At 36.0% G+C, this 72089-nt stretch overlaps 3 protein-coding genes across 3 annotated transcripts; 1 reads left to right on the plus strand and 2 right to left on the minus strand.

Annotated features, from left to right (window-relative positions):
• The first annotated feature begins 7558 nt into the window (after positions 1-7558).
• LOC133834585 (pentatricopeptide repeat-containing protein At2g13600-like) lies at positions 7559-9855 on the plus strand. Its single transcript, XM_062264250.1, has one exon. It carries the CDS (start codon positions 7646-7648, stop codon positions 9815-9817), a length of 2172 nt encoding a protein of 723 aa, XP_062120234.1. The 5' UTR covers positions 7559-7645; the 3' UTR covers positions 9818-9855.
• Positions 9856-10594: 739 nt separating this feature from the next.
• LOC133780300 (bidirectional sugar transporter SWEET3) lies at positions 10595-12368 on the minus strand. Its single transcript, XM_062220121.1, has 6 exons — positions 12203-12368; positions 12061-12097; positions 11715-11937; positions 11380-11541; positions 11162-11281; positions 10595-11042 (listed from the first exon to the last, which is right to left on the minus strand). Exons 1-6 carry the CDS (start codon positions 12237-12239, stop codon positions 10893-10895), a joined length of 729 nt encoding a protein of 242 aa, XP_062076105.1. The 5' UTR covers positions 12240-12368; the 3' UTR covers positions 10595-10892.
• Positions 12369-58413: 46045 nt separating this feature from the next.
• On the minus strand, positions 58414-59763 carry LOC133778922 (uncharacterized). The gene is made up of 2 exons (XM_062218933.1): positions 58855-59763; positions 58414-58740 (listed from the first exon to the last, which is right to left on the minus strand). The coding sequence occupies exons 1-2, from the start codon at positions 59761-59763 to the stop codon at positions 58414-58416; spliced, it is 1236 nt and encodes a 411-aa protein (XP_062074917.1).
• Between the last annotated feature and the right edge of the window lie 12326 nt (positions 59764-72089).

Below are 72089 nucleotides of genomic sequence, written 5' to 3' on the forward strand. Positions count from 1 at the left end.
TTAATCTTTTATTCTCTCTATTTTATTTTAACACACAAGTTTTTTCTATATATTTTATAGATCTCCTCCTCTTATATTCTCTACACATCTCATCTTTTGCTTATAGTTATAATGAAAAAGTAACCATTCTAGCTCACAATAATGGCTCCTCCTGAAATTCTAGGAGATCCATACTACCAAATAGTAACAGGTGATACTAATAACACCATCAAACTAGGTGAAGGTTTCGATTCTTTCTTTATCATTCACATTTTCGCAAAAATTTCACGCCATCCACTGACTAGTAGGGAACCAAGTTTTCCAAATTGGGTGGTCGACAACGGCATGGAAGACTCTATTTGTTGCGATAATATTGTATTTCTTTCACGACAAACGTTGATGGCCAATGACAATAATCATGCCAAAGTTATCATTGACAAGATGCTAGGTGAGACTCATCTCCATCCTTCTATATTTTTTCTTTCTGATAAAATTATTGATCACGCTCGAAAGATGTGGAACAAAGAGGATTTTAATTTTTGTGTAAAAGTGGATGTTCATGTTTTTATTTATGATCTTCCTCCACAACACAATTCTAACATTGATGCTAACGTTGATAGTGAAGATTACATGGATAATATGACTATTAATCTCGTGGCAGCAAGCTAGCAGACCATTGAAAGATTAGAGAAAGTTTTGAATAAAGATGTTCAAATTGTATGTTATGTTTGCTTTGAGAATGTTCATGTTGGTTTGGAAGCTACGAAGTTACCTTGCACACACACATATCATGAGAAATGTATTGTTCTATGGCTACAAACTAGCAAATTTTGTCCAATATGTAGATTTGAGATAGTTTAAAAAAAATCATTTTTTATTACACAAATTTCGGCATGTATAAAATCATATTATATACTAATAATTCGATTTATTATTTACAATTTTAAAATTTAATTTTGAAAATGTGGGAATATTTGAATTTCAATATTCATAGAACAAAGCATTGCATGTTTCATTAGAAATACAATTTTTCATTTGAAAGTGACATATTCATCTTCCCAATAAAACAATAAAAATAAATATAATAGTTATATATTTTCATAAATGAATTAATCCACGTTTATTCTACCAACACAACTTTATGTACACTTATTAAATGACATGTTCAATTTAAAAGGCAAAGGTTCATAGAACCTATACATATTTTTGAAAAACCCTATTTTAATGCAAAAAATAAAATAAATCCAATAATATTTCGAAATTCATAATTTTTTACATAAAAAATAATTATTATGGATGTAAATTGTTCAACTTCTCATATTAATTTCCTTAATTCTCTCATTTTTTATTCATTATTAGTTGTTATCATCTAAATCCTATTATCATGTTTAAATATAATACAATATTTAATATTTTCAACCATCGCATTAATGATATTAAATGCTATTATAATTTCAAAAAATTTAAGATTAGTTCTATTGTTTAAACATTCTGGTGACTCTTCATGTCATGTGTGTTTAATTAAAAAGCAAAGGTTCATAGAACCTACACATATTTTCGAAATTATCTATTTTTTCACCAAAAAATCAATCATAATTTTCCAATACGATTATCAATACATTTATTACACTGCATGAATAATTAAAAAGAAAATGTTCCAAGAAGCACACATATATTTTGAAATTTATAATAAAGAAATTATAGAAATTTCTTAAAATTACAACTTTTCAACTTCCCATAAAAACACATACATTTAAAAAATTTATAACAATTATATTATCATACAATAATTACTCTCTTTAATTCTCTCATTTTTTGTATGAATTTCGAAATTAATTAATAAATGTTATTGTGTAACTCCTATTATCATGTTTAAATATAATATAATAATTTCAAATTTTCAATCACCCCACTAATAATATTAAATGCTATTATAATTTCAAATTTTTAAAGTGAAGTTCTATTGGTTAAACATTCTGGTGACTCTTCATGTCATGTGTATTTAATTATAAGGCAAAGGTTCATAGAACCTAGGCATATATTCAAAATTTTGAAATTATATTAAATGCTATTATAATTTCGAAATTTGTAAGTATCAACTTTTCAACCACCCCACTAATATATTAAATGTTATTATAATTTCGAAATTTGTAAGTATAAACTTACTAGTCAATTATTTTGATGACTTTTCATCTCATGTGTGTTTAATATCTTTCTTCATTTTAATATTAATATAATCAATTTAAATATAAAAATATAGTATTGAGAATTGAGAAAGTTCAATTAATTTGCATAATTAGGGTTTACACTAATTATTATTTTGAACAATTAAATATTGAATATATCTTAAATATAAAATGCACATTTTCATATTCAAAGCTTTAATCAACTATCTATATCCTAGCATAAAATAAAAAATTATTAAATTAATTTTATTAAACCTATATTTCGGCTACTACATTTATTAGAGATAATAATTTTAAAAAAAAAATTAAATATGGTATTGAGAATTGGGAAAGTTCAATTATTTTTTATAATTATGGTTTACATTAATTATTATTTTGAAAAATTAAATATTGAATATATCTTAAATATTAAATACACATTTTCATATTCAAATACTCTAACCAACTATCTATATCCTAACATTATATACAAATTTATTAAATTATTTTTTTAAACAAATATTTCGACTACTATATTTATTAGAGAGCATAATTATTTTTTAAAACATAAAATAAATATAGTATTGAGAATTGGGAAAGTTAAATTAATTTGCATAATTAGGGTTTACAGTAATAATTATTTTGAAAATTTAAATATTGAATATATCTTAAATATTAAATGCACATTTTCATATTCAAAGAGTCTAACCAACTCTAGCATTAAATTAAAATTTATTAAATTATTTTTTAAACCCTAATTTCAGCTACAAAGAATAATTGTTTTTTTAAAAAAAAATTAAATATAGTTTTGAGAATTGGGGAAGTTCAATTAATTTGCATAATTAGGGTTTCAAGCATTGAGTTACTATGCATTGATATTTAATTACCAATTTTTAATTTAAATTTCAAACAAATTTCGAAATATATTTAACTTTTCTAATAGAAAACAAGTTTTGTTGAGTTAGTTTGTGTAAATATATATATATAAATAAAATTTATCTTAAAAAATGTGTGCAATTAATTTAAAAAATGTCAACTAATTTCATTAAATATATGTATTCATAAATCCATTCCAATACCCTAACATCATGCTTTAATTCTGATTGGTTGAGTTATTAATCATTTCTCATAAAAAACGCGTACAATTAAGATCATTCCAACTAATTTCATTAAATGCATGTTTCCATAAATCTATTCCAATTCCTTAACATCATGCTCTAATTCTGATTGGTTGAGTTATTAATTATTTCTCATAAAAAATGTGTACAACTAAGATCATTACAATTAATTATATTAAATGTATGTCTCCATAAATCCATTCCAATCTCTAACAACATGCTCTAATTTTGATTGGTTGATATATTAATCATTAAATTCTAAATTAACATACATAATTTGTATTTTTATTTATTTAATATGATATTAATGTCAACAACTACCATTTTAAACTTCCAATAAACATTAAAACTTATGTTTTTAATATTGTTAATAAATAAGTAATTTAGAAGTAAACTATTCAACTTCTCCCAAATATTGATCATCTTCTAATTTCTCAAAAATGATAAATAATAATAAAAATTTCTTTATTTTACACAACTTGATTGAGAATAACAAAAGCCACTTCATATCATGAAGTAAAGATCCATGTCTCTAGTACTATATTCCTATGCTTGAAATGAACTCTCGAACATCTTTCAATAATTTTGCTTTATTTTTGTTGAAATTTGACCATGCAATCCATGAAGCTATGCAATATCTTTCTTCATTAGAGTCGAACTACAATAGAGAAATCTTTTTCACTCAAGTATAGTATCATAAGAACAAAATAAAATAAAACGTACCATTCAATTTCGAATTTTAAAATAGGAGAAAAATATGATAATTTGTTTGTAAGTATAAAGAAAAAAAAATTGAGAATCTTAAATGAAACACTTTAAAATATCTTGAGCTTTTTCATCAAACACTTGCGAAATTGTTCTTGTGGGTTTTTACTATACAAGTTTTTCAAGAGAAATAAGATTCTCATCTTTTTTAATTTCAAATCATACATAACAAATAAAAATAAGTTTGAATCTTTTTTAAAAGAAAAAAAAAGTTCTAGTAGTGAATTTCGAAATATGTAAAAATAAAGAAAGCACAAAAATGATTGAAAGTCTTACAAGAAACACCATGAAAAATCTAGAGCTTTTTCATTAAACACTTTAAAAAAAATGTTCTTGTTAGTTTTTACTAAACAAATTTTTCAAGAGAAAAAAGATTTAGTCATCTTTTTTAATTTCAAATCCTACATGACAAATAAAACTAAGTTGGATTTTTTTAAAAAAAAAAAAAAGATCTAGTAGTGAATTTCGAAATATGAAATTTGAGAAATAGATGATAAATTGTTTGTAAAAATAAAGAAATCACAAAAATGATTGAAAATCTTGCAAGAAACACTATGAAAAATCTAGAACTTTTTCATCAATCATTTTAAAAAAAAATTATTCTTGTGAGATTTTACTAAACAAGTTTTCAAGAGAAATAAGATTTAGTCATTTTTTTGAATTTCAAATCCTACAAGACAAATAAAACTAAGTTGAACTTTTTTTTAAAAAAAAAAAAAAAAGCTCTAGTAGTGAATTTCGAAATATGAAATTGGAGAAATAGATGATAATTTTTTTGTAAAAATAAAGAAAGCAAAAAAACGATTGAAAATCTTACAATGAACACTATGAAAAATCTAGAGCTTTTTCATCAAACACTTTCAAAAAAATAATTCTTGTGGGTTTTCACTAAACAAGTTTTTCAAGAAAAATATGATTTACTCATCTATGTGAATTTCAAATCCTACATAACAAAAAAAAGTTGGAATTTTTTTGAAAAAAAATAGAAAATCTACTAGTGATTTTCGAAAATGACTTAGAAATCTTATTTGAAAACACTTTAAAAAATTGGAGCTTCTTCAATAAATAAGTTTTTTAAGATGAGTAAATTTTGTATAAAAATATATATAATATATATAAATTTCGAAATATGCATCATTAATTAGCCAACTAATTGTAGTTGGGAAGATAGGAGTCATTAATGCATAAGGAATGAATCTGGAAAGAACATGGAATGAACAAGGAATGAAAGGAATGAAGAAGGAATGGAGATAAAGAATCTTGGAATGGATCTTAAATAATGATTTTTTTAATTATTTAATTTAATTAAAAGGTGACCGCCATGTCAGCAGGTAGCCCATTACCAAGTTTGAAAAAGTCAAAGATAGCATTAATTAACATCTTTAAATGTGGACCATTGGATCTTAATACAATGACTATTAATTGACAACCCATCCATGGGGAAAAAACTCAATCACCATTAAGAGTGAACCCATATATATATATATAGTTTTTATACTTATATGTATATGTAAAAAAAATCAATTCTTTTTTTTTTTAGTTTCCTAAATAAATAGTTATTTTTTTAATTTTTTATTTAAATAAACTTTTAAAAAGAAATAAAAAAGGTTTCAATTTATTTTTTAAAATTTATAACGATTTTTATAATTATAATCAATTAATTACTTTTTTAATTAAATTTTAATCTGAAATAATGAATAAATTATGTTGTAGACGAATAAAAGATGACTGCGTGTGTTAATGTATATTCATGCTAGTAAATAATAGAGAAAACAAACGCAAACGGTGAATTTGCTAACAAAATAGTAATTTTCGAGGTTTAGCCACAAAAAATAAAGAATAGAGAGTTAATTGTCACAATATATTTTAGAGAATTTTGAATGTTGTTACTCTTAAATAAATCAGATGATGGATATGTGACATTTTGGCATGATATGGTACATTTTTTTTGCAATGAAATACATTTATTGAAAAATTTATAATGTCATGCAATCTATACGATTAAACAACTTGAAGAAAAAAGAAGGGAAATCTTATAGCCATACAAATTCGTCGTCCACCCTAAGAGCATGCATTGCCAATCCATGAGAAACCTTATTAGTTGTACGACGTACATAGATCATGTACTAGGGGTGTGCAAAAATTATCCAATCCAATCAGAACCGACCGATCTAATTACAACCAACCGCCAAAAATTAGATATCCAATTATGATTGGATCGTATTAGATTTTGAAGATCCAAATTGGATCGGATCGGTTGTTGGATAATATATGCAAAAATCTAATAAAACTGAACCGATCCAATTGTATATATATTTTAAAAATATATTTATTTAAGATTATGCTTATAATTTATGTTGTATTTGTATGTCGTTGTATCATTTTGAACAAATTAGTCTTTGTATTTATAATATTATGAATTATTTGAACAAATTAAGCTAAATAAATGTTCAAAAATATTGGATGGATCCAATCCCATCAAATACATAAATAAGGGGACACATCCAATGGATAAAACCGATGAAATCCAATGGATAGTTGGATCAGATCGGATCGATTGAGGCAAACTAATTGGATTGGATAGGTTTTAAAAATTCAACATCCAATGGATAATTGGTTCGGATTGGATAGACCTAATAACATTCAATGTAATCCAATAAACACCCTTATTAGGTACACTCCTGGAAAATTAGACAACAAGCTTGAATATTCTCTAACAAAGAACCTAAGTCATTGCTATAAGATGATCATTTGAAAAAAGTCGTCATATCTGCTAAACAATCTGATTCAGCAAAACTCAAAGGAAGACCATAGCATAAGACTCCAATCCATTGCTACCACTAAAACTGTACATTCTGCCTGTATCACTGTAAAACAACCTGCAAAACAAAACATCATACAAAACACAACATTAGAAAAATAAAAATCCAAATAGAAAAGAAATAAAATAAAAAAATGTAATAACAAAAAATAAGTACATCCGTTCAGGTTGGATACGACAACACTAGAAAAACAATACTACCTATGAGAGATTTGGAAAGATAAGCAAGGATATTTCTATTTGAATTATGAATAATCGCTCTAATACCTATAGTATTGGAACAAACATTCCCTAATGCGTCTACGCTCTTGTTGTGACCCATTAATGTGGACAACCAACACTCAACATAATGACAAGTTGTAGGTGCTCTATAAACCCTTGAATGCCACACTTATTATACTCATCAAATGCTAATCTAATTCTTGAAACCAGAGTAGATGGAGATTGTATGGCTCGACCACGAGTAATATTGTTCTTCTCTCCCCAAACATAGCAAGCATAAGGAAGAAATAATTCAAACTCTAATTGTTGAACACGGCATAAAATGATACATTAAGTTTGGATTTGTTGGGTTTTTATTTTTACATATTGTATTTAATTTATAAGTAATGATATGTGTACCTAAAATATATATACAAACATTACACATAATATCATAGCTAAGCTAACCTAAGTAATATTTTGGTGTATATTTTTTGTGGGCGTATATGTACTCTTAATTTAATTTATTTGGTACTTCACTTAACGGGCGAAGAACAGAGGAGGGCAGAAACGGCACCGTTTCGATATCCTTCGTTATGGTGGCGGAATCTTCTTTGCTTGGAAGGAACCAAAAGTTATGGAAGGTGAAAACCAGATTATTTCCGAGTTTTTCCCGGGCTTTGAGTTTTCGAAAAGACGACGTCATTTTCACTAATGCTTCTATAACTGAGCAGTGTCGTAATGGCCGACTTGATGTTGCTCGGCAACTGTTTGATGGAATGCGTAACAGAACGGTTGTGTCGTGGAACACGATGATTTCTGGGTACTCGAAGTGGGGGAGATATGATGAGGCTTTGTCTGTTGTTTCTATGATGCAAAGAGGGAATACGAAATTGAATGAGACCACTTTTTCGACAATCCTTAGTGTATGCGGGCGTTCACGGTCGATGGATGAAGGAAAAGAGGTTCATTGTTTGGTTTTGAAGTCCGGGATGGAGAATTTTGAGCTTGTGGGGAGCGCGTTGTTATTTTTCTATCTGAGTTGCTATCAGATTGAGGATGCCAAGCGCGTTTTCGATGAGCTTCGTGGTGGGAATGAATTGCTTTGGAGTGTGATGCTTGTTGGATATGTTCAATGTAGTTTGTTGAGTGATGCTTTGAATGTGTTTGCGAAAATGCCAAAGAGAGACGTTGTGGAGTGGACTGCTTTGATTTCAGGATATGCTAAGAGCGAGGATGGGAGTGAGAGGGCTTTGGAGTTGTTTACGTCAATGAGGGATGATGGTGTGGTGCCCAATGAGTTTACTCTGGATTGTGTTATCAGAGCCTGTGGGAGATTGGGTGGGATTAGTTTAGGAAAATCTGTTCATGGGCTTGTGATTAAATATGGGTTTGAATTTGAGCACTCAATTGGTGGCGCATTGATCGAGTTTTATTGTGGTTGCGAAGCTATTAGTTGTGCCAAAATAGTTTACGACGTAACAAGAAATCCTAGTGTAAATGCTTCTAATTCACTTATGGCAGGGCTCATATCCATGGAAAGGATCCAAGAGGCAAAGATGATTTTTGATGGGCTCAAAGAAAAAGATCAGGTTTCTTGTAATTTGATGATTAAAGGGTTTGCAATGAGTGGAAAAGTGGAGGAATCAAAGAGATTGTTCGAGAAAATGGTGCAGAAAAACATAATCTCTTCAAACACTATGATATCTGTGTATTCCAGGAACGGGGAAACTGATAAGGCTTTGAATCTTTTTGAACAAACGAAAGGTAAAAAGGATCCTGTGACCTGGAACTCAATGATGTCAGGTTATGTTCGAAATTATCAACACGAGGAAGCTTTGAAACTATATTTGTCAATGCGCAAATTATCAATTGACTGTACAAGATCGACATTCTCTGTTCTGTTTCATGCTTGTTCATGTCTTGGATCTCTTCAACTTGGACAATTACTTCATTCCCAGTTGAATAAGACTCCATTTGAATCCAATGTTTATGTTGGGACATCCCTTTTAGATATGTACTCGAAATGTGGAAACATCACAGATGCTCAGAAATCATTTATCTGCATCTCATCACCCAATGTGGCAGCTTGGACGGCTCTGATCAATGCTTACGCACATCATGGTCTTGGCTCCAAGGCACTGTTAAACTTTGAGCTTATGTTAAAGTCAGAAGTTATCCCAAATGCTGCAACTTTTGTAGCAGTTCTGTGTGCTTGTCGTTATGCTGGTTTAACCAACCAAGGGATGAGAATTTACCATTCTATGAGGAAAGACTATGGATTAAACCCCACTTTAGAACACTATGCATGTGTAGTTGACCTACTCGGTCGGTCAGGCCGTCTGCAAGAAGCTTCAAAGTTCCTTGAAGAGATGCCTATCGAAGCAGATGCTGTTATTTGGGGAGCTTTACTTAATGCTTGTTGGTTTTGGATGGACATGAAACTTGGTGAGAGGGTGGCAGAGAAGATGTTTAGCTTGGAACCCAAGCCATTATATGCCTACATTATTTTGTCTAACATATATGCTGTGCTAGGAAAGTGGGAGGAGAAGATGAAAGTAAGGAAGAGACTAAGGAGCTTGGAAGCGAAAAAAGGTCCTGGTTGTAGTTGGATTGAGCTAAACAGCAGACTTCATGTATTCTCTGTAGAAGATAAAACTCATCCTCATTGTAATGTTATCTATTCTACGTTGGAACATCTTACAGCAAATACAAACTCTTTAATGCAATTTGATTGCGTTTATATGCCAACCTTGGCTTCTAGCTAGATAAATCCATTTTAATCTTATTAACCAAATTTGTATTAGCTCTCTTATATTCCTCTTATTGTTTTGGTGTATATAGATTGGATTGCAAGCCAACACAAATCTTTGAAAACATACAATCGAGATATATTCTTTAAAGATTTATCTTCGACCTCCAGTCCCCTTAACATATTCTCCAGCAATCTTTTTATTTATTATATCATCATATTTTATTCTACTGTTATGGCTCTCTGTTCTCCTCAAGGATGAAATTCTTTGTCGAGTAAGTATAGGATGAATAATAATATGTGTATACGTGTCTTTTAATATAGTGGGTTCCAAACTACCACATATTTGTGTGTACATATCACTTCAATTATACCTCTACTTTATTTAGACAACAAGTCTTGTTTTAAGGATTCTCAAAAAGTCCATTAAGAAGATTGAATGAGCCAAATTATCTTTTAGAAACTCTTAAAAAATATGCATGGTTGTACTACACTTTAGGTATATGGGATAGTGACAACTGATTTATTAACAGATGGTGAATAGGTACTTAGCACATATTCCTGTTCAAACCAACGCGTTATATCACTTTTGACGCACAGCTGAGTTGTTCTTGTTATCAGGTCCAACGGTTCTGATGACTATGATGATATAATGGAAATTCTCTTGTTGCCTTTGCCTTTTAGGCAGTGAAAAATTTCAACAACTTACTTTGTTAAGGTTTTATATTTATTTTATTGACAAAGTGAATCAGCTTTTACGTGTGGTTGTTGGGACTGTGACAGGTTATTATAATGCCAAAATAGAGAACTTATACTATTAAAAACTCTCTGGTGAGACTAACCCAAAACATGTATCCGCACTGGATTACATTACATTACATTACATTATAAAGATAATAGCTTAAACTTCCCATGATTTCACAGGAATATTCATTTGTTTCCACTGGATGTAAAGGAATTAATCCAGACATAATATTAATTTCAAATACAGGACACTAAAACAGCAAGAAATATATTCTAAAAGCCTTAATAACGCGTAGATATTTTTTTAAGCTTTAACATTTTCCATTGATAGTAGTCATCTCATTCATTCAGAGCTGTGGCTGAAGCTGTTTGGTTTTGTCATCATTCTTCTCAGGATCCCATTTCAATGTTTCCTCAGTAACTCCTTTATTCTTCCTGTATATGCAGTAGAGCACAAGTTGAAGAAAGCCTAATGGGGAACCAAGCATATTAGGTGTCTGCAAAAACAAAACAAATGGTATAGTATATCATGAGTTTTACCATTACAACAATAAAGGAGGCTTAATTATTTATTAATTAGACAACTAATTTATAATTACTTGTTAATTACACTTACCGAAAGAAAGAGATCATGGCTAAGTACGCCATAGGCCAACCAGAGTGAACTAGCAAGGAAAGAGAAAAAGGACAGGTAGAAGGGCATGAATTCAACGCTCTTTGTTAAAATTACTTGCTTCTGCATATATAGTAATAAACAAACACAGAAGAAAAGTTAAGCATTCTATTCATAATATATATACATATATAGACTTAGAAGATGATAATATGACTCACCACAACAACTAATGGAGAGCCATACATAGCTGTGGCGACGAACAGGCCTACACTGCCGACGAAAATCTTTCGATGGTGATGATCATGGAAGGCAAATGATGAGACAAGAGCAACTATGCAGAAGGCTGTCACAACAGAAATAGTTGCAACAGCTACCTTTATCTGCAACTCCATTAAGTGTTTCAAATGTTAATATACTTACTTTCAAATCTTCTTTTTTGGCATGCATGGCTACAAATTTTATAACTTGATCAATATACGTAGACGAAACTTGGATAGTAAGTTACTAATAAGTTGGAAAAATTCATAGCAAAGTTTATGTATTGATTACTTGCCTTTCTTTTAGCTGATGCAAACCAGAGATATATGAAAATGAAGGAGAACTCGAAAAGAATCCCAAGGCCATTGATGGTCACTAATGGGAAGTTTTCCCACTTGTTACTTACAACAGGAAATCCGTACCAAGTATAAATAAGACAGTTTGAGAGTGAAATGATGTAAGGAACACATGAAAACTCTTCTGTGCTTTTCTTCCTTATCACCCTTGCAAATGTTAATCTGCAAGACAAATACATTAAAATTTCTTATTAAGTACATATACATATGAATATATATATGTGTATCATGTTCATGAGAGTTTCTAGTGGAAAACCAAGTGAAGTAGAGTCTAAGTGAAATTACACTGGAGCAGCAAAAAGGAGAAAAGAAGCAGCATTTCCTGCAACAATAAACAGCATTCATTAGGCCAATTATTTTGGTTCCATTAATATAATAAATAATGCTAAAGAGAAAAGTAAATAATCAATATTATGTAATAAAATACCCATGATCCCAACTGCCATGTGTAGTTTTTCAGCCATGTTTTTCTCTTCTCTGGAAACTAAAATGGTCCTAGCTAAGACTAAGAATGAGCTATAATGAGTCCTAATAAGAGTAAGTTTAGTACTTTACTCGTATATATGGACTCACACATAAATTATAACAAATGTTGCTTGGGATTGTTGATCCTTTTAAAGGGGTATTTATACTATGGGAAGGGTACATTATAAACAGAATAATATATTTTATATATTTATAGGATATTAAAAAGAATTATTAGAAGTGGGGCTGTCTATATCTTCATGAACTTGTGGATGTTGCAAGTAACCACCCATATATCCTCTCCATTGATACATGGCCTATAATTTAATTCATTTCTATATTTGATTTATTTATTTTGAAAGTTGGTCCATTGGTTTTTGACAAGGATTAGATTAATTATAGAAGAAAGTGGAGAGAACTGTCTATATATAGTGATCATCTAGTGATTAAATGGCAGATGTATACAATGGATAAATTTTCTTAAGTAGAATTTAGCAATTATAGAATATATATATATATATATATATACACACATGTGTGTATATATTTATAATGCTAAGTGCTTTCTGCTTTAAGACCCCAAAACAGTGTTTTCATCAATAATTCTGTGAGCTATGAATACAATATTATGTGTAGTGCCATTCTGAAGAAGAACGATGTGTATCCCATTTTAACTCAAATTTGGCTGGCTCCTTATTCATGTAGAGAATATATGTCTTTATATAAAAGATTATTAGTGACAAAGTCAAAAGGAAGGCGCAGATAAATTAATCACTACAATCTCACCCATTATTGGTTATGTTTATCCAATGATTATGTAAACACTCTTTATATAATTTTGGGAAAAGTTGCTGCTAAAATACTTAATGTTTTTAAAATATTATATTTGTATACTTAATTTTTTTAATGGTAAATATACTTAATATTTTCAAAATATTGAACTTTTATATTTAATTTTTTTTTGCAGTAAATATACTCAATGTTTTTAAAATATTACACTTTTATACTTATTTTTTTTATTATTTTGATAAATAATAAAAAAGTAAAAAAAAAATATAAGGTTTTAATTATATTTTAAATTATTTTCACTTCCTTATTATCTCTCAAAATAATAAAATAAAATAATTTAAGATTTTAAAATTAATCAAAATAATTAAAACTTATATTTTCCCTTCATTTTCTTAAAAAAGTATATTTTAAATTGATGGAAAAAAAAATATTTTTAATTATTTAAATATTTATTAATTTTTAATTTAAAATAGTTATTTTGAGGAATAATAAGAAAGAAAAAATCATTTAAAATTTAAAAAATAAATAAAAATCTACAATTTTCCTTAACTTTCTTATTATTTCTCGAAATAATAAAAAAATAGGTATAAAAGTACAATATTTTAAAATTATTAAGTATATTTACCGCCGAAAAAAGATTGAGTATAAAAATATAATATTTTAAAAATATTAAAGAAGTTTAGCCGCAATTTAACCAATAATTTTTTATTTTGTTTTCATTAAAATAACTTTATTAGAAAAAGTATTCGGTGGATCACAAGATATATATAGATAAAATGTACAAATCACAGTTCAGATAAAATAAAACTAAAAAAGCTGGATTGAAGATTTTTATTCAAAATCTAATTATTCCTAAATCATTGATATTTTTATTTATATGTACTAAACTATACTATCATAATTAAGGAGAGGACAATCGTTTTGTAACTTGGCACAGTGAAGAATATATCTCTAGTGGTCTTGCTGAAGAAGATTATAATTAGTGAGATTAATTGGTTCCACATAAATATTTCTATATATATATATATATTTATATAAATGTATGGTTGGGTTCATTTTTGAAAACATGTTCTACAGCTCATGATTTTGCTGGAAATTGTATTTTTGACGTACGTAGGCTAACTGCCAGTAGTCAAAATTCGTCGTAAACAAGTGGGACTTTTCTTTATATATTTATTTATTGAATTCCTGGTAATAACCAATTCGATATTTTTGGCAGTGATCTCAGCATCCTTTTATATGGCCTGTCCTCCATTCATTTTTATACGTGATTTTGCTTCAAAAATATTGTTATATTATTCCACGTGATGCTCGACCCCAACAATGGGTTTCTGATACTTTAATATTGTACACTATAATGCTTTCTGCTCTGAATGTTCTAAGTACTACCCTTATACACGTATCGTTATGAGATTATTTTGACAACTAAAATTAAAAATTAGTGATTATTTGTTTGAGAAATTTATTTTTATATTGTATTTGTGTTTACTTATTTCATCTTGTGAAATGTGAAAAGAAAAAAAAGCAAACCAAGTTGAAGTTACTTTCAAATGGGCGTGTCTTGCCTTTGCAAGTAAATAAATCAAATAAACTATAACATTGAAATTTTGTTTATTTTGATCTATTGTGAAATTATCATGTAGTTTAAGGACTCGTGATGAATTTTGAGAATTTTAAGTCTAGTTTTATCTTGGAAGATAATGTAAAAGAATTAATACAAATGAAGAAATTTCTACTTTTAAAGTGATATTTTTTATCTCTTTATGTGAGAAATATGTACGGGTGATGTTCCAAAGTAAATCAATTTATTTTGTTGAAAATGAATGATTAATTTGACCATCTTATTATAATATATACATACAAGTTATGTGATTTGGAATTCCACATTCTAAATTACCTTAGCTATAAAATGAAAAATCTATACATGCTTGATGTCTAGAGTTCTTGTTTGTGAAATATTTGACTTAAAAATGAATCAATTTAAAACATAAAGGGAGTTATAAAAACAATGATATTTCTATATTCAAATCAAGATAAAAATATATTATCTTGAATATTGTGAAAATAGTTGGCGTGTTGACTATAATCAAACTCACCATTTTGATAAAGGTGTAACTATTTTATTCAAACTATAGCTAGCATAAAGTTTGAATAAAAAATAATGAGAGATACATGCATAACATAAAAAAATGATTCAAAATGGAATCATTTCTACATCTCGATGATGGGACTTAAACTCCTTAAAGAGATTCACGGTTGATGGTAACCTATCTTAATACTAGTTACTTAAATTAGTGTTAGGTTCAACAGATAATAACAATGTCAACTAAGTGAATGTGTATAGTACTATAAAATTGTCCAATATGAGATATAAGTACTAAGTGTTACTAATTGGAGGGTTAAAATCGAAAAAAGTTTTTTTTAATGAAACTCAGTCTTGAGATGACAAGTATCTTAAGAGTAACAAGATACTATAAAAGTTCCACCTATATGGACCTAGGGGTGGTGCCGCATCTCATGAGAATTGAGAGTTCATTCTCAACAAAAATACATGGAATGGATTTGTGCACATGGCTATTAACGATACAAAAGCGAGCCATGTGGTTCTCTAGTGAACATAACAAAAGTGTCTATTATCACCGGTTTATTATTTAGGAATAGTGGTTCAATGCTTTGGTAATCAAAATTTTAACAAAATTTGTGATAATTACACTAAGGTAGCATTGTTATTTTTGGCTAATTCAACATTCTGTTATTAACAAGCTTTTATTCCTTAGGAAATATGTTATGACAGTTGGTCTTGTCCTTATTGGTTGTTATCTCTTTATATAGCAATTGTTGTATAGTTTTTGGTTACCAGAACAATAAGTCTTTTACTTATAATTTTGAGAGTACCTGTACTTGAGAGAAAGTGTGAGATCTGTAATCAGAAGAAAGTTGGAAAATGATTCAATATAATAGTGGTTGCCCATGGAAGTAGATCATAGACTATCTGTCTATTTGGATCCAACCACGTAATTGTTGTGTTGGTGTGTTTTTACAGAAGCTGTTCATTTAATCTCTGTTTAATTCTGATTGTTTTTTCTTAGTTTCTTGAAAGCTAGTTTTGTGGTGAATTCTATTCTTGACTCTACAGGTAAAATTCTACTTGAAAGACATTTTATTTTATGAACTAATGCGTTGGTTTCTATAAAGAGTTGAATTATTTAACCAAGTTGGAGAATATTATATTATTCTATAATATAATGATTGATTGATTGGTTAAATAAATGTTACAAACTATTTGTCAAGTGTCATTTAATCAAATAGGGGATTGTTATATTATTTTACAAATATTATAATATTTTGATTAAATGAATTATGTGACAAATAATAGAGTGTGACAAATATTATTTTGTCAAATGTAACATATATTGTGGAGTTACAATTTAAAAAATGGTGAACGTAATAAATTTTGTAGCATATAGAGTGGAGTTACTATTATTAAGAAATGATGATCATAAGTTTTGTAACTCTCATAAATATTCACCAATTTATGTGTAAAATGAGTTAGGCATCTTGAATTTGATTTTCATTAGTTATAATATTTTATAGTTGTTGTGTGCATATTTCTAATTACCAAGGGAATTTGGTGGAATTAGAAAATCAAATAGTGGATGAGAACTCTATAAACAAAAACAATCTTACTCACTTTGATGTAATACGTGAATGAAAAAAAAAAGACACTACATAGATTAGAACACTAGTGATGATATACTCATCTTTAAAACACTATGATATATGCTTGATAAATCATTCCAAGCATTTTTAGAATGTATTCCCAAAGTGTTTTTATGAAGGAGAAAATAATTTTTAGGACAAATGTTTTAAACCTTGTAAGCTTTGTGTTGCTTTTTAGATCTTATATTATAATAATAATTGTCATAAATTAAGAAATCTCTTATCACTTATATAATATCGTTTGTTAATATTATATTTTGTGTCATTTTGATTGTAATATAATTTGTTATATATTTCCAACATGACTGACCATAAATTCTTTTATTATCGAATTTAAGTTTCTAAAATAATATAATTTCTATTGAGAAAATATACAAAACACAATTACATAAAAAAAAACAGATAAAGAAAGTGCATAAAATACAATTATACCAAATATGCATAAAGCTCGTACACTTGTCTTAATAATTAAAAATTATTAAGAGTCTATTGAAAATTTTCAATTAAGAGTTTGTTGACTAAGTTTTTTTAGGGTTTATACGTTTTTTGACTCTGTGTTTTGTCTAATTATTTGTTTGGACATTGTATTTTGATAAATTATTTTTTGGATCGTATATTTTGTAAAATTGTTTAAATAGAACCTTAAACCCGATTTTGGTAAAAAAATTCAACTAAAATCATAAATAATTCACCAAACTAACAATTTAGAACAAAAATAAAATTATTATGCTTAAAAATTGTGTTGTTTATATTCAATTTTTATTTATCAAAATTGAGTTTATGAGTCTATTTGAACTATTTTACAAAATATAAAGTCCAAAAATAAATTTTTTAAAACACAGAGTCCAAACAAATAATAAAAAAACATAAGGTCCAAAAAATTATAAATCTTTTTTTTATCTTATTTAGATCTTGTACCTCTACGTAGGTCCTCTTTTTTTTAGAATTTTATCTATGTTCTTTCATGAGTATTAAGTGCTTTATATAGCCTTATTATCATCGAATAGAATTTTCATTTAGTTGTTATTTTTTTAAAAAAAAATCTGATTAGAATTCAAATTTCAGGCAAATATATTTAATTGGAGACATAAAACTCTTTACATATATCCCATCATCAAAGATAAAGATTATTACAGTAGAAGAAAATGTACATATAAGCAAGTTATATATTAAGGGCACATACTAAGTAACATTTCCACAAGATTAAAAAAAGAGTTACCATGTGAACAAATTCAAATAAAGAAAAGAAAAACTCTAACAGAGATAGAAATCACAAATCTACGCTTATTATTAATAAAAAAAATAAAAAATAAAAAGATGATGATGATGGTGGCTTGAGGCTCAGGCCTTCCTAAAAAAAATAGTTGTATTTTTATATTAATTAAAAAAAATTCTTTCCCTCTTATTTTTTTCTTCTATCATAATTTCTTTCCTCCCTACAAACATGTAAAGTAAATAACTTAAAAGAAGTAGTTGCTTGTCTGTCCAAACTCTAATTGGTATTTTGCTCTATGTTTTCCTTATATTGCACTTTAACTAGTTTCATGCTTATTTTGTGCTAAACTGGACCTATTTCATTTCTAGCTTAATAATTAAGGTATTTTAGGCAAACTAAAGGGATTTTTATCCCTTTTTTATCCCTTTGGTTAGCCTTCTTTTTTTTCTTCTTTTTTACTGATGTCACTTTTGTTATATGGTTTTTTTGCAAGTTGTTTCTCGGTTGTTCATGAGGTATAGCTTTGGATTGGGCTTTATATCTTAGACTTTTTTTATTTACTTTAAAATTAGGTTGTTTCATATTAGTATCAGTTTAGAGATCCAAAATTTTTAATAACTTGAGATCTTTATTAGATGGTATTGTAAATTTGTTGTCCAATTTTCTTAAAATATATCTGATCGATATTTGTTGTTTGACTAATAAGCATGCTCATGAATTAGCTACGCACACTTTAAATAAAGAAGTTTTCTCATTTTATCCATGATATTGTACAGATTATTATCAATGATTATTCATTGCCGAAAAAAAATTGTGTAGTTTCCATTAATCGTTTGAAAAAAAAATTAATCAGTTTAGGATAATTTTTCATAACAAATATACTTTGCAAGAATTTAGAATATATTCCACACACAAAAAAAAATTACATATATAAATATAGAGAGAGAGAGATCAAATTTATTTTTTCGGCTGTGAACTATTAAAGCAGAGAATCCTTATCTCTTGAATTCACACTGAACTTGTGCTCTAGAGCACACATGCATTGATACAGTGCATTCGATTCAAAAAAATTGAGCTAACTTTTGGATTTTTTTGCTGATATAACTTTTGGTATTATTATTATTATTATATTTAATCTGGATCATTAAAATATATGATATGTTTCATGAATTGTCACTGTCATTTCCGAACAATCATGATAGATCTCTGGTCTTTATTAAACTACCTTTATTGTTTATGACATGCTTTTTTTCATATTATTATTCCCCTTTAAGCATCATTATTTAAAAATATATATATATATAAATCGAAATGACCAATTAGAAAATTTATTATCAGAGAATCATATGCCAAAAAAAAATCTAAATTGTACTCGTAATAAAAAAAAATACGCAATCTAAATAAAGAAACGAAAGAACCAAAAGCCACATATAGGACAGGGGTCACACAACTAAATATACTGACTTAAACAACAAAAGTCAAGAAATGATTAAGAACATTAATAAATTATTTTCAACAAGGCGAGAGATGAAATTTAGTAACACTAAACCATAAACTCACAGAACTTAATTAGCAAAGAAAGCATATGAGAAGCAAAAGAATATATTTCACCTTCTGTATATGTTTGTGAGACTGAGACATATAGAAGTAAATTTGATATAACAAATAATAAAGACAACGATGTCAAATTTGTTTTTTCTTCTAAATAAATTATTATATTTTAATATAATGTTGGGATTGATTAAATAAATATTACAAATAGTGATTATTTAATCTAGCGGAGAATGTTATATTATTTTATATAATATAATATTAGATTAAATAATGTAACAAAATGTGATTTGTCATATAAATGTGATTTGTCACACAAATGTGATTTGTTATATTTTGTAATATATAATTGATAGTCACAAAATTAGACATATGTGTGTGCCCAAGTATGACATATTTTGGAGATACAAAATCAGTTATAAATTTGTAACTCTCAAATATCACCCAATAATGTGTAGATATTATGTTACACATTTTATTTGAATTTCATAAGAACCATTATGTAATATGGTTGTTAGAGACATGTTTTTAACTCTCATTAAGTGTATGGAGGTTACAAAATCATGTGGAAAAAGATTTGTGTCGTTTTTGGAAAACTGACATTTTGGTGCTGGAAATGGCCTATGGCCGCGGCCAGGAGCATTGGTGGTCGCGGCCTAGCGGACAGCAAGCCACGGCCACGGCCAGGCATGCTAGTGGTCGCGGCCAGAGATGTGTGCATCCAATTTTCAATCATTTTTTCCACTTTGAATGGTTCTAACACCTCAAGTAACTCCCAAAACTCATTTTTAATTTCATAAACATTCAATTAATCATTGGTAACTGCCATAGGGGTTGGTAGAATTTGAAATTCATAGGGTGTCTCAAAACTCTATAGGAGTCTAATGCTCATTTGTATGACACACAATTTTCTATCCACAAAGCACTTGGCTGGAAAATACACCATAGAGGCTTGATAATTCAAGAGAGCTATTTCCTTAAGAGATCCCTTAGTGCTTAGAGAATAAAGGAAATAAGCTTTTGGACAAAGGTTTTGAACCTTGTTCAAGTTGGTGATCCCCATTACTCTACACTTTGGTTGTATGAGAGTTTGTGTTCTTATTATTATTTTCTTCATTCTTTTGTTCTTATTTATTTGTATTATTATTGTTTTGAATTTGTAATCTTCTTCTTCTACATCCTTCTGTTTACTTGTATTTTGAGCAATAGAGTTGTAACACTTGATTTTTCTATCATCTTGTCTTTTGTATCATTTTTCTTAGAGTTGTAATTATGTTTTACCATTTCCATTGAGTACAATATAATATATTCTCTAACATAAACATTATTAGTTGGATTAAGATCGAAGAATTTTGACAACCTACAATGTGGTGGCTTGGCTATCCTTGTAGTATCCATTCTCTTGTAATTGGTGATTATCAGCCTTGAGTTTTTATATATGGCGAATAGAATCATTTTTCAACCAAATCTTCCTCCAACTAACATAAATTTAATAACTATAAATGAACATATCAAGAGCCAACCAAAAAACTATTTGACCAAAAACATTGCAATAAGGCATTATAGTGTCCTACACTTTACAACATGACATATCATGATAATTGGCGCAAATTAATAGGGTTACTAGATATTTCAATTTAAAATGGAGCATGTGTGACTTGATATTAATTTACATTAATAATAGTGTGACATATTATAGGGTGTCGAGCACTATGAAGTGCCTTTTAGCATGACAAAAGGCCAACATAAGCGAAAATACAACATTTATATATATAAAAAAGTTTTATTGCAATGACATTTAATATATCAAAATATCTTTACAATAGAACCTCAAATATAATATTATGATCTACCACTATAATTTTGTTACCATAATACTAGTTGCAGTAGGTAAATATTATGACAACATATTAATGTTGTTATATTATGAAAGAGATTTCAGTTAATAGAGTTCTCACGATTGTGGACCAAATATCTACCATTAATAGGGTTCCCTTATAACAACAACTATCAAACTACGATGGGAATGACACCTTATGAAATGCTCTACGAAAGGAAGTGTCGATCACCGCTTTATTGGGATGAGGTTGGTGAAAGACGATACTTAGGACCCGAGGTTGTAAGAGAAGCAACAGAAGCGGTAGAAAAGAAAAGACAAAGAATGATTGCTGCTCAAAGTCGCCAGAAGAGCTACGTTGACGCTAAGAGGACGTTGAGTTTTCAGTATGCAATCAAGTCTTCATCAAAGTATCTCCGCTAAAGGGGATTATACAAAGTATTTCCATTGTCATCTCTTATCAATGGAAATAAATAATGTTAAATTTTTTATTGATATTTTGTGAGAAAAGAAATAGAAGAAAATTTGAGGTTTTTATTGCAAAGTCTCAAAAAGAGAGTAAAGCCAATTGAGACAATTTTATTAATATTGATAAGTTGGTGTGAATATTAATAGAATGAATTAAATAAAGGTCAAAATTATAATTGGTTAATTTTGACAATTATTTAATTAATTATAATAATTAAATAATTAAAATAAAATGGGTAAATAAACCTATTTTATGTCTCGGCTAATTGCCTATATATACTAGTATTATGGAATGCATTAGGAGAAAATTCACTACTAATCTAAACCTAGTCGCCCACTCTCTCTTAGTTTTCTCTCTAGGAATTATCTTCTCATGCGTTGAGACTTGCTCATACAAACACTAGGTTGTTTTAGAGAAAGACTCAGAAGACTGTGGTCTTGTTTTAAAGTAGTTTGGATTCCTTGCAATACCTAGCATTCAACAAGGACAAAAGGTTAGGGAATCCAAAGGGTGTAGTCATTGTTCCGCTACGCATCTCGTAAGTACTCTAATGGTTTTATTGTTGTATTTACGGGTCTCTGTATGAAAATCACTTCTATGCATGTATTTATGTTTTTCTATTGTATGTTATTTTGTGTAATAAGGAGCATTCATATAGACTTATACAAATGAGATCCGACACTTTCACTGCAAGAAACTTTGTAAAAGCACCAAAACCCCCCTTCTTCACCAAGTTAGATTGAATCATTTTAATTTTGTTATTGAGTTGAAGTTTAACTTTAAATTAAAATATTTAAAAGTTTCAAAAGCTTCAGCTTTTGTCTGAAGAAGATAAAGCCAAGTAAAATTTGAAAAAGCATATGTTATAGCCATTTATGGAAAAGTGATGTGGCAAAGACATGCGAACTGGACTGCCTAAGTGGATCACTTCACTCACTATAAAGGGTCCTCGCCAAAAGGGGCATCGCAAGAGTTGACGTCATCGGTTGGGGATGCCAGAGTAAAAGACCCAGATTCACCTGATATTCAGGTCGCCTAACTTTATAGAGTTAGGCGACGTCACGACCCAAGCACCTCGTCTAGGTTGCCTAGTAGGCACCAAGTGCTAGCCACCAAACTTTAGCTACCAAGGTGGTGGTCTCGAGACCTTAGACACCAGGCTAATTGGTTGCCTATTCCCAAGCATCATACCCTAGTTGCAAGGACCTTCTCAACAAGGCAAGTCATCATTGGAGACGTGCCTCGCCTATGGCTCTTTACTGACCTCAACCATAGTACCCAGAGCTAGTTGTTGGAGGCAAGGCACCAACACAGCCAAAACATGCAGTCCAAGTAGTCTAGTCACAACTTTGTATTTATTATCTTTGGGCCAAGCCCAATAGCTTAGGCCCATGACCCGAATGTAACCTAACTCCTCACTATAAATAAAAGGAGGAGGAGTCCAAAAAGGGGCAACATAGCCAAATACTTAAAAGCATCCCTTAATGCCAAATACTTTCTTCATACTCAAGAGAGCTAATGTGTAATCACAAATACAACAAAAGCTTGCAAGCTCATACATCAATAAAAGTGACTAAGTGAACGTAGATCTCATTAATGGCTGAACTACTATAAATCTCTTTAGTATTTATTATTTCATCTAGTAATTATCTATGTTAAGTATGTCTTGAACACACGAGTCCATTCTCATAAAACTGGTCAATATTATTCTTTGGGTGTTTGATGAGTTTATCCAAAAATTGAGTCAACAACATCAACAAAAGAGATTATAATATTTGTAATCATTGGAACTTGGTAAGGGATAGGAATCCAAAATATCAGTACGAACCATATCTAAAGGAGCATTATATTCAATGTTAGTAAAAAGATAAGATGATTTATGAATTTTGCAAAAAACATGTTGGACAAAAATAATAATATTTTTATTAGCATTAGGTAATATTAAGTCAAATTGTTTTTTATAGTTTTGATGGTTGAATGTCCCAATCTATCATGTCAAATCTTATAATTTTGTCAAAGTAGAATCAAAAGAAAAGAAAAAGAACTATGAACTTGAGGCTGTGAGAAATTGAGGTTGCTCAAAGACATGCAAACCGCCTTTAAGAGCTCCTTGTATTAAAATCTTGTTGGTTACTTGATCTCAAACAAAACAAATATTAGAGTAAAAAGAAAAATAAACATTATTGTTAGAGAAATTTGGATACACTGATTAAATTCTTGGTAGTGGCTGGCACATGTAATAATTGTTTGAAAGGTATAATATTTTAGGATTATGAAAAGATAGAAATTCAGATTAACATATATTGTAAATAGGCAAACTTGATCCATCTGTAGAGTGTAATTGTTCAATGCCATTAATGTAAGATTAGCAAGAAAAATTGAGATTAGCAACTTGAGATGCCACCATAGCTGGCGTATTGTTTGAGCTTGTCAAAGCATTATTGTTATTTAGATGAACATTTTGGTCATATCTATATCAATAATCAGCAACAAAAATATAAAAAATAATAATAAATTATCACACAGAGATAAACTAATTTGAAATTTTAAATTAGTGAGAAACAAAAATTAGAGTATATATTATAACTCTTAAGTGATTGAGGATATATATACGTTGAGACGATGGTGGGTCTAATTTTTATAACAACAATGTAATGTAAGTATTTTTATTGATGTCTAGAAAAAGAAAATACGAAACATGGATAGTATAATGACAAATGTTTTACACTTTTTTTAAAAAAAAAAAAAAAATTAGTTAAAATTTAATATTTACAAATAACATAACTGAGCCTACAAAATAGGGGATTTTTGTTCTACATTTATTTCTAAGTTTTTTTTATTCTTATTTTTTTTTTATTTTGTAACACTTATGTCTTAAAAATTGATTTTGTATCAGTTACATCCACAACCTTTTCAAATTATATTATTTAGGTCATTAAATGTTATTTTTATTTATTTTTATTTTAAAATACATAAAAAATTACAAAATAAATAGTGAATCAATCTTAATAAATTTGAACACTTAGTTTATGACAATAACAAACATGACATTGAAAAAATATATATTTTAATGACATTTTTTAAAATATTTAATATTTTTTATAAATTAAATTAATGTTTCATTAAAAAAATATTCTTACCTATGCTTTTTGTATTTTAATTAATACTAATAATTATATTATCTCAATAATATTAATTTTATGCTTGCTTATTTTATACATTTTAAAAAATTAATGCAACTTATAAGTGAATAAAAAATTATTTATGTGCATATATATGCTTAGTTATAAATTGCATTATAAAAAAAAATTACAAAATAAAAATAAATGTGTATATGATAAATATCGATAATTTCGGGATAATTCTATTATTAATATTAAAAAAAATGTAGATAACTTTTTTAATGAAAAATTAATTTAATTTATAAAACTATTAAATATTTTTGAAACTGCTATGAAAATATTTTTTTTAATGTCATGTTTGATATTGTCATAAATTAAGAGATTCAAATTTTTTAAGATTGATTCACCATTTTTTTTTAATTTTTTATGTATTTTAAAAGAAACAGCAATAAATATAGCATATATAGGGACTTAAATGATAGAATTTAAAAATATTATTATCTATTTAATACAAAATCAACTTTTGAGATCTAAGTATTACAAAATACGAATAAAGACTGTAGCTAAAAAAAATCCAGTTGAATTGAAATGCTGTCAAATTGTAAAGAAAGCTTTGACTTAAGAGACTCAGCTGTTCCAAGTCCATCTGATTTCTTGAGTTTGAGCATTATTCCAACAAGAGTGACTTGTAGATGTAAGTTATTACTAATTGGTGGGGCAGAACTACTTAAGAATTAATATCTTTGTTTTTATTTATTTTTCAGATCTTAAGATTCGTTATCCATAAACACTTTACATATTTCACTAAATTTATCGTTGTCAATTTCAATGGTCAACATATAGACACGTAGATGGTGAAATGAAAAAAAATTAAAAAAGATATTTAAGTGATTATTTATCTGGGTTTATCTGATTTATAATATTTTTTTTACTGAATAGATATGTAAAGAATTTAAAAGATTAAGATTGTATAATTACATGGATACTCTAAATCTCTTTTATATAAAAATAGATTTTCTTTTGTTAATTTTAACGTAATATTTTAAATATTTAACAGAATATACTTTTAAAATAAATTAAAAAATATATTTATTAATTATAATAATATAAATTTAAATATAAAATATCATTATTATAATTAGATATTTATCAATTCAAATATTATAAAATATCATTATTATAATAATATTTAATAACTATATTAATATAAATTCAAATGTTATAAATATTATTATTATAATAATATATAACATGTAATATATAATCTTAATTTTTATAAAAATTTACTAGAATAAATATTTAGTAATTATAATAATATAAATTCAAATATTATAAAATATCATTATTATAAGGGTTTTTTTAGTTGTATAGTCCTCATTCTTTATACAAGGTTTTGTTATAAGTTGCATTATAGAAAAAAATTACAAAATAAAAATAAATATGTAAATGATAAATATTAATAATCTTGTTAGTAATATTAAAAAATATAGGTGAGAATTTTTTTAAATGACAAATTATTTAATTTGTAAAACTATTAAATATTTGTTTAAAATGTCATGAAAATATATATTTTTTCAATGTCATGTTTGATATTGTCAAAAATTAAGAGGTCTAATTTTTTTAAAGATTGATTCACATTTTTTTAAAAATTTATTTATTTATTTTGAAAGAAAAAAGAAATAAAAATAGCATATAAGACCTAAATGATACGTTTTGAAAATGTTGGGACCTAACTGATATACAAAATCAACTTTTGGGACATAAATGACGCAAATTGTAAAGAATGAAAATTGTAGCTTAAAAAAACATCTTATTATAATAATATTTAGTACAAAACTAGATATTTAATAATTATATTCTATCTAGAATAAATAGGTTTCTTTTCCGATCATAAATATGTGATTTGAATAATGTTATGAATGTTTTATACATTAAATAGTATAGTTTATAAAAATCTAAAATGTTATCATATTTAAAAAAAAAAAAAAATCATAATCAATGTTTATGTTTAATTTTTATTTTAATATGTTTTTGTCATTTATATATATATAATATTGTTTATTTATTTAAAATTTATATGATAATTATAAAACTTTAATAAATATATTTAATAATTTTTTAAAATAAAACTAAGCAAAATGTATATGGGATATTACTTGCACATGGTAATCCTAAGGTGAGATTTTAGCTTTTCTTTTTTCATATTGTTATAATATTAAAAAACCAATAAATGGTATGTAGTAAAAGGACATGCTTGAATGACCGATAAATTTCTAAAAAATAAATGCGAGATGAGGCAAGTAAGACAAAAGAAAACATAATGTTTATTTATATATATATATATATGTATATATTTATATATAAAAACAGGTGGGTAGCTGTCCACCTCAGTGATGTATATACATTCACCTTTGATAACACCTTAGTTCTTCATGATTTTTTTTACGGTTCTTCCAACATAAATACCACATATTTTCAATTTTATAGATTTGTATACTACATTTTTTTTTGATAAATTAAATGTTAAACATTATGATTTGGGCAATTCCGTCACTACTACTCTGTTAAATACTATTATGGTTGTATCATGATCTTATTAGTCAATTTCATATTAATTTTTTAAAAAATAATTTCAACATTATTTAAATTAGAAAAAATATTAAAACATTAAAAAATATTAAAAAAAAAGAAGTGACTTTTCTGATTAAACCATATTATATATTTTACAATAATTTAATAAAGTTAAAAAAATTATTTTGACAACATTAATTTAAATTAAATCAAATCAGATCTAAATGCAAACAATTGAAAGATACACACTTGAATAATTCCAAAATCCATATCCTAAATCAATTTAACAACATCGATCCTATTTTAAGAATCAAACCCAGATATGCCAAGATAAAACCCAAAAATCACAAAACCCAAATCAATCTCAGAAAACCCAAAACCACAAATCAAATCTCAGGTCAATCTTCCTAGATTTCGTTCGACCTAAAAAAATCGTCCTTTGGGTCCGCCCCTCCCATGAAGCTCTGACCTTGAAGCTCCGTGACCCTCGCCTGAAGCTCTGCCTGTTTCAACACATAGGGAAGAAGAAGTAGAATGGATGAAGAAGATGAAGAAGGGAGAATAAAGATTTGGAAAAAGATGAAGAAGAAGGGAGAAGAGAGAGAGGAAGGAGGGAGAGAGAAATATCGGGGAGAGAGTGAAAAAATTAGAAAAGTCAATTCTTTTTTTTAATATTTTTTTAATGTTTTAATTATTTTTTCTGATTTTAAATAATGTTGAAATTATTTTTTAAAAATTTAATATGAAATGAACTAATAAGATCATGACACCTGACATCTTAATCAGTCATAATAGTATTTAACGGAGTGGTAATGATGGAATTGCCAAAATCATAACATTTGGTATTTAATCCGTCGAAAAAAAAGATGTGGTATATAAGTCTATAAAATTGAAAATATGTGGTATTTATGCCGCAAATATCATTTTTTATTATTTTGTAATTTTTTATTAGATTATTTATTTATTTTAAATATGTTGATTACAATATGTGTTTGTTTATTGTAATTGATTAATGTATTTACCTTTATTGTGAGTTTTTCTTTTATTTTGTCTTACTTAACATTTATAGTGTTAAGCTAAATTCAAATGTATTTGGGTGGATCTTGGGAGCTGTTTAAGATCACAATAGTTATGTAACTACATATATTTTAAGCAAATGTATAGTAGGTGTCATGATTGTATGTTAGAATGACATTGATGCTCAATCATTAATGCCATTTGTTTTGTACATTTTTAGATATTATTTATTTTTAGTGAGCGTGATTCGATCTTATAACATTTACTAAGTAGAATATAAATTATTCATTTATTAGTCTCTTTTGAATTTTGTTATTCTTGTAATATGATTTTATTGAAATATCAATGTAATTTATTATTCTTATTGCACACCCTCAAACTATGTCTAACTAGTGATTAGTACTTCTTGTACTTGATTTTGAATTTAAGTGGAAGAGCTGAAAATGTAGTAGTTTTTGTTTTAATTATATATATTATACATAGTAAACGGATTTTTTTTTTTCTAGAAGCTTGATGAGAAATGTAAATTAGAATTTAAAAGTTTAGGCACACGATGGAAGATGAGCATAGAATGGAAACCGACCTATCAATATTTAAAAATAAGGAAAAATACCTAATTTTAACAAAATTGTGGTTTTCCTGAAGTTCCTGCATCATCTTAACAAAATCACGTTGTTGAAGATTGTTATCCCTAAAAAATTCAAGGATGACGTGGCGAATGAAAAAGCGACACGTAACATTATAAATCAGGAAAAAACGACGAAATATTGAAAAAAGACCGATGAGCAAAAAAGATAGGTTCACGACCCATAGAGAAGTCGACCAAGCCAAAACCCCATAGGGGTGGTCGGTCTACCCTATTCTTCATAGGGTGGTCGGCCTAATCTCCCAAATACACTTCGTTGGATAAAGTTCACACTCGTTCAAGCTGAAGTCAACAGGATTAGCACCCAGAAGGTCATCAGGCCTTGTACCTAGAAGGTCATCAGGCCTAGAACCCAAGCTCTAAAGGGTTATCGGGCCTAGTACCTAAGTCTCATAGACCAACCAAGACTTAGCGTTTTCCCGAAGGTTTCAATCGTGCATCGTCAACCACGATCCAAAGAAACAATGAGAAGACCCACGATCTCATAATCATGGGGAGGTGGACACGTATCTCCACTATCCAATAATCTTGTACCAAACCACGATCCTAGTATTACTGATCATGTAACAGCCCCTGGGTACTATAAATAAAGGACCCAGGGCTTCATAAAAGGGGCTTCTTCTTTTTTGATCTTTTTGGGAATGAGTTTGAGAGAGATATGTTATGAAGAGAAATTTTGGGTAAATTAGTAGCGAGTGAATACTTTAATTCATCCATGTAATTATCTATCGAAAGATTCAATACCAAAGCCTAAGTGGATTAGTTTATTACTGTTCATCAGAATAGGGTTGAACCATTATAAAATTTATGTGTGTTTATTTAAGATATTTGTACTCTGTCGTATATTATTTTTATTTCATTCAAAATATATCGTATATTGTACATACGATTGTTGGCCTATTTCACAGGTCAACAAAGATAAGGCTGAGTCGCTGGATCAGCCGGCTGAGCCCACATCTCAGGACCAGAGAAAGAATCTCCAAAAAGATTCGTCGGCTGCAGAGTCGAACGGGACCTCGAAGCCGAAGATTGAGCATAGACTAAGCCAGACTTGAGGGATTTATTGTTAGGGTTAATCTCGAGACCTTTCTTGTAAGCAAAAACGACTTCATCAAAATGACTTAAGTCGATGTGAGCGGCTTCGAGACAGCTGTAGCCTTTGGACCAATCAGGTTTAAGGTCGACGGTCTTCTTAGCGTCGGTTAAGGCTTCAACGTATTTGTGGAGAGAAGCATAGGCGGCAGATTGGTTGGAGTAGAGGACGTGGTTGGTTGGGGGGCAAGTGAGATGGTGTCAGAGAAGTGGGTGATGGCAGAGGTGAAGTCACCGGAGGAGAATGCGGCATTGCCTTTAGCTTTGGCTTCTTCAGCCATTGAAAACGATCGAAAAAGAATAGAAGAGTGGTCTTGAGTGTGTGAATGAGTCTCTTGTTTCCCTTATAATATAAAAATAGGCTTTAGATGATCCAGAAAGTTCTGGTGAGTAGAATTGGGTGGGTTCTTTACAGATCTAGTTTATGGAGCAAAAAGGAAGGAGAAAATGAGTGAGTGTTCTTCCTAGTTTAATTTTTTTTTTATTTTTCTAGATTTGGGTTTGAGGGGAATAGAGAATTTGGGAAAGAGGGAAAGTGAGGAGATAGAAATATGTTTAATTTTTGTTTCTTTATTAATTTTTTAAAAAAAGTTTTCATTAATTAATATCATTTTAATTGTTTACGTTTTTATTTTAATATTCAAAATTAAATAATCAATATAACTTGAGGGTATTTTGGTCATATTGAAAGATATTTTGACCAAAATCAGATCAATGGTACTATTTTTATCTGTTTTGCAAAACACGGGATCCGATCGAGTATTCGAGCAAAACAGATGAGCCAAATTAGTATTTTCCCTAAAAATAATGTCACTTATTTAAATAATTTTATGTGTTTGCCCTAGTGCTTTTATCATCATCATTAATTAAGCCAGGATAAGAACCACCAATAAAAAGGAAAGAGATTCACAATAAAAAACCCATAAACTTTGGAACAATAATTTTTTTTCTTTATTGGTCATGGAAGACTACTAAGCTACTACTACAAATGTATCAATTTGGACCTTGTGTTTTGCAAAAATTACCGATCGAACCCTCTGTTTTGTTAAATGATAATTTGGACCATATGTTTTGTAAAATAGAACAAAATAGTACCATGGGCTTGATTTTGGTCAAACACTTGTGGTAACTTTTGCAAAACACAGGATCTAAAATGACAGCTTATTTGGAGAAAGTTAAGGCGGCTTTCGGGCAATTTGAGTTCTATTCTATTGAACAAGTTACGCGGGAACAAAACTTAAATGCGGATGCTCTAGCTAGGCTCGCCACGACCAAAGAAGATGAACTAAATGTAGTGCCGGTCGAATTCCTATCAGTCCCAAGCATAGCCGAGCCTGAAGAAGAAGATGTCAACATGATTGACTCATAATCTACTCGGCTGATTCCCATAATTGACTACCTCGAAATCGGGAGCCTCCCAGCAAACCGGAATGATGCAAGGAAACTTATGTACAAAATACCAACATACACCATCTTGGAAAGGAAGTTGCAGAAGAGGGTATTCCATGCCACTACTAAGATGTGTAACTCTGCCCGAAGCCAGAATTTTTTTAGAAGAAATCTATGAAGGATTTTGCGGAGACCACACTGGGGGCATAATCTATCAAAAAAGGTGATTAGGCAAGGATAATTCTGGCCTACAGTTAAAGCAGAATCATTCAAATAAGTAAAGTGTTGTGAGAAGTGTCAACGATTCGCTTCAATCCCGCGAGCTCCACCTACTGAGCTCACCATGATTAGCTCCCCGTGGCCATTTGCAGTATGGGGAATCGATCTCATAGGATCCTTACCAACAGGAAAAGGGGGAGTGACATATACCGTAGTCGTTGTTGATTACTTCACAAAGTGGACCGAGGCCGAACCTCTAGCTACTATCACCTCTAAGAAAGACTTGGATTTCGTAGTGAAAAATATAATTTGTAGATACGGGGTACCAAGAAAAATAGTATCGAACAACGGGACCCAGTTCGACAGCGATCTATTCACCCAGTTCTGTGAAAATAATGGGATAATTAAAAGTTTTACCTTTGTGGCCCATCCACAAGCAAATGGCCATGTCGAGGCAGTGAATAAAACTTTGGAGAGTTCTCTTAAGAAAAGGCTCGAAGAGGCTAAAGGGAAATGGCCAGAGGAATTACCACAAGTCTTATGGGCATACAGAATGACAACCCGGACCTCAATGGGACATACCCCCTTCTCTCTGGCTTATGGTTAAAAGGCTATGTTACCTATTAAGGCCAAAATCCCAACAATAAGACGCGAGGCATACGACTAGACCTCAAACCAATCCCAACTCGAAGAAACTCTATACCTAATTGAAGAAAGACGAGGTCAAGCCCAATAAGGAACGCTGCATACCAACAAAGGACATACTTCAACAAGAGGGTTCGAGACAGAAAATTTGGATTGGGAGATTTGGTGCTCATACGCATGTTTTTGGCCACACGAGACCCCTCTGCGGTTGTGCTCAGGCCTAATTGGGAAGGACCATACCAAATCGAATCCATCATTCGACTTGATGTTTATAAACTAGCAAGATTGAATGGAGAATTGGTTCCACGAGCTTGGAATGGTGAACATCTACGACTTTACTATCAATAATGTAGGAATATTGTTTATTCATTTGTAACCCTGCTTATATTTAATTTATGCTTTTTATCAATTAAACATTGATTTTTATTCAAAATTTTGTTTTTTTATTTTTATTTTATTTTTATACTTTTTGTAAGCTTTCAAAATTCAATAACCTAAGATTGCAATCATAGGATATTAGGGGGGCATAACTGGTATACGATAATACCATAAGATAAAAAATGTAGCATCAATAAAAATGAAATAAAATTAATCAAAGTGTAAAAAATAACACTTTATGGATCACTAATCTAACACGAATTATACAAAGTATGGAACAAAATAGCAAACTCTAATTGACACGAACATAAGTTGGAATTCTAGATAAACCAACAAAAGTTTATAAGTTGAGACAGAGCTAGAAATTTTTTGCAAAATAAGTTTCGACCTCGTAACCTCGAGACCATACTCGAGGATGAGGAAAAATTACTATGAATAACCGAAAAATAAATAGGCTAACAAGGTTACATGCCAATAAGTATTTCATAACAAAGATACGAGGTAAAAGTAATATTCGATTTTGAGAATAACGAAGTCGAAATAGTGCGCAATCGAATGAACTATGTATGAATACTTGGAAGTTCAACCTCAAGCGCGATAAGTATTTGTAAGATAAACAAATATCACTTTGTGGGCATACTTGAAATATTTCGAGGCTAGAAATGTGAAGTATCCAATAAAGGTTAGACATCATGCATAAATATTTTGAGCAAGAAATTTAAGCATAAAATATAAACTACCATTAAATAGTAAAAAAACTCACATCTTGAGTTTCAATTGTCTTGGCTCAAAAGTCATGAAAGGAAGTTAATTACAAAAGATAGATAAAAATACAAATAAGAGACACAGCTCTTGTAAAAAAATGACCTTCAGGGATCAACAACTCCATCGACCACGGTGTCGGCTTGTTCGGTGGCTTCTGCTGCCTCTTCAACATCAAGCCTGACCTCTTTCTCCTCCAATTAGACTTGCATTCTAGCAATAAACTTAGTCTCTCTGTCGGATAGAAAGCTGGTATCAAGGTCAGGATTGTTAGCCCAAATCTGATACATCTCCATGTCTATAGCACAATCTTTTTTGGTCTTGAAATCCTCAAGAAGACGAGCTTTCTTGCTCTCGATGAACTCCAAAGTCATCTTCTTCTCCTCTTCCAGTTTTGTGTTGAGCTCCTGGATTCTTTTAATCTCTGAGTCCCTGGCCTCAACCTCCTTCCGAGTTGCCTCTAGCTTGGCATCTAGCTCCAGGATCCTCTTGATCTTTGCATCTCTCACTTCAAGCTCCAGCCGAGGCTTTTTAAGGTCACCCTCGACCCTAAGTTGTGCATCTCTGGCCTCTTGGGCAAGCGCCTTGCTCACTTTGACCTCGTGGTTCAGGACAAAGTTATGTTGATCAAAGGATAAGAGTGCCTGCAATGAAAAACCAAAGTTAAAAGCAAAAATACAAAGTTGGCATAGAAGCAGGGAGCTTGTCAGAAATTAACTAACTGAAGAAAGTAGTTCCCCGCTCTTGTCAAAAAGAGTGTTGGCATCCTGGCAGGAGGCCAGAAATTCCCACTAGGGAGCCCCGAGGTTACTGAAGCTTTGATCCACGGGGATTCGTTATTATGAGATATTAAATCTCTATTGTCATGAGATATTATGTAATCAAGGCATTTATTATATTTATTTCAAATTAATAGGATTGATTGTAACTTTCCTAAATCAGAGAAGATATTCTCATGACCAGGTCTATAAATAGTCTGGTCTGATTCATTTGTATTCACGCACAAATTTTACTGAATACTTTGTCAAATTGCTTTATGAAAAAGCTTTGAGAGAGTAGTGAGTAATAATAGTGACTCGTGGACTAGGTAGATTTTAACTGCTGAACCACGTAAAAAGCCTGTGAATCCTTATATATTTTTTTCTATATATGTGTTTAGTGCTCTTCATATCTAAGTTGACGAAAAACAGTGTTAACACTATCTTACACTAAAAATTTAAGATGAAATAAAAATACATATCTAAATTTGGAGACAATGATTTATTCTTTAGAGTGGCTATTTGTAACGTCCTCCTAATCCAGGACCGTTACACTGTGTACTTTAAATTGTGTCAGACTTGCTAACCAAGTCATTTGGTTTAAAATGTGTAACTAAGGTTAACGTCAAGGGTTAGTGTTAAAAATTTTGGTGAAAAGAATTGTTGACTTTTATTTAAAAAGTTTTATACAGACATGGGATCTCAAAGTATTACAACTAAACTTTTAAAAAGGTATATACACATCAAAAGTTACATTCAGCCAGCCTAAGTGGCAAAAACAGGGCTACAACCCTAGTTCCTCTGAGTTATTCCCAGCCGTGGTGGTCAAGCAGCCGCATATGTACACACTGCCACCGAAGCTCTCCAACTTATGGCTGGTCAAGCTTTCCCTTCCCCTTACCTGCACCACAAAGCACCCATGAGCCAAGGCTCAGCAAGAAAACTCAACAAGTGCATAAATAGAGAATATAAGCTTCTAGATACTTATCTAGCTACATAATAATAACCTACATAAACAGTCATTTGGTTACGAACAAGTGGTGATTGGACCAATTAGGGGCCGCTGCCTTGAACAGTTGGACATAGAGCCAACCCCGGAGCCTATGCCCTAGCTATATGACCATAGAGTCACTTGGGGCCCTCGCCCTTAGCTCTGAGTAACTAGCCATAGAGCTAGCCCAACCCCTTGGTTTACCAATGACTATAGAGTCGGCCAACGTAATGGTGCGTTGCTGATTTAGGCCTAAGCCTTTCGACCAACGCACAATGCGCTATTGTCGTCCTTGACTAATAAGTCAAGTCTTGATCCAGGAATAGAAACCTCAATACCGAAACAGATATGGATAGGCATATCCCAAGAAATACGCACATGTGCATGTTAATCACATAACACCATCGAATAATCATTCTCACAATGCTAATCATACCCATTTAACGGGGCCTCATGCCCTAACCACGGAGTTCATACAAAAATTATAAAGCACTTAAGCAATTATCAACTAGCATGTGAAGCAATAACTTAAATACAAATGTCCTCAGGGCCCAAGCCCTAGTCATGATAATTGATAACAGTCGGGCCAAACCCTAATAACATATAACACGTATTGGGTGCAGTTTTTCTTACCTCAGGTCAGAGTAAAGCGTAAATAAGAACGACCCTCGAGCACGATCTCGGTTACGAGCCCCTAGCGATAACCTAGTCACAACCATAATATAAGATTCAATCAATAAAGAGCAAATAAAGTCTTCTGGACTGAGTCCTAGCCTTCAGGGCCTCGAGTTCCACTAAACCGGGTAGTGGAATCGATCTCGAGCCTCAAGGAAAAGGTTCACATTTTAAAAAGCTTCCCAAGGCCAAAAATGCCCAAGCGGACTACGACCTGACCCTAAGGGTCGCGGTGCGCCCCTCCTATCAGAGAGCCCCCCCCCCCCAGACAGAGACCTCCCAAGGCTCTAGGTTCAAGCTGAGTCGCGGCCCCTCAAGAATAAGGTCGCGACTTGGCTCCACGAACCCAAATTTTTCACTCTTTTCAGCAGCCAAAATCAATCCAAACTAACCCAATTTCACCCCAAAACCATAATTCAATCCCCACAACAGTTCTAACATCTTTCCAGCAACAAAACCCAACAAAAATCTTGTCTTAAAACTCATCAAAACACCAAGCCAATTCTCAAGCTTAAAGGTTCAAGCACACTTCAAAACAACCAAGTAAAACACATAATTTCAATGGCCAAAAACATAATCTAAAGCTTACCCCAACTGAAGATTAATCCCACAAGCTGCAACAGAACTAAGTCCCCAAGTTTAGGCTTCAATTCTCCAAGTTTCAACTGGAAATTTGCTTAATTCTTCAAAGTTTTGCTTTGGAAAGTTTAGAGAGGAGGAGAGTGAGGTGAGAGAGAAAGAGTCGGTTAGTGTCTAAGTGTTTAGTTTCCTAAGGTTAAATGACTTAAGCTAATCCCGAGGCTCGGGGTACCAAAAACGTCTCCGATGGCAAAATGATCAAATTCCCCAATATTCCCTCATAAACTCACTAACTTCTAATATATCTCAAATTATTCATTTCCATTACCCAATAACCCAATTAAATGCCTAATACCCAAAATACCCCTCGACTCGTCCCGAGTCGGGTATTGGGTCCCGTTGTGACTTTCCTGCTAACTTGTTCCCTAAGATCGCCTCGTGCTGAGTAACCCAAATAAACCCACATAATAATGTGGTCTCTCACATATATCACATAAATATACAATTATGCCAACAGCGTGCCAAATTATCATAATTTCCCTTCTAATAAGAAATGAGCCCACATGCATACTTAATACCCCTAAACATGCACAACTAGTCATATTATCACATAATTCACATAATTATAACTAAATATAAAAAATAAGCACATAATTCCACATATTGCCAATCTGACCCCTTAATCAAGGCCTTAAGCCTTATTAGATAATTTTGGGACATTACACTATCAAATATTTGAACTTGCAAGTTTATAATAACTTGCCAACATGCGTATCTTCTTCTTGAAGACAAAATATTTCTAACTTCTCAAACATGTTTAGAACTTCTTTGATATGAAACTTTTTCTATTTCTGTTGTTTCATCTTCAAGATTATTTTTCCCCTCTTATTGTCTAGTTTTTTGAAACCGTCATATCTTTTTCAATGTTTATATATTGAATTTTACATATTTGTTTATAAATTAATTATCAATTTAAGATAACTTTGTATATTTCCAACATTATATAGATACATACATTGCAGTTAAATCTATAATTATTTTCGTTTATCAATGTTTATAGAATGGATTTGATATTTTATTTATTATTAACTAATTTAAAGTTAAATATTTATATTTGTAATATTTTATAAATATATTTCTATTAAGATATATTCCCCTTATAATAATAATAATAATAATAAAATGGTTTATACCTTTTAAGACCCTGTGTTTTGTCCCATTACTTGGTTGGACTGTGTGTTTTAACAAATTACTTAATGAACTGCGTGTTTGTGAAGTAATTCAAATAGATCCATAAACTCGATTTTGATGAATAAAAAATTGAATATAACAATATAATTGTTAGGCAGAATGGTTGTACTTTTGTTCTGAGTTGTTAGTTTGGCAAATTATTGTGATTTAAATTAAAAAAAAAAACTTTGATCGAAATCGGATTTAGAAGCCTATTTGAACTATTTTACAAAACATATAGACTAAAAAATAATTTGTCAAAACACATAGTCCAAACATGTAATGAAATAAAACAAAAAATCTAAAATAATTTAATCCCTAATAAAAATAGTCGATCCCAACATTATTTCATTATAAAAAAAGGTTTTACTCTATACTGATTTAGTCACAAATTTATTATAACTAAAGTTAAAAAAAAAAATTGTAGCTGACAAACGAATCATCATTCCTCTCTTTTGTCTTAATGAGAGAGAGAGAGAGAGGGTTCTTTGATGTAATAAAATTATTCTACTAGTGTCTTCTAAAAAGGGGCATTAGCTATTGTGAAGCTCAATGGCTCTTTTATGTAATAAAATTATTCTACTAGTGGCTTCTGAAATGGGGGCATTAGCTACTGTACATTTAGAAGCTCAAGGGCTCTTTAATGTAATAAAATTATTCTAGCAGTGACTTCTGAAATGGAGGCATTAGCTACTATAGAAGCTCAAGGGCTTATTAATTCTTCTTGGGAATGTTCTTCTCGATCTGACAAGGTGCCTTAATTAAGTAAAATATTCTTCTCTCTTTGATTACTAATTTCTTAATGATTTTAACATTAATAGTAACTTGGTCAAACTTAGAGATAAGCCTTAAAAAGGAATGAAATTTAAAAAATAAAAGTTTGTGATAAGCTTATTTCAGGAAGATTACAAAGAGGCAAAAAGTTGGAGCTTTTTTTTTTTAATTATTTTTAATAATTTATTTTCACATTATTAGTGGAACTGTATGTCTTGCTATAATTCACAAAAGTTATGAGAATATGATTCAATTCTCACTTTTGCTTCTTAGACACAAATTCTTAAGCTTTGGAGATCATTCTATACTTTTGGTTGGAATTTTTGGTACTATTAAAACATGTGTCCTTATTGACCCACGGATTTAGGGTTGGTATTTCTCGAATTTGTGTCTCTAAATATGCTTTGGTTTTGTGCATTCTTTTTTCCACTTGAAAGTTGCAATGCTTGGATCAATTCTTTCACTCGACATTACTTAGAGTGCGTTTGGCAAACCACCTTATAATTGGAGTTGAGTGTAATTCAAAGTAATTACTCAAATTGGTGTGTTTGTCTAATCATGTAATTACACAGTAACTATGTAATTGGAGGTAATTGATGAGTCACAATTACACTCTCCAATTCTCATAGCCCTCATGAGAATCGGGGTAATTATACTATGTAATTACTTAAATACTATCAATTTCAAATAGTATTTATTACATAATATTATTTTACTATAATTACTATCTATTTTGTCAAACATGATATTAAGAATTTATAAGTAGCTATCACTTGCGTCAGTGGCCAACTGACGCCGTTAACGCATTGTTTGCGTGAGTGGGCAACTAACGCTAACGGAGTGTTTGCGTTAGTGCCCCACTGATGCAAACACTGTTAGTGTCAATTGTCCTCTGATGCAAATGATGTGCCCAGTATTAAATCTCAGCCATTGACCCTGAGCCCCTCATTCTCCTAAATTCAAAACTTAGGTTTTCTCCCAAGAACCAGTGGCGCCTCCTACTTCCTAGACCAATTTTGGTGTTTTTTTTCATTTTTTTTTTAATTTTAAGGTCAAATTGACGAATATAATATGTTTATGAACCTTATACATAGTTTTTTTTAAAAAAATTTGTATAGATTTCTGATTTTGAAGATTATATTGTTTGAAAAACCAAAACCCAAAAACCCTCCTCTTGATTTTTTTCTTTGACCGGGTTCGCAGGAGTCATGTATGTGGCTGGGGTCTGGGGGTCGTGGGGGGTGGCTGGCTGGGGACTGCGTACAAGGGGGCTGGGTTCGCATGGGGTGGCTGGGGGCTGGGTACATTGGTCGGGGTTCATAGCGTTTTATTTTTTATTTTATTAATATAACATTTATGTGAGTTGGACACTGTCACAAATGCCACGTTTGTGACAGTTGGGCACTGACGCAAATGTCAGGCTGGTTTTGCGTCATGGGATTCTGCGTCAGTTTCAAAACTGACGCAAAAAATCAATTGTGGCAGTTAGGAACTATCACAAATGACCTTTTTTTTGTAGTAGTGTGTAATTACTAGGATATGTAATTACTACCCTAGTAACTACACAGTCACTTCCAAACACACTCTTAGAGTGCGTTTAGAAAGTCACTGTGTAATTGGAATCGGGGTAATTCTGAGTAATTACTCAATTTGACGTGTTATTTTGAGCATGTAATTACATAGTAACTATGTAATTGGGGGTAATTGAGGAGTCCCAATTAGACTCTCCAATTCTCATAGCCCCCCATTAAAATTGGGTGTAATTACTAATTACTGTCAATTTTAAATAGTATTGATTACATAATACTATTTTTCTGTGTAATTACTAATTGTTTTTCCAAACATGACAATAGGAATTCATAAATAATTACTGCTTAATATCCAAACACACCTTATATTTTAAAATATCAATTACTTATTATATTAGTAATTACTACCCTAGTAATTATATAGTTGTTTCCAGACACGTCCTTAATGAAATTAATAAAGATCAAGTGTAGTGTTAAGATCTCATAACATCATTTATAGAGGGTTAGGGTAACAAAATTGATGTAATCATTTTGCTAAGAGGAAAATAGACAAACTAAAGTAAGTGTAAAAAAACTAATATTGGCTGACTTTTTAAATGAATATATTTTTTCAATTATGTGTTAATTTTTAAATTCTATATATGGTAATGAGTGGATTTTGTCACTTTTGGGTAAATATGGATTTTATATTAAATGAATTACATAGTCAAGTTCCCTATTTATTTATGGTAACTTTGTCTATATAATAAGTATGTTTAATATAGAATTAATCACTATGTATATTTCTTGATTTGAAATGAGTAACTTGAAATATATTTGTGCCCAAGTAAGATCAATTTCGCAATGAGTCTAGTTTGGAATTAAGTCCAGGTTTGTCCATTTTTTTATGCTACAGAATGATCTTTCTGGTACATCCAGAATTCTCTACAATAAAGGTAATTGAGAATTATTTTTAGAAACTCTCTGATTTGGTCAAATTGAGATCAAGAACGAGATTGGCTTGACTTATGATTTCCTAAATTCTATAAATACCAGACCTAAGCAACATCCAATCTCACATCTTCACCATTCTAACGTTTCATATTTTGAAGAGTTCTTTTATATGTAAAGAGTAGTATTTCTTTAACTATCTATTTGTTTGTTTTGCTTTGTGTTGTTTATTCTTAAACAATTCATAAAGCTAGTGAACGCGACATATAATCTTCGCGAGAAGATTTCCATAAGTCTCACTTCGGGAGGAAGCAAGCACTCATCAAGATCATAAGGGATTTTGTGCTCTTGATATTTATAAAATTAGATTATTAAAGTGGAGTACTTCAAGTTTGCGACAAGAATTTAGAGAGAGTCTAAACTTGTATAAGTCAATTGCTTATTGTATTCTTGAGACTTTACTAGTTGATTTTATATCTGAGTGTGGTCCCATGGACTAGGTTTTCCAAACCACATAAAAAAACTTCTTGTGTCACGTTACTTTTAGTTTATTTACTTCCTCTTCTTGTATTGTGATTCACCAGCAATCTGTTTTGATACATCAGAATATATGTCTAATCAAAAAATTGTTTAAACCATTCCACATTAATTAAATTGTTTGTTAAATTTAGTTGATAATATAAAAGAACGGAATTTCAATAAGGATTAGCAAAAGGAATATTAAAAAATAGTTGATTTTCTAATCACCAAGAATGATTCATTTCATTGGAAATTGATATATCAAGTAGCGACACTATTTCGAGGGATAAATAATGCTTGGCACGTAAAATTTGAATAATGCATTATTTTTAGATACCATTATTTATTTATTTGTTTTTAATTTTATTCAAGTGAATCACATCATTGTGAATTATGTGTATACATTATCTTAAGTCACTTTTTTTTTTAGAAAAAAGAATAGAAAGAAAAACACATGATTATGATTTGTGAATTGTTGTGGTTGAAGTTAATTTAAATCATTGTAATATTTGTGCACAAATTTTTTATGCATGTTATATTGTTCTTTGATGGATAAGTAAATGTATAAGTTAGTATACCCATATAGCTAACAAAAATAATTGTAAAATAGACATAAACTAAAATGTTTTTTTTAATATCTAATTTTTTTTGTATTATGTATTTTGAAGATAAAATATACAACGTTTGATTTTTTTAAAATACATCTATACATGTCAAAAGAGTAAAATATCAATTTATAATATCATAAATCAAATACTACGCTTGATACCAAATAAGATCAAGAAAAAAATTACAACACATGCACCAAAAATACTTCATTTTTGTATTAAATATATTATTATTTGTAAGAATATTTTTAAAAAGAAAAGTAAATCTTTAGTTATTAAGGTAAAGATATAACACGATTAGAGATAAATAAAGGACAAATTTTGATCCACTCCATAGAAAGAGAACCCATGAATAGAAGAACGTGCTAAATGCTAATAAATAGACCACCTTAATATTCCTCTCATGAGGAATATAGTGACAATGATAACTACCAACACTACTCAAAATACATACACAAAAGCATCAACATAAAAAATGACTATTGTGGGCAAATTATGACCATAAAATCCAAACAAGCTAGCACACGCCATAGATATGAGCCCTTCCTTGACTACTGCCAATAGCGTTGCACCCAAACCAATAACATTCAAGACAATCACACCAACCCCTCACCATTATGAGCTACTCCACCCAAACCAACTCTCTGCTATTGTAACTTAAAAAGATAATTGTAAGTTAGGAGTTACACAAAATTAATCTTTGAATTTAAATTTTGAAGATTGTAACCTATGTGCTAACTCATGTTTAACACACTATTTTAACATATATTTGATGTATAACTAATTAAGGTTACAATAAGTAAGCTTGTGAACGTTTTTGGGTGAAAAGAGGATAAAAAATGAGCTTTTATATCAATATAAATGACATGTAAGTCGCCAGTGGAGAACAGATGCTAGCGCTGCCTGCTAGCTAGGCAGCCTGGTGATGCGGCACCATGTGGGTGTTTGCATGGAAAATGGCTCTTTGAGCTGTGTTGGACGTGGTGTGTAACCTCCCAAATATCTTTTGAATGAGTATTAACACTCCAAAATATCCATATAGTTTGATTAGAGTTATTACATCATTTCAAACTCAAAGGGTTGTGAAAAATACTTATAAATAATAGTCATATGCAACTTTCGAGTGTCTACTTTTTGTATTCTCTTCTTAGTAGAGCTTGATTAGTTCCAAAAGATATTTTCTTGAGAGAGCTCTAAGAATTCAAGTGAGAGAATGAAAATATAGTTTTTGGACAAAGTTCTTTGATTTTCTAAGCTTGAGTGTTCATCTTTTTATAGGTTTTCTTAGTCTTCTTCTTGTTCTACTCTAGTGTTCACTACAAGAATAACTCATATCACTAACGGCACTATTACTGACGGCAAAATGTTGTTAGTAAAAGTCATAGTATCACCAACGACATTTCACTGTCGTCAGTAATACTTTTTTCTTTTGGTTAAATAAAATATCACCAACGAAAATTACAACAATGAGGACAATGTCGTCATTGATAAATTTATCAATGACGACATTGTCCTCATTGATGTTTTCTACTGTTTTTTAAAATGAACCGTTGAAGAGGCGGGCTTTTTCCCTCTAAAAAGTATTGCCAACGACTTTGTCGTCAGTAATACTCTGCCACGTCGTCAGTGATGTCCAATCACCAACGACTTTGTCCTCATTGATAGTCGTTGGTGAAAATCATTAAAAACATCTTCTTCAACCCCGAGCCCCCATTTCCCCTTAACCCATTTTCTCAGTTTTTTTTCAGATCAAGCTCTCTTCTCCCCTCCCGTCGAGCCCCCATTTCCCCTTAACCCATTTTCTCAGTTTTTTTTCAGATCGAAGCTCTCTCCTCCCCTCCCGTCGAACGCCGTCCCCTCCCCTCCCGTCCCCTCCCTCTGTCGTCTCCTCCCTCTTTGCCTCACTCTCGCCTCTCTCCTCAACGAAACAGTAGCCGCTCCTCTCCATCGCTCCATCGGACCCTCGTCGCTCCTCTCCAACCACTGTGAACCCCTCACAGTCGCTCCTCCACTCGGCGCTCATCTCCGACCACCGCGAAACCCCCACAGTCGCTCCTCCACTAGCCGCTCGTCTCCGACCACCGCGAACCCCCCACAGTCGCTCCTCCAAAGAGAGCTCCGATATATATTTTTGCCTCTGATCTTTGGTGGTTCTCAGCATATATAATATATGATATATAAATGTGTAGACCCAGATGCCTCATGCTTATATATATAACCCAGATGCCTACTGCTGTGTATTGTAGTTTACTAGTTTGGTAATCAAATTTCCAATTTGGACCTTAAACTTCTTCTTTCTCCCTTAATAAAGGAAATGCTGCTAGTTTTTACTCTATTGGTGACTTGTAATTCTGGCTTATATTCTATCATTGTAACAGGAGTTGGCTCATTAATAGCAGAGGAGTTGCAAAAAAAGTAAAGAAGGCTTCTGCTTGTCAAATAAGAGACTGCTGGTAATTATTTCACAATCAAAACCACAACTGTAATTAGACCCTCTTATATATATTTTTAGTCCAGTTATATACTATTCCAGTGTGATTGTCCATAATATTAATGGGATATGATTTTTTTTTTCTTTGAAAGGGAATGGGATAAAATTGTGAAAAGTAATTTTTTTTCGAGTCCCCTATAATTGAATTTCCATCTTTTTATTGAAAAGTTTAATTTTAAAAAGGATTATTATTTAAATAATTAACAATTTAAAAAATTTGATAAAATTAATTTCAGAATTAGTAATTTAAGTAAGAAAATATTATTTCATATTTTCTATAAAAAATAATATTTAATAAAAATAAATAATTAGACAATTAATTTAATAAATCATAAATAATAATTTAAATGATTTAATATTTAATTTTAACATAATAAAATTTTGTGCTAAAAAAAGATTAATATTATTTTATAAAATCAATAAATATATTATAAGTTTAATTATTTGAATGTTTCTTTTAGAATTATCTAAATAATATTTAAAATAAAAGTTAAAAAAAATCATAAAATAACATAAAACACATTTTGTTCAACTTGTACATTAATCATAAAATTTGTACCTCACAAACCAATTTGATTAAAATTAATTTATTTTAAATTTTTGGTAGATGACAATCGATAAGACTTGGGTGACCATGAGAAATCGTAAGGATCCTGCTTACTGGGAAGGTCTCCAAGTCTTTATGGCACTCGCGTCTAAACACAAAGATTGTGACGGAAGAATTTTCTGTCCTTGTGTTAGATGCAAGAATACTAGACTGCATCCTTTAGATACTGTGGAGGCACATATTTTTACCAAGGGTTTTGAAAGCAGTTATGAGAGGTGGACTTACCATGGGGAGCCAGATGAACCAATCGAGGCTAACAATGCCGATGCCGATGAGATGGTTGATGTCATTGAAGATTTCTTTCCTCCTATAAATGACGATGGAAGAGCAACCGACGATGGAATTCAGAGGGGTCAATATTATGATGAGATGTTTGAGGAGATCGAGGCAGAGTTGTACCTCGGTTGCGATTGGATATCCTCCCTCAACTTTGTAGCAAAGTTGATGCACTTAAAAAATTTGGGAAAAATACCAAATTATATCTTTGATGAATTGTTGAAATTGTTGAAGTTTGCATTTCCGAAGGAAAACAAAATCCCTCCAACATTCTATGAGGCGAAGAAGAAACTAAGTAAATTAGGCCTAGGGTATGAATCAATTCATGTGTGCAAGAACAATTGTTGTTTATTTTACAATGACCATGCATCGAAAGATTTTTGCCCGGTATGTGGGACCAGTAGATGGATTAATGAGAACAATCATCAAAACGGCGTACACAACCAACAACTACTAACCAGCCCGACTTACAGCAGACAGTAGCTCAATTGCAAAGACAAGTTCAGATATTGTCTCAAAAACTGTCTCCTGAGGAACGTGCTGAAATGGATCTTGAGATGAATAATGCAGCTCCAACGCAACCAACGCATCCACGACCATCTCATTCTCATATGCCTAGAGATGGATCTGGTCCATCTTTTCAGCCAATGGGTTTTCAGCATCAGCAATCGCAACAGACTCCTCTTTCCTTTCAGCAACTACTACAACAACCTCCTATTCATTCGTCTGCATCTTTAACCCCTGAACACATGATTCAATTTCAACAATATCAGATGTTCCAGTCATTCTTCCAGATGATGTCACAGTCGCCAAATAGCTCACAAGTAATGATGCAGATGATGACACAATCGCCTCAGACGTCTCAAGTTTCTCAGTCACGGACGCCACAAATGATGCCGACACAACAAATGTCTCAGATGCCGCATACTTTTCAGATGATGCCGATACCACAAGGGCAGCAATATGGGCAGCAAACATCATCGATGATGCCTACATCACATGGCCAGCAAACATCGCCAATGATGCCTACACCACATGGGCAGCAAACATCGCCGATGATGCCAAGTTCGCAGGTGCTGCCCTACTACCCACAGATGCCAAATGTTCCTCAACAACAAATTCCGAGAAATGCTAGTGATGATGACGATGACGATGCTACTACAAATTTCTTTTAGTATTTTTATATACGTTTTATGGACTATTGATTATGTATTTATTTATGTTTTATGAACACTTTAGTATTTTATATTTCCATGTATGACTTTTTAAAATTTAATATGAACATTTTTAGTTTGTTATATGTTTTATTTTTAATTAAATTATTTTTTATATTAATTAGTTATAAAAAAATGAAATAATTAATTATATTTATATTAATTAATAATTTAAAAATAAATAAAAAAATAAATAACACTAACGACATAGTCGTCATTGATAATATTATCAATGACGACTAAGTCGTCATTAATAGTTAAAAGCATTAAAAAAAAAAAAAGTTAAATTATCACCAACGACATTGTCGTCAGTGATACTTTTTTTTACCAACGACTTGTAAAGTCGTCATTGATATTGACTTTCACCGACGAGGTATCACCAACGACCAATCACTAACGACATGTCGCCATTGATAGCTATTACTGACGAAAGAAGCACCCTTCACTGACGAAATTTGTCCTCGTTGAAGCCTATTTTTCTTGTAGTGGTTTGTGACTTGCATTTTGTGTTCTTAAGTTGTATCATTTATTCCTGCCTCAAATTTAATATAGCAACAATAAAAAATTACATTTTCAATGGAGGTAGAGACCATCAAGATTATGATTCAAGACCTAGTAAAATATATGATAGGTTTGATGAATCTAATTTTACCAAGTAGCAAGATGAGATCCTTTTCGATAACTCAAAATTTTCTAAATCCTAGACCCAAACTTAAATACTCTCTTTCAGTGGCAATGGACAAGGACTCTTGTGAGATGGTGTGTTGATCTTCTTTGTAGGGCTCATATCCTTAATGCATTTTTGGATCAGCTCTATGACCTTTACACCAACATCAAATCTCTCAAAGAAAGTCGTGAGGCCTTAGAAAGTAAGTATAATGCCGAAAAAGAAGGTATAAAGAAATTTTTAATTTCAAAATATTTTGATTTTAAGTTTATCGAAGAGTAGCTTATCTTACCCCAACTTCATTAATTGCATGTCATTGTGAAGAAGTTGAAAGTTCTGAAGACAGCTTCTAGATGATTTGTCATTGTTGCAAAACTACCACCAACTTGGAGATGATGTCAGAAAAGACTCTTTCACAAGAGTTAAGATTACTCATTGGAGGAGATACAAAATCATACTTAGATTGAAGAAGAATCGAGATTAAGAGCTAAACTTATGAAGGAATCCAATAGTGGGATTACCAAAAGCAAATGTGGTTTTGAAATTATAACCTAAGAAGGGTAAAACCCATGAGAAGGGTAGTGCTGGTGCTCGGGTTATCCTCTAGGTCCCAAGAAATACTAAAGATAATTCAAAGACAAGAAAATGGTCGTTTTGTTTGTGGAAAACCCAGGCAATATGATAGGGAGTGTAGGTTCAGAAAGGACCGAACAAGGGGATGTGGTGAATGCTATTGAGGAAGAGATCATAGCATAGTGAGTGAATAAAGATTCTTGTATCTTTGTTGGGCACTTTGGTGGGAAAGGTTATCTATGTAATTGTTATATCCATCTTCTTATATAAAAATTACAAGTGGAAGTAGAGTAAACAACCTAATAATAACATAAACAACCTATAAATAAAACAGTCAGAGTAAATAATATAAGTGAGTTTTGAGTATGCAAAAACAATGTCAAAATTGCACCAGAAAAGCTAATAAAAATCACCAGTAGAAGAAGGTTGCTTTTAAGAGTTGAATCACTATAAACAAAATGTCCATACTTCTTATCATTTCTTACATATTTACAGTTTCTAAACTGCATCTTTCCTAATTTTTTGTTGACGAAATTTTAAGTCAACACATTAAATAATTTAAAATTTTTGGAATATTAGTAACCAAAGTTGAAAAATATCATTTTTTTAATTTAACAATTTTGCATTATTAGATTTTAGATACCAAAAGTTGAAAACTTTATCATTTAGCTTTTAACAATTTTTATATTTAAGTACCAGAAATTAAAATTTTGATTATTAACAATTATCAATTCAATGCATGTATTTCGAGCACAAAAATTTAATTTTTTTTTTAATAATTTTAACATTTTATATTTTATATTTGTTTTTTTATAAATTAAGCATATTATGTATAAAATAATCTGTAATTAAACAAATACTCAATCAACACAAAGATACTACATATATTTACCATTAAAAAACTCTTAAATTTGAAGTACGAAAATCTGGTGTGGGGGTTGACTCTTTTACTTTCACCTTACAAGTTGTCTTAGTATCAATTCTATGTCAATATTTGATTGTAGAAAGAGGAGATCTGAGCTTCGAAGTTGTGATGCTGCAAGAAAATCCACAACATTTTCGAATATATGTGAGGAAGCTTGGTATAAAAAAAACTAGACACAATTCAAAACTAAGTCATCTGGATATATGCTAATGACATTGTTTACTGAGTTTTTCGGAAACTAGAATTATGAAAGATAAAAGAGTTAAAAAGAAAGGATTCAAAATATGCAAGCAAGGTTTTTACGTGGTTTGGGCGTTAATGAACCTTAGTCTACAAGTCAACTGTATTAGAGCTTAGAGAACTTTTGACAATGGAGTTTTCTGCAAGTTTGAGCAGAGTAATTGCTTATAAGAGAAAATCTGGGATCCTCGCTACAGTGCACAACTGGTCCTATTTATAGGCAATTTAGGTGCGATGGGCTTAGGCCGGACTAATCCGGGCCCAGTAGGGATGTAATCATGGTTTGCTCGTTAATGAAGGATTAATACAAAGAATATTGCCAAATTATACATATTAATTAGGGTCCGTTGGGCTGGCTTGGGAGTGGCCAAGCCGTACAGGTGTCAACAATACATAACCTCAGACTGGTCCGGGTGGGCTTCTAAGGGGATCTTGGGGACAGGATCTGTGAGAGTAGTGGAAATACTATTTCCTAGTAGCAGTGTACATTCCGTATGTAACCTCTTCTGTAGGTTAGTTGAGGATACCAACTTTCGTGTTTCTTGGGAATGTGTTTGCGTCTGGGAAGGTCAATCCTGCCCTATCTGGACGTCTGGTCCGGGTTCCTTTACCAATGTCCCGGTCCATTCACCGGGACCCTGGTTCGTTTACCAGGGCTCGAGTTCATTCTTGATAAGGTTGTATTCCCAGACTGTTGAGCCTGCCACCTCTTTCCGCATCCCGGAGGATACGAATAGGTTGGGATCAGGAAGGTGAGTTGGGTCTGCATCTTGGGCCCGGTTCCCTTGTCATGGTTGCGCCTATCAGATGTTGTTGGGCTTATTGATGATTGGGCCTTTAGAACTTTCTAATTCCTTATTCATCGGGCTCAGGATGGGTCCGGATCTGCTTTAAGGGAGCTCATAGGCCCATTGCGTCATGCCACGTGTTTAGGGGAAACAAGATAACATTTACCCCCAAGTCTACATCTGTGTTTACATGGTGGAGACTTGCCTCATTCTCCCAGATCAAATCCAAATATCACGGTTGGTTTCCTAAAAGACGAGTTCATTTACATGGGGGACACTTGGGTGATCTTGCACGTTGGAGATTTGCCTCATTCTCCCAGATCAAATCCAAATATCCCAGTTTGTTTCCCAGGAGACGGGTTCATTTACTTGGGGGCCACTGAGGTGATCCCCGTCCTTTTGAATTCACCATGTTTTATACACGTGTCTTCTAATAAGTGGTGCATCTGTACCATTCGCGCCTTACAGATCTGAAAATAATCTTTTAATTGTCACAGTGACTGATGGGTGTCAGCGTAATCTCCGAGGCATCCTGTCTGCACGAGCGATGTTGATAGGGTACTCAAGTAGGTTGTTTAATACCTCTGCATCATCTGGGATCGTTGGATGGGGATAGCTTTGAAAATTTCTTAATGTAGACCATTGGATCAGGTAGGCGTGGATCGTGAATTGGCGAATCCAAATTCTGGTACTTGATGGGGCTAATTAAAGCCTCTGCGTTATCTGGGACTGTTAGATGGGGGTAGTCATCCTGAGTTGTTGGATCAAGTAGTGTGTTTTTGCCCTATAAATACCTTGACAATTTCATTTCCAACTTTGCACATTGTAAACATTCAAAGCAAAACGAGAGCTTTTTATGTCCCAAATTGCCGACAAACTTTTTCGACGATTAGTTCATCTTCGCACCTGTTTATTTCTGACCCGACCTTTTTCCATTCAATCATCAGACGGTTTGGTCCCGGTTCAACCAGTAGACGACCTCCTGCACCACCTTCTCATATTTAAAGCTGAGATTCTACTAACCCTGTCGCCGGAGACTTACAACTTTCAGGCCCAGTACCTCACAGTAAATTTTCCTCTATTTACTCTTTTTTATTGTAATGTTCTGTCCGCGACCATAAAACTGTTAAGGTCGCGACCGCCGTGTAGGGTGGTTCTAGGTAGAATGGTGTAGGTTTGAAATATATATTGTCTAGGTAATACCTCTAGTATGGTTGTTCATGATCACTTTGGATGTTCCAAGATTGATTCGGGAGAGTTAGAAAAAACCTCTTATTTTTAGCTCCCAACCAAGGTTCCTGGGATCTTTATTGATCCCATATCTAGGTCCGGAGGGGACTTCTCCAAGAAGTTTTAGGAGAACCCCCATACCTTAACAATTTTTTGGGTTTTGGTGCTAACTGCTTGGTTTTTGTTTCCTTTGTTGCTTCCAGGTCCTTGAGCATGAATCCCGGAGTTACCCTTCACCCAGAAGACTTCGTTCAGTTGGGCCCCATTGTCTTGGAAGGGCATACGCTCCCCACGGGCAATGTATGGGAGATGGATGGGGAGAGGAGCGAGTTCTGAAACTACCCGGTGTTGGATGCCCTGGAGAAACATTTGGGAGTGGAGTCGACTCCCGGACTCTTCTACAACTGGCTGGCCCGAAGGAAGAAAAGGCCCATACCAGTGTGGGTGCGTTCGGGGCCTGGAGCATAGGCCATATCAGTGTGGGAGCTATGCTACCACTTCAAAATTGCTTTGCGCGATTCCTAAAGTTTTTGGGGATTGCGCCGTTCCAACTCCTGCCGCAGGCGTACAAGCTGCTTGCGAGATGGCACATCTTCTGTGTGTTGAAGGAGATCTCGGTGCCCACCCCCGTGGAGGTGTAATACTTCTACAAGTTGGAGCCATAGCTTAATGCCAAGGACAAGACTCAAGATAGATTCTACAGATTGAAACCCCAAGGTAATTATCCGGCTCCATTGAGCACTTGGAAGCACCCCCTGGACGTTAGACACAACTAATTCATGACATCCGGGTTCCTCTTGGAGAAGAACCCCACATTGGTACTGGACTTTCAGCGCGTGGGTAAGTTGTTTTTCCTCTTGGCTCATTTAGTTTTCTTTCATTTCGTCTGCCACCCTAAGCATGGAGGAGCTGGACGTAGGGGTCTTTGTGAACACGGACAATCTTCGACTGGTTGGGATGCTTTCCACCAACCAGACGATAAATGCCCCTAGCTTTCGGAGGCTATAGTGCGAGAGGGATCCCATCTTGAGGGAGGAGTTGGCCCTTGTTCACATCGAGGTTGTAGAGGCCGTGGCCCAGGCGGACGCGGAGAAGAAGAAGAAGGATCAAGCTCGCCAAGCGGAGTGGGCCGTGTTCGAGGAGCTAGACGCCTTTATCGAGGGGACTCAGCCGAATATTGGGGCTCCTGGAGCTAGCTTTTCGGGGAAAGGTAACTTGCCTCTGCTTTTAACTTATGCTCCTCCTTTTGAGGACTTAGTTAAGGATAGGCTACTGTATCGAGATTACCTGATCGAGGCCGTTAGAGAAGTGGGGCTTCCTTGCCCCATTTTCCTAGATACGTTAACCCTCATGTACTCGTCTGGGTTCTTACAATATGGTAAATTTTTGGACTTGGACAATATGGGGAACCACATTCATTCTTTCGCCCTAGGGGAGTTGAGTCATGCCCATTCTTTAGATAAGGGTTCGTCCCTGGGGACTTTAGACCTTAATATTTTCCTTGATTTTTGACTTCCATCCCCATTCATATGTTTTACTGATTGGTTTCTTTGTTTATTTCAGGTGATCCAGAAATGCCTAACCCCATGGGCAAGATGAAGGAGATGATCGAGGCTAGGGCGGCCGCGGCCAAGGCTTCGGCAAAGAGGGCCGCCAAGGGCCCAACCAAGAAGAAAGTGATCGAGCTGATCCTTGGGGATTCGAGGCTAGTTTCGGATGTTTCCGAGAGGACTCCGGCGGCGAGTTCTCCCATGGTGAAGCGAGTTAAAGCGATCCTGCCCCAACCTGCTCCTCTCTCGATTATCAACTTGGAGGAGGAACCCTCTGAAAGTGGAAGGGTGGAGAAGAGGGTGGCAGGCTTGGTCATTGGCGAGTCCACGAAGCGAACCAAGGAACTTGCCTTGGCCGAGGAGCACTCTTTTGGGGAAAGCCTCATCATCACACGAGAGGTCTTGGAATCTCCCAAACTTCCCGTTAATCCCGCACTTCCTTAGGAAGGGGACCTGGTCCTTTAAAAGGAGAGGACGAGAATGGTGTCCCGGGCTTGGGAAGGTGGTCGGGACAAGCAGGAGGAGGTGTACCAAGCCTTAACTGTCCAATGAAAGGTGGAGTTTGCTGAGTGTCCGAAGGCCTTTAGCGCTCCCCAACAGATCATGGACTGGCTCGTAGTTGAGATTGGGTTTCAGCCTCAGTTGGGGCAGGACATGGCTCCGTTGGCCGCGGACTTGTTGGCCCAGGTGGGAACGACCATGTTCACCCTTCAGCTAAAGCGGTACACCACCTTGGCCATTTAGGATGCCCTGTTCATCTCCCAAGCCATTCATCACCAAGCCACCGCAGTAAGTTACATGTTCGTATATTCTTTGAGTTTGCCGTACTCATTGCCTATATATTCTCTAACTTTAGTTTGTTTCAGGATGCCCTGTTGGCTCAAAGGAACGTGGTTTTGGTAGCAGAGATGGCGATGAAGCTGGAGACGGCCTAGATGGAGCTGGAGGGGGTCGTTAACCAGTGGGAAGCTGCTAAAGAGGCCCTGACTGAGGAAGCTGCCTGGATTCAAGCCTAGTAAGAAGAAACTTTATCCAGGAAGGACCTGACCATAAGAAGTTGGTAAACAGTCTAGAGGCGAAGTTGCTTCATGTTCGAAGCTTAGAGGCATCAATCAAGGCCCTTCTGGAGGCATCTGAGGCCCAATCTCGCTAGGAACGGGAGAAGGTTGCAACCCTCGAGTCCCAGAATTAGGCTGTAGATGGAATGCTTCAGCTGGAGATAAAGTGGAGCAAGGAGGCTCGCCAAGCAAAGGAGCAGGCTGATGCCATGCTGGAGGCCACTTTTGACGAGGCCATTTACATGGCCTGGCTCCAGGAGAAAAACATGAAGCTCCTCGTCTACCCAGATCTGGCTGCGAAAAAGGCCAAATTTGAGGACAAGGAGAAAGCCAATGGCGAGCTTTTGGCCGGGGCGAACAAGATGAGACTTTTCAGGATGTCCCGGATTAGGGCGAAGCCTAGGCTTGGGCCTTCGTGTTGTAATCCTAGGTTCTTTCCTTTTTGTTTGAACAAGTATTAATTTTATAGACGTTGATGCGTCCAAGACAATTTATATCGTTTGTATTTATAGTGATTTTACCTTATGCACTATAATTTCCATTTTTCATTCGTCTATTTTTCCTTAAAACTCACTAAGTGTTTTACCACTTTACATGAACCTGGGTCGAATGTTGGGTCCTGGTTCCAACAGTCGGGATCACTAGGGAAATGTTGTAGAAGGCATTTAACCTGTCTTGGGACCCGTGTTTGGGTCTTGATGGCTTGGACCATTTAGGGCTTATCAATATGACTTAGCTTTTTTACCTCGATTTTATAGATCGAGCTCCAACGGTCTGGATCGTTAGAGATTTCTCTTATATATGACTTAATTAGTTAACTCTCTTTAATCCTGACATTCATGTTCCAATGTCCTGGACCGCTAGGGAGTTAATAACTACCGTCTGATTTATTCGTCCTAGCTCTGGTGTTCAGGTTCCAACGGTCTGGACCATCAAAGGTTAGTTGATTAGCTTATTCAGAACTTAGGGGTCAGGTTCCAATGTCCTGAGCCATTTATAAGACTAATTTCAAACAACTTAGACCTAAGACTCATGTTCCAATGGCTTAGGACCATTATAGAGGAAATGTGACCAGGGATTTGGTTATTTGAGACCATGTTAGGTCAATTGATCTTTAGGTATTTTGCACCTTTCGGAAAATGCATGTCTAGGTTAGGGATAAGCTTTGAGCCTTGCACCCTATTGTGTTTTGAACCCCCCCCCCCCCCCCCGCCCCCGGATCATGTATGTCTGGGTTAGGATTGGGCCTGAGCCTTACATCCTATTGAGTTTTGAACCCCTCAGACCATGTATATCCGAGTTAGGATTAGGCCTGAGCCTGAGCCTTATGTCCTATTGGGTTTTGTACCCCCGGACCATGTATGTCCGGGTTAGGACTGGGCCTGAGCATTATATCCTACTGGGTTTTGTACCCCCCGGACCATGTATGTCCGAGTTAGGACGAGGCTCTAAACCTTGTGCACTGTTTGGTTTTGAAACTTCCGGGCCATGTATGTCCGGGTTAGGACTAGGCCTGAGCCTTACGTCTTGCTTTGTTGGGAGTTGGGTTTTGCTACCCCCAGTCTATGCGGTCTGGATCAGAATTAAGCTCTGTGCTTTGCATCCTCTTTTGTTTTTATTCCTGGACTTACTCATATAGATGGTCATACCCCCCAAGTGATCAAAGACTGTAATCTCAGGTCACTTGCTAGTGTAAAAAATGAAGACGGATGCGAAATTTTATTTCTTTATGATGTTTCGTACACACCATTTTTATTAAGTAAGAAATCGCCCTGGGGCATACATTGTTAAAAAGAAGAAAAATTAGGAAGGAACAATAGAATCAGACCCTCCCGACTCCTGATAGTACCGGCGGAGGTGTTCTTTGTTCTAGGCCCTTGGGACCTCTGTTCCGTCTAGTCGCCTTAAGCGATACGTTCCCGGACATACTTCATTTTGGATTTCATAGGGTCCTTCCCAGTTTGGTCCTAGAACCCCCACTTCTGGATCCTGGGTAGCAAGGAAGACTCTTCTAAGGACTAGATCGCTGGTTTCGAACTTTTGGCTTTTGACTTTAGAGTTAAAGTGTTTGGCGATCTTTCCCTGATACATCCTCAGCTGAACCTGAGACTCTTTCCGAATCTCTTCAATGAGATCCAAGGATTCTTGGAGTAAGGTGTGGTTCTAGATGGGATCATATGTGTCCCGTCTGTGAGACAGGAATGCCATTTCTACTGGGATGACCTCTTCACATCCGTATACCATTAAATAGGGAGTATGTCCAATTGACGTTCTTTCTGTGGTCCGGTATGCCCATAGGACACAGGACAGTTCTTCTGGCCACTTGCTCTTGCAGGCTTGTAGCTTTTTCCTTAATGTTCCCTTTAGAATCTTGTTCACGGCCTCTGTTTCCCATTTTCTTTAGGCCTTGCAACTGCGGAGAAGCTTTTGATGATGCCATGTCTTTCACAGAAGTCAGTGAAGTGGACACTGTCAAATTTCTTCCCGTTGTCGGACACAATTTTGTGAGGGAGGTCATATTGGCACACAATGTTATTGATGATGAAGTCCAGGGCCTTTTTGGAGGTGATGGTACTCATTAGTTCTGCCTCGACCCACTTGGTGTAATAGTCGAAGGCCACGGTGGCGCATTTTACACCACATTTCCCAGTCGGGAGCGATCCTACCAAATCGATTCCCGACACTGCAAAAGGCCAAGGACTGGTCATCAGGGTTTCCGTTGGAGGGGCTCGCGGGATCTTCACGTACTGTTGTCACTATTCTCATTTGCGGACATAATCAACATAGTCCTTGTTCATTGTTGGTAAAAAATATCCTTGCCTTAGGATTTTCTTGGACAAGTTGAGTCCGGCCGTGTGATCTCCACAAAAATCTTCGTGCACCTCATGCATTATCGCGCCATACCTCATGCATTGTCCATGCCATATCTCCATGCCATTTCTTTCCCAGATACGCATCAGAGATATGGCATGGACAACCCCCTGTGATAATGTTTTCCATTCATCATGACGTATCTTGAAGCCTGGTACTGAAGTTTCCTGGCGGCAGCCCTATCCGCGGGCAACCCCCCTATGGTTAAGTAGTGTATGAGACGGCCCATCCATGATGTGGAGTAATCTATGGCGTTGATTGCGGGGACCTGAATACTGGGTGTGGGAAGATGGTTGATCAGGACAAGCCCAGAGAGTTCTACTTCAACATCCGTGGCCAATTTTGCTAATGTGTCTGCAAACACATTCTATTCCCTGGGGATTTGGCGGATGAAGTATTTCTTGAAGGATTGGAGTAACTTTCGGGTTCGCATCACATAGGCGGCCATCTTTTCCCCCTTTGTTTGGTATTCCCTCGAAATCTGCCTGACCACCAATTGGGACTCATTGAAGACTTCTATATTCGCTGCCCCTACCTCCTTGGCCAAACGTAATTTGACTAACATGGCCTCGTGCTCGACTTCATTTTTCGATGCTTCGAACTGGAAGCGTAGGGCACTCTGTAATTGATGGCCTTGGGGGGATATTAAGATGATCTCGGCCCCAGCCCCATTTTCATTCGAGGCTCCATCTACAAAGACCTTCCATAGAGGCGTGATGGGGTCGACGGGTTCTTCATCTTCTGTGATCCCAAAGCATTCAACAATGAAGTCACCCAGGGCCTGCCCTCTTGATGGAAATCCTGGGAACATATGCTATGTCAAACTCACTAAGCTCCATGGACCACTTCAAGAGTCTTCCCGATGATTTGGGCTTCTGTAATACTTGTCGTAGGGGATGATTTGTCAATACCTTAATGGCGTGGGCATGGAGGTAAGGTCTCAGCTTCCTGGATGCAATCAGTAAGAAAAATCTCATTTTTTATATTAACGGGTATCTGGACTCTGCGCCCAGCAACCTTTTGCTCACGTAATAGATTGGGAGCTGGACCTTTCCTTCTTCCCGCATTAACGCGACGCTGACAGCGTGTTCCGACACGGCCAGATATAGGCATAATGGTTCCCCATCCACTGGTTTCGACAGGATTGGCGCTTGGGCCAAATGTTCCTTCAACTTTTGGAAGGCCTCTTCACACTTGTTCGTCCATTCGAACCTCTGACTTCCGCGAAGAATATTGAACAACGGGATGCACTTGTCTGTGGACTTCGAGACAAAGCGGCTTAAGGCTGTTATTCTTCTCGTTAAGCTCTGAACGTCTTTGTGCTTCCGTAGCGAGGGCATTTCGATCATCGCTTTGATCTTGTCCGAGTTGGCTTCTATTCCCCTCGAGCTTACTATGAAGCTCAAGAATTTCCCAGATGCCACGCCAAAGGTGCATTTTTTGTGGTTTAGCTTCATCCCATACTTCCGAATGATGGCAAACGCCTTTGCTAGATCATCCGTGCGTCCCTCCGAGGCCCTGGACTTGACCAGCATGTTGTCTATGTAGACCTCCATATTTCTTCCCAAATGGGTCCGGAACATCCTGTTGACTAGCCTCTGATAAGTGGCTCCAACGTTCTTGAGCTCGAAGGGCATGACAATGTAGCAGTACACACCTTTGTCTGTCTAGAAGCTGGTGTATTTCTGGTCCACTACGTGCATTGAGATCTGGTTGTAACTGGAGTAGGCATCCATGAAACTCAATATTTCATACTCTGACTTTGCATCTACTGTCTGGTCGATCCGGGGTAGAGGGAAACAATCCTTTAGACAAGCCTTGTTAAGGTCGGTGAAGTCGATGCAAGTTCTCCATGTCTCGTTCGGCTTTGGTACCAACACTGGATTGACTAGCAAAATGGGATACAAAGCCTCCTGGATGAAGTTGATTAAGGACAACTTCTCAACTTCTAATCTGAGGGCCTTTGCCCTCTCCTCCCCTAGAGGTTTTTGCTTCTGTCAGACTGGAGTTTCATTCACGTCAATGTTCAAGGCGTGACATATAACGTTGCGATCGATTCCAGTCATATCCGAGTGAGATCAGGCCAAGATATCCTGGTTCTCTCTGACCCGGGCAATAATGGCAGCCTTGACCTCTAAATTCAGGTTTCTTCCGACCTGTATAACTCTGGTCGAGTCACTGCCACTAATGCACACCTCTTCTACCTCCTCCATGGGTTCTAATGCCTTGTCCGCTCCTATTCGCAGATCCAATTCATCTTCTTCCCGGATCACCCTCCATGCTGGTGGCGGGGGTGGAATCGGATCATCATTTTCCTCTTCGAGAGGCTCTTTACAGACCATGTAAATTGGTCGGGCAGAGATGTGATAGCACTTCTGGGCGCTCTTCTGATCTCCTCGGACAGTTCCCACCCCTCCATTATCGCATGGGAATTTCATGCAGAGGTGGCAGATGGAGGTGATGGCACCGAAGTCGACCAGTGCGGGACAACTAAAGATAACGTTGTAAGCAGTAAAGCAATCCACCACTACAAACATGCAAAACTTGAACGAGCCCTGAATCTTGTTCCCCAAAGTTACGGGCAGTTGAATCTTCCCCATCGGGAGAATTGAGTCCCCATTGAAGCCATAGATCTGCGTTGCACATGAGGCCAGATATGCCTCAGTCAAGCCGATTGCGGTGAAGGCTGGCTTGAACAACACATTGACGGAGCTCCTGTCATCTACCAATACTCTAGATACCATTTTGTTGCCAATTTGGGCATCGATGACCAAGGGATCATGATGCGGGAAGTAGACATTCTGGGCATTGTCTTCCGTAAAAGTGATGGGAAAATTCATCAACTTCGGGCATTGGGCCGGAGTTTGGACCAAGGCGCATACCTCGTGGTCATGGTCGAGTTCGCTGAGGTATCGTTTCTGATCATTCCGGGACGGTGCTCCTAGATGCAGCCCTCCTGATATGGTGGCCACATGACTATCTATTGGAGGAGGCACGGTTCCGGGAGGATATGGCATTCCGGGTGTGGATGCCTACACAATCGGGGTCCCTGAGGGGCTTGTGCTCCTGGACCTACATCGTACCCTCCCTTGGGAGGTCGGTATGATCCAGGTGCACCTAGGGCCGTAGGTTTTCTGGGAGCTACTGGCAGACCCAGCACTCCCACTGGCATTCTGACCCATTGGTGGAGATGCCCCAACTTGATCAAATTTTCAATCTTGTCCTTCAGTTGACGACACTCTTCGGCCGTATGACCCACATCCTTGTGATAGGCACACCTATTGCTGGTGTCCCTCAAGTTCTTTCCCCCTTTGAACATGGGGGTTAGCTTCCGGTAATGGACCGTACTGCCCATTGCCAAGTATATATTCTCCCCGGTGTCCACCAGGTTGGTATATTTTGTATATTGGGGTTCGTAACCCCTTTTTCCTTTTTTGGAGGGTTCGGACCGGTTCTACCCTTTGCATGATCTCTTACCCCGGGAAGGGTTCATGCTCCCCTTCCTGCCCCCGACTTGAGACGGTTGGGCTCCTCTGAGAGCGGCACTGTACCCAACTGGCGCCATGCTGTACCCGGAGAAAAGGGCAGATTGAGCCGGTGTGTACCCTGCTGATGTGGGACCGTAGGCCCTCAGGCTCACGAATGTCATCCCAAGGGTACTAGCGCATCCGGGCGCCACTGGGGTTCTGGATAATGGTTTGCGGGGTAATGGACCCCATATCCAGGAAAGGTCTGGACACTCGACTGAGTTGCCGGCTGCCATCCAAAAGGTTGGATTCGGGCTTCCTTCCAGTTCATAAAACCTTGTGCCCTCCTGATGAATTCTTCCAGGGTGGCCACCTTGCTGCGCTGTATATTTTCTTAGAGAGTGGATCCAGCTCTGATCCCGAGCTGGAGAGCCACCAGGCGCTGTCTGTCATCCACCTTGGTTTTTGAGGCTTCCTCCGTAAAGCGCTGGATATAAGCCCTGAGGGTTTCTATGGGATGCTGCTTGACATTGGCCAGTGCACTAATCTGCATGTCCATATTTATGGCGGCCACAAATTGTTTATGGAATGTTGACTGCAATCTGAACCAGGATTGGATTGATCCTAGTTTAAGTCTCTTCCACCACTCTTCCGCGGGTCCAGCCAGAGTGATCGATAAACACAGGCATTTTCCATTATCGCAAATATCAGCTACAGTCATCAGGTGGTTGTAGTAGGACAAGTGATCTCTGGGGTCTGCGTTCCTAGCGTAGGAGGGTAGGTTTGACATTTTGAACCCTTTTGGTAGTACCACTTCTAGGATGTGTTTATCGCATGGCTCCTTTTCCTCCTCTTCGTAATCGGAGCCTCATTCTTCTTGTTTCCGGACCAAGTGATTCGTGACCTTCTTTAACGCGGATAATTGTTCCATGAAATTTTTGGCCTTCCATCATCCATGGGAACTCTTTCGTTCCTCCTGTCATTGAGGTTATTTCTAAAGTCGCCCCCTCGGGAGCTAATCTTTTCCTTGCGGGCCCGTTCCTTTCGGGCATTAAGGCCGTTGGGCAAATCTATCTGGGAAGTATCGTCTCCTGAACTGATAGCTTCCAGATCTTCCTCACGCTTGTGTCCTCTATGATATTTAATCACAGAGGCACTAGGATGGAAACGTCATTCTCGTTCAGCATGTCTAGTGATATTCCGGGGCCTGACACCCTGCAGGTGCTTCCCCTGTGGATCGATCAAATGATCCCGTCCTTGGATAGGATGCATCCATTCTTTCCTAGGTAATTTCCCTGGGTTAGCCCCAATTTGTGGAACGACATGTGCTTTCTTTTGGGGGTTTTCTTTTCCCATGGGATCAACCATCTTAGCTTTTCCTTTTTTCTTGACCGGGATTCGACAGGCCATCTCTGGGATGTGGTCCTGAATGAGGGATCAGGCTCCCGTTCTTAGGTGTGGGACCAGCGACTGTGTTCCTAGTGGCGGAATGGTTGGAGGATTGACTGCCAATCCTTGGGCAGAAATGAAGGCTTGAAGATCCAGGAGGCACTCTTACATCTGGCAGGTGGCCTCCTTTTGTTCAGCTATCCTGGCTTCTTGATCCGGGACTTGTTGTCTTAGACGGACCACTTTTGGGTCCTCCTGTTCGGGATACATATCTTCTTTAGGGTCAATAGGATCTTCAACCTCGTGATCCAGATCTTCCCCTTCATTCTCTTTGTCTTCTTCGTAGTAACCTTCGTCATAGTCAGCCACGTCCCTGAAATTCTGGGAGTCGTTAGGCAGAGGCACTTGATAGGGTGTATACACAGGTTGGTCCTGTAGGAATGGTTGATTGGGCAATGGTTCTTCATTGCCTTGCTATTGTTGGTGAGCAGGATCAAATACGGTATGCTTGGTGTTCACCATTATTGCAGAGGTTCAAGATTCCCTCAAGCTTCCTTTGGCTCTCAATGAAAGCACCAAAATGTTTACCGAGTTTTTCAGAAGCTAGAATTATGAAAGATAAGAGAGCTAAAGGGAAAGGATTTAAAATATGCAAGTAAGGTTTTTATGTGGACTAAGTCTCATTAACGCCCCAACCACGTAAAAATCTTGCTTGCATATTGTAAATCCTGTCTTTTTAGCTCTCTTATCTTTCATAATTCTATTTTTCGAATAACTCGGTAAACAGACATAAATGAGCAATGTTGTTATCTGCCAACCTCAAAGAGAGCACCTACTGATCAATCGACAAATTAAGTTGACTACATATGAAATACTTATTATCTTAATGTAACTACGCTATAATTGTATAGTTCTCAACTTTAAACATTGTTCTTGGTTTGATTTGAATTAAGTTATATTACTTGCTATTCAATTTATCTTAGGAAATTTTCATATTATTTTAAGATTATCTTATAGATTATTATTATTAGGGGTATTTGCAGCATAAATACCTAATGTTTTACACTCATTACAGTTAAATACCTAATTTTGTATTTTTATGGAAAAAATCTCAAGGTTCAATATTGGTTAAAGATAAATACCTAGTCATTTTTCTTTGCGGCAAAAATACCTAAAGTTTTTAAAACATTACTGTTGACACCGTTTTTCATCAATTAAGAAAGAAGAGAAATTAATCAAAAATATACTAGAGGAAGTGAATAAAAAGAATGTAGACAGGGTCTTTTACGTGGTTCAGCAGTTAAAATTTGCCTAGCCCACGAGTCTATATTATTGACTCTTTTGGAATTCCCTGGAGCTTTCAAGAAGCAATTGCCCAGAGTTTTCTCTCCAAATCTCAATATTTCGGTCCCTTACAAATGAATAATCCCACTCTATTTATAGAGGGGTTTTCTGAATTGCTTCCCACATATTTCAGGAAGATATTCTATAAATCAAATAATATAATGCCATTAAATGCATTAGTTACTATGTACATGGTAATATCCCATAAAATGCGGGATTTAATAACGAATTACATTAGATCCCTTAAATGTAGGGAATTTATAACAATAAATACATGCACACACAGTTGACGAGCTTAGACACTAGATCTATGTGCCTTCAAGACCACTTGCCTGTTACAAGCTCGTCATCTTGGTTCACTTGTGCTCCCAATAAGTAACTATTGTCGAAGCCGTCCCCTTCGAGCTTACAGCTCTCGAGCTTACAGCTTTCAAGCTCGAACAATCTTTTCTGAGAGCAAGAGATTAATCAAGAAATTTATACAAGTATTGAACCCTTGCTATTGTGAGTTGCGAACCTAACTTATAAGCTCGGAGCACCTTCGAGGCTACATAATACTCGAGCTAACGAGGTTTGTCACTTACAGCGAAACTATCTCTGACTTGTCGATCACATGATGACCGAGCCTATTTCGAGCTTACACCTTACGAGCCTAAATTTCGAGATCAAGATTCTCATTCTCGAAATCTGGGTGTAATATTTTTCCCCCTCAAAAGTACCAGTTCGAATCCCATGAGAAGGAAACTTTTGAACTGCCTCTTTCGGAAACTGAGCCACTTAATATACTCGAGTGTGGAAACGCGTCTATCACGGGTTGCTTAATCAGAGTACTTGAGTACTTTTTCACCATGCCCACGTCTATTCGTCTGCCACCTTTATCCTGCCATCGCCACGTCTGTACCTGTCCGTTTGATCAGATACTGAATTCGGCCAATGGTCCAGATCAATTTGATGTTTGACATTCTCTGGGGACTATAAATATGCCCGTATAATCTTCTTCCTCTCACTTTCACGTTTCAGAGAAAAAAGAAGAAAAAACCAAAACTCAAAATTTTCTCTGCTCTTGAATGTTTTCCAAACCAAGGAGGAAAAATATTCTTGGCATCTTCGATTCTGTGAGAGCTTCTGTGGAAACTAAAAATCCACCAAGAAAAAAAAAGGTTTCTATTCCCTTATTGAAGTGAGCGGCTAAGGGGCACTGAAGGCGCCAAGTACGCTATAGAGTCAGAAGGTTATCACGTGCCACCAAGAAGCCGCATATTTGCAAGACCCTAGGCCTCACAAAGTCACTTTATGCCAAATAAGGGACAAGGATTCCACACCGATAAAAACTCCCAAGCAATAGTGTCCAAACTGCCGTAAGGCCCACTCGCATCGCAAGACCCTCACACAAGGCATCAAGTGCCTCACGCCTAGGTCTCGTGAAGATGCCTCGGCCTAGAGTGCCTAGTAGGTGAGCCTCGTGCGCATGGACTCGCGACACCACAAGGAGACAAGCGTCTCATGACCCCCAAGACACCTCAAGATGTCTCGTGTAACAACCACGCCGAGGCTCTCATGGCCTCGCCCCCGTGCACTAGGCGCCTCGTGAGATGGCACGCCCCCATGCACCAAGCGCCTCGCGAGATGGCACGTCTCCGCGCACCTAGGCGCCTCGCACCACCTGCGCCTCGCAAGATGGGACGCCTCTGCGCACCCAGGTGCCTCACGAGATGGCACGCCCCCATGCACCAAGCGCTTCGCGCCACCTGCGCCTCGTGAGATGGCACGCCTCCGCGCACCCAGGTGCCTCGCACCACTTGCACCTCGCGAGATGGCATGCCCCCACGCACCAGGTGCCTTGCACCACCTGAGCCTCGCGAGATGGCACGCCTGTGTGCACCCAGGTGCCTCGTACCACCTGCGACTCGCGAGATGACACGCCTCCGTGCACCCTAGTGCCTCGTACTGCACCTCACGAGATGACATGCCTCTGTGCACCCTGGTGCCTCGCACCACCTGCATCTCACGAGATAATACGCCTCTGTGCACCCAAGTGCCTCACACCAACTGCACCACGCGAGATGACACGCCCCCGCGGACCCGGGGGCCTCGCACCAAGGGTCTCACGCCATGGGTCTCGCGCCAATTGAGGCACCCCTCGCATAGCCTCGCATAGCAAGGCTAAGTGTCTCGCACTAAGAGAGGCGCACCTCACCTTGATGAGCAACCACCCAAAGCGCCCCATGGCCTCGCACCCAGGGCCTCTTGAACATGCAGTCGGGGAAGGTCAGAAAGGGCCTCACAACGATTCTACATGAAGGCAAAAGAGATACGGAATGAGCCCACAGACCAAGAAGAGTTAGAGTACGGATGATACGGTGTCCACGCCAGACATGTAGTGGTAGTACAATAATGGTACATGGTCAAGACTCCCTCATCACACTTATGAAGTTTGTACCCGACAAGTAGTGGAGGCATAATATGGTACCAAGACAGGAGTACTTTTGCAGACCCCTGACACGTACTAGAGTAGACCACCACTCTTCCAACACCACTACCACCTGTGCTATTACCTTGACAGTGTACTCATGTACTATTTTGTCCCGAGGGACCACCATGTATAAGGGGCCATTAAAGCCCAGCTATAAATAGAGCTTGACCCCTCAGAATAAGGGGTTGGAAAATTCATTGTACACTCAAGCTATTAAGCAATATACAAAGGCTAACTCCATTGTTGATTTATGTTTATCCTTCCATAAGTTCATTCTAAGTTCTTTTCTAAATATCTCCATACTTACCTTTGAGTTTTCCGTTCTAATTTCATTGACGAGATTTCACCGTCAACAGTTTGGAGCCGTCTGTGGGAAGAACAAGCATCAAGCCAACATTCTTTCATCACTTCAACCAAAGAAAGATGCTAAGGCGTTCAAAATGCCTACGACAACTACAAGATGATGAGGTTCGCCGGGAGGGAGTAGAGCGAAGGGCTTCCAAGAAAGACCCCCCTCCGCCTAAGCATGGAGGTAGGCCGGAGGAACCTCTTCCCCCAAGGGAGGAGAAGGAAGCATCGTCACCGGCTATCCGGCCCGACGGAGGTCATCCAGAGCCGCCAGGGCATCAACTTCACTGGCCCCCGATGGCACCATGCTCAGGCCACCAAGACTTAGGTCCATCGATGCACGGGCCACGCAAAGGTCCCAGGGTACGCTTGGTAAGTTCCAACTCCAGGAATCACTTCTACAAGGATGAGATTCACGAGTTACATAAAAAGACTCGAAGGCTGGAAACCACGATAGAGAACATGCAGGAGGCCTTAAATGACCTACTGCAAGGAAAGTCGAGCATACCCCTTCCTAAGCGTAAAAAGAAGGAGCGTGAAAAGGGGAAAACACTGTCCCAGTAGACGATGGGAGAACCCGACTTGCCACCAGTAAAACTCCCCAGACAAAGTACCATGAGGGATCTAGATCGAAGAAATGCCCCTAGGAGCAAAGGCGGAGGGAAGACGATGGTCGAAAGAATGAAGCAGAAGTCACCTCAAAAGAGGCGCCCCCTAGCCTAAGAGAAAAGCTCCATGGGAAGAGGTCAGAAGTAAGAAATGAACCCCCCGTGGCTCCCCCGAGGAACACAACCAAGGCAAGGGATCAATCTAAGAACCCGCAAGACTCCTTAAGAAAAAGAGGAGGGAACTAGACATCGAAATGCAGCTCCCTCAAGGCAAGATTATCATCGCACCTGTGGGGCACAAAGATGATGAAGAATTTGACCATGATTCGCCCTTCACAAGGGAGATCCAGGTTGAGTAAATCCTCGCCAACCTCAGAGATCCTCGCATAACTCCATACGAGGGTACTACAGACCCAAAGTATCACTTAGACTACTTCAATAACTTAATGAGGTTAAGAGGGGTCATCAACAGAGCAAAATGCCATTTCTTTGTTGTTACACTTAAAGGTGTTGCGTACATGTGGTTCAAAAGGTTAAGGCCAGGAACAATCAGATCATGGCAGCAATTCTCTGGTGAATTTCTTCAACATCACCATGCAGTCTATGTTTACGTTATGCCCATTACCAGCCTCGCTAACATAAAACAAGGTGAAAATGAAAGTCTGAAGAACTATATCCATAGGTTCAATATGGAAGCAACAAAGGTGGGAAGTTTAACCAAAGCAGAGCTCAAGATGGCTATTACAGCTAGAGTTTGTCTAGGAAGCAAGTTATGGGGTAGCATGCTCAAAAGAGAAGTTTTGAATTTAGATGATTTCTTCGAAAGAGCGCAGAAGTACATACGTGTGGAAGAGGGCCATAAGAACTCGAATGTTGAAGAAAGCGAACCTTCCTCCAGTCGCACTGCTACCAATACGTCTGAAGATACCATATAGAATGGGACGTCGTGCTAGAGGGGTCGCTGACCAAGTTTAAAATTGGACGAGGACCATCTAGCCATAAAAGTCCCGACCCGAGGGGAGATCACCTCAAAAATCGTAAAATGGTCTCAAAGTAGACGCTTGCAAAAAGGGTCTCAAAGTGGATGCTTGCAAAAATGGTCTCAAAGAAGGCGCTTGCCGAAAAAGGTCTCAAAGAAGATGCTTACAAAAAGGGTCTCAAAGAAGACGCTTGCAAAAAGGGTCTCAAAGTATACGCTTGCAAAAAGGGTCTCAAAGAATGGCTTGCCTAAAAGGGTCTCAAAGAAGACGCTTGCAAAAAGGGTCTCAAAGAAGACTCTTGCAAAAATAGTACTATGCCTAATGACGAGAAGGACGCTTCTTGCAAGATATAATAAGCGCGCGCAAAAGTATACAAAAGGATAAATAGAACCCAAGGGGTCAACATATCCTTATAGACACAATCAAGGTGCACCAAAGAGAGACCTATCGAACCACCTTTCGCGTGGGCTCCAAAGGACCTCAAGCATGATAAATAGCGAAAAAAATGAAAAATAAAAAGGAAGAGAAGAGTCTACAAGAACGCCTAAAGGCCTCCTTATAGACTAGGGGGCAAGTGTGGATACAAAAAATCCACCAAGAAAAAAAAAGGTTTCTAGTCCCTTATTGAAGTGAGCGGCTAAGGGGCACTGAAGGCGCCAAGTACGCTATAGAGTTAGAAGGTCATCACGTGCCACCAAGAAGCCACATATTTACAAGTCCCTAGGCCTCACAAAGTCACTTTATGCCAAATAAGGGACAAGGATTCCACACCGGTAAAAAGTCCCAAGCAATCAAGTCCAAACTCTCATAAGGCCCACTCGCGTCGCAAGACCTTCACACAAGGCATCAATTGCCTCGCGCCTAGGTCTCGTGAAGATGTCAAGGCCATGCGCAGTGCCTCGCGCCTGGGTCTCGTGTAGATGCCTCGGCCTCGAGCGCGTAGTAGGTGAGCCTTGCGAGCTTGGACTCACGACACCACAAGGAGACAAGCATCTTACGACCCCCAAGATACCCCAAGACGTCTCACGTACCAGCCACGCCGAGGCTCTCGCGGCCTCGCACCCACGCACCAGGCGCCTTGCGCCACCTACGCCTCGTGAGATGGAACGCCACCATGCACCAGGCACCTCGCACCACTTACGCCTCGCGAGATGGCACGCCCCCACGCACCAGGCGCCTTGCGATATGGCATGCCTCCGCGCACCCAGGTGCCTCACACCACCTGTGCCTCGCGAGATGGCACGCACCCACGCACCAGGTGCCTTGCACCACCTGCGCCTTGTGAGATGGCACGCCTCCACGCACCCAGGTGCCTCGCACCACCTGCGCCTCACGAGATGACATGCCTCCGTGCACCCTAGTGCCTTGCACCACCTGCACCTTGCGAGATGACATGCCTCCATGTACCCTGGTGCCTCGCACCCACGCACCAGGCGTCTTGCGCCACCTGCGCCACGCGAGATGACACGCCCCCGCGCTCCCAGGGGCCTCGCACCATGGGTCTCGCGCCAAGTGAGGCACCCCTCACATAGCCTTGCATAGCGAGGCCAAGTGTCTCGCGCCAAGAGAGTCGCACCTCACCTTGATGACCAAGCACCCCAAGCGCCCCATGGTCTCGCACCAAGGGCCTCTTGAACATGCAGTCGGGGAAGGTCAGAAAGTTCCTCACAACGATTCGACATGAAGGCAGAAGAGATACGAAATGAGCCTACAAACCAAGAAGAGTTAGAGTACGGATGATATGGTGTCCACGTCAGACAGGTAGTGGCAGTACAAGAATGGTACATGGTCAGAACTCCCTCATCACGCTTATGAGGTTCATACCTGACAAGTAGTGGAGGCATAATATGGTACCATGACAGGAGTACTTTTGCAGATCCCTGACACGTGCTAGAGCAGACCACTACTCTTCCAACACCACTACCACATGTGCTATTACCCTGACAGTGTACTCATGTACTATTTTGTTCCGAGGGACCACCATGTATAAGGAGCCATTAGAGCCCATCTATAAATAGATCTTGACCCCTCAAAATAAGGGGTTGGAAAATTTATTGTACACTCAAGCTATTAAGCAATATACAAAGGCTAACTCCATTGTTGATCTGTGTTTTTCCTTCCATAAGTTCATTCTAAGTTCTTATCTAAATATCTCCATAATTACCTTTGAGTTTTCCGATCTAATTTTGTTGATGAGATTTCATCGTCAACAACTTCCTTGACACCGCTACTTCAATCATCGATCGTGCTATACCCACAAGCAGCTTCTGTGTGTAAGTTTTGTTTCTTGTTTTTATTTTTCCATGAAATTTTACGTACTTCATTTATGAATGCATTCAATAGCTTGTTTCCTTAGCAATGTAGTTTAGATGATATTACATAAACTCTGGACCCAAATGTTATCCCAAAATTTGAAAATGATGATGTGGCAATAAAATTGACATGTGGCATGGATTAGTTGGGTGATCTGGCTTAGCAGTAGCCCAATGCATCAATGAATAGTTTGGACTGCGTGAGAGATTTCATAACCAAGCCAAATGCACCCGAGGAGAATACTTGGGCTAAGGTGTGCTTGGCTCGGACCCTAGTCCGAGGAGCTCAAGTGCTTGGTTTGGACCCCAGTCCGAGGAGCCCAAGTGTTTGGCTCGGACCCTAGTCCGAGGAGAGGCCACAAGTGAGTGGCTCGGACCCTAGTCCGAGGAGATGCCGCATATGGTTGGCTCGGACCTTAGTCCGAGGAGATGCCCCAAGTCATTGGCTCGGACCCAAGTTCGAGGAGAGGCCACAAGTCATTGGGTCGGACCATGATCCGAGGAGAAGCCCCCTGCAAGTGTGGCTAGGACCTTGGTCCGAGGAGAGCCAAGATGTGGCTCAGACCTTGGTCTGAGGAGTGCCCCTAAGATGTGGCTCGGACCCTAGTCCGAGGAGAGGCCAAATGGTTGGCTCGGACCCTAGTCCGAGGAGAAGCCAGGTGGTTGGCTCGGACCCTAGTCCGAGGAGAGGCCACAAGAAGTGTGGCTCGGACCTTAGTCCGAGGAGGGCCAAGGAAGGAGTGGCTCGGACCCTAGTCCGAGGAGCCCCAATGCGTGTGTTCGAATCTTGGTCCGAGGAAAGTAAGGGATATGGTCCGTATGCAGGTGTCCAGCATGCATATGTCCGAGCAGAAGACGATATTCATCAAACAAATGGACCAGACTACGTCAAATTCCCAGAAACGGCTTCAGCAAGAATCGGTCTGGGCATCGCGGGAATCTCTCATTCCTCACTCAAATTGAGGAATCTGTTGTATTTTGAATATTTTGTGTAATTTAAATATAATATAAATAAAAGAATATCTCGATTGTAGAGGGATATCAGTTTAGAATCCCAAGCCTATAAATAGGGGGTTAATGGGATCAGAAAGGGACTTTTGGCAATTTGAGATTTTTGGTGTTGACTGTGTTTTTAGCCAACGACGTGAGAACGTCAAAAGTCCCTATCTGATCCCAGACCCAATCTCAAATTGCCAAAAGTCCCTTTCTGATCCCATTAACCCCCTATTTATAGGCTTGGGATTCTAAACTGATATCCCTCTAGAATCGGGATATTCTTTTATTTATATTATATTTAAATTACACAAAATATTCAAAATACAACAGATTCCTCAATTTGAGTGAGGAATGAGAGATTCCCGCGGTGCCCAGATCGATTCTTGCTGAAGCCGTTTCTGGGAATTTGACGTAGTCTGGTCCATTTGTTTGATGAATATCGTCTTCTGGTCGGACATATGCATGCTGGACACCTGCATACGGACCATATCCCTTACTCTCCTCGGACCAAGATCCGAACACACGCATTGGGGCTCCTCGGACTAGGGTCCGAGCCACTCCTTCCTTGGCCCTCCTCGGACTAAGGTCTGAGCCACACTTCATGTGGCCTCTCCTCGGACTAGGGACCGAGCCAACCACCTGGCTTCTCCTCGGACTAGGGTCCAAGCCAACCATTTGGCCTCTCCTCGGACTAGGGTCTGAGCCACATCTTAGGGGCACTCCTCGGACCAAGGTCCGAGCCATACCTTGGCTCTCCTCGGACCAAGGTCCTAGCCACACTTGCATGGGGCTTCTCCTCGGATCATGGTCTGACCCAATGACTTGTGGCCTCTCCTCGGACTTGGGTCCGAGCCAATGACTTGGGGCATCTCCTCGGACTAAGGTCCGAGCCAACCATATGCGGCATCTCCTCGGACTAGGGTCCGAGCCACTCACTTGTGGCCTCTCCTCGGACTAGGGTCCGAGCCAAACACTTGGGCTCCTCAGACTCGGGTCCAAACCAAGCACTTGAGCTCCTCGGACTAGGGTCCGAGCCAAGCACACCTTAGCCCAAGTATTCTCCTCGGGTGCATTTGGCTTGGTTATGACATCTCTCACGCAGTCCAAACTATTCATTGATGCATTGGGCTACTGCTAAGCCAGATCACCCAACTAATCCTTGCCACATGTCAATTTTATTGCCACATCATCATTTTCAAATTTTGGGATAACAGAGTTCAACGAGCTCAAGGGTTCGCTCTCCCATGGCTCGTCGTCACGAACGCCCGTGCTCAGGAAATGAAGCAAACGACGAGGCATCGAGCTCGAGTGACGGAGGTAAAGTCATCCTCAGCTCGAATTTGTGGTCTCCTTCCCTACTAAAACATAAACCCAACACTTTGATCCTATTCCCAGATTCCAGGGATAATTTCCATGTATGGTCTTG

This window comes from Humulus lupulus, chromosome 5 (assembly GCF_963169125.1).
Source record: "Humulus lupulus chromosome 5, drHumLupu1.1, whole genome shotgun sequence".
In the NCBI taxonomy this organism is placed as follows: Eukaryota; Viridiplantae; Streptophyta; class Magnoliopsida; order Rosales; family Cannabaceae; genus Humulus; species Humulus lupulus.

Excerpts from the sequence above, each read along its gene's own strand:
- LOC133834585 (XM_062264250.1), top strand. The coding sequence starts at position 7,646 with ATGGTGGCGGAATCTTCTTTGCTTGGAAGGAACCAAAAGTTATGGAAG.
- LOC133780300 (XM_062220121.1), bottom strand. The coding sequence starts at position 12,239 with ATGGCTGAAAAACTACACATGGCAGTTGGGATCATGG. Across the intron at positions 11,282-11,379 it reads GCTCTCCATTAGTTGTTGTG|AAGCAAGTAATTTTAACAAA; the intron begins GTGAGTCATATT and ends CTATATATGCAG. Across the intron at positions 11,043-11,161 it reads GCCATGATCTCTTTCTTTCG|ACACCTAATATGCTTGGTTC; the intron begins GTAAGTGTAATT and ends TTGTTTTTGCAG.
- LOC133778922 (XM_062218933.1), bottom strand. The coding sequence starts at position 59,763 with ATGCCATATCCTCCCGGAACCGTGCCTCCTCCAATAGATAGTCATGTG. Across the intron at positions 58,741-58,854 it reads AGGCTGCCATTATTGCCCGG|AAGCAAAAACCTCTAGGGGA; the intron begins GTCAGAGAGAAC and ends CCAGTCTGACAG.